The sequence below is a fragment of the Nerophis lumbriciformis genome, linkage group LG03 (assembly GCF_033978685.3).
Source record: "Nerophis lumbriciformis linkage group LG03, RoL_Nlum_v2.1, whole genome shotgun sequence".
Lineage (NCBI taxonomy): Eukaryota > Metazoa > Chordata > Actinopteri > Syngnathiformes > Syngnathidae > Nerophis > Nerophis lumbriciformis.
In genome coordinates this window covers 68,015,575-68,087,663 of record NC_084550.2, presented here as the reverse complement: position 1 = coordinate 68,087,663, position 72,089 = coordinate 68,015,575, and the positions used below count along the sequence as shown (strand labels likewise).

Genomic DNA, 72,089 nt, shown 5'->3' with positions numbered 1-72,089 from the left:
ACGCTACTTTTATCTACATTCAGCTCGCTACTCGCTACTGATTTTTATCGATCTGTTAATGCACGCTTTGTTTGTTTTGGTCTGTCAGACAGACCTTCATAGTGCCTGCCTTACTGGTGACGTTTCACTTCGTTCCACCAATCAGATGCAGTCACTGGTGACGTTGGACCAATCAAACAGAGCCAGGTGGTCACATGACCTGACTTAAACAAGTTGAAAAACTTATTGGGGTCTTACCATTTAGTGGTCAATTGTACGGAATATGTACTGTACTGTGCAATCTAATAATAAAAGTTCCAATCAATCAATCAAAAGTGTGAAGGAAAAAAGATACTTGTTTTATTTCAACCGTACCGTCAAAAGCCTCAAGACTGACCGCACATGAGGACGTTCCTGTCTTCACAATAAAAGTGCCGCGGCATCGCGCCTGCGCTTTCAAAACAAGACTCTCCGAAAGCCAGCGCAAACAAGCTAGCAAGCTACGGAGTTTGACGCCAATATATTTCTTGTAAAGTGTATAAAAACGAATATGGAAGCTGGACAAATAGGATGCCAAAAACCCACCACTTTCATGTGGTATTAGACAGAAAGGAGGAACTTTTCTTCTCCTCCATTTGAAAACGTGGACGTTATCATCACTACTGTCTGATTACTATCAACGCAAGTCATCAGAATCAGGTAATACACCAACTTATATTCTAGTCTTCATTAAAGAAAGGAATCTATATGTTAAACATGCATGTATATTCATTAAAACACCTTTAACATGTAAACAAAAACAGCAAAATAAATAAATATAACTTATATACTGTATATATCAATGTATATGTATATATATATATATATATATATATATATATATATATATATATATATATATATATATGATATGAGTGTGTATGTTACTCATCAGTTACTCAGTACTTTTTCACAACATACTTTTTACTTTTACTCAAGTAAATATTTGGGTGACTACTCCTTACTTTTACTTGAGTAATAAATCTCTAAAGTAACAGTACTCTTACTTGAGTACAATTTCTGGCTACTCTACCCACCTCTGCTTATTTATGAAATATATGTTTTTGTTAATAAGTTAAAGGTGTTTAATGATAATGAAAGCATGTTTAACACATATTGTTAATAAATTAAAGGTGTTTAATGATAATGCAATCATGTTTAACACATAGTTAATATTGTTAATAAATTAAAGGTGTTTAATGATAATACAAGAATGTTTAATACATATAGTTAATATTGCTAATAAATTAAAGGTGTTTAATGATAATACAAGTATGTCTAATACATATAGTTAATATTGTTAATAAATTAAAGGTGTTTAATGATAATACAAGTATGTTTAATACATATAGTTAATATTGTTAATAAATTAAAGGTGTTTAATGATAATACAAGTATGTTTAATACATATAGTTAATATTGTTAATAAATTAAAGGTGTTTAATGATAATGCAAGTATGTTTAATACATATAGTTAATATTGTTAACAAGTTAAAGGTGTTTAATGATAATACAAGCATGTTTAATACATATAGTTAATATTATTAATAAGTTAAAGGTGTTTAAAGATAATACAAGCATGTTTAACACATATAGTTAATATTTTTAACAAGTTAAAGGTGTTTAATGATAATACAAGCATGTTTAATACATATTGTTAATATTATTAATATGTTAAAGGTGTTTAAAGATAATACAAGCATGTTTAACACATATAGTTAATATTGTTAACAAGTTAAAGGTGTTTAATGATAATACAAGCATGTTTAACACATATAGTTAATATTGTTAATAACGTAAAGGTGTTTAATGATAATACAAGCATGTTTAACACATATAGTTAATATTGTTAACAAGTTAAGGTGTTTAAAGATAATGCAGGCATGTTTAACACATATAGTTAATATTGTTAACAAGTTAAAGGTGTTTAATGATAATACAAGCATGTTTAATACATATAGTTAATATTATTAATAAGTTAAATGTGTTTAAAGATAATACAAGCATGTTTAACACATATAGTTAATATTGTTAACAAGTTAAGGTGTTTAAAGATAATGCAGGCATGTTTAACACATATAGTTAATATTGTTAACAAGTTAAGGTGTTTAAAAATAATACAAGCATGTTTAACACATATAGATTCCTTTCTTTCATGAAGACAAGAATATAAGTTGGTGTATTACCTGATTCTGATGACTTGCATTGATTGGAATCAGACAGTGGTGCTAAAAACGTCCGCATTTTCGAATGGAGGAGAAAAAAAGTCCTCCTTTCTGTCCAATACCACATGAAAGTGGTTGGTTTTTGGCATCTTATTTGTCCAGCTTCCGTACTCCTTTGTATACACTTTACAAGAAATACATTGTCGGCAAACTCCGTAGCTTGCTAGCTTGTGCACGCCAGCTTTCTGAGACTCTTATTTTGTTAGCGCAACTGTGCAACTGTGCAGTCGGTCTTTGGAGTTTTGACGACAGGTACGGCGCCAGAGTCTGTTGAAATAAAGTCTTTCTCGCCTTCCAGTCGGTAATTTTAATGAGCTGGCTGCAGCCAGCGTCATCTCAGAAGACCCTCGGGTGCCGTGAATGTCAATCAAGTGACGAAAGTGACGTCATAGTGAAGATTTATGATCGCTCATTTTTAGGACTATTTTTTTAATGCCTGGCTGGTGATCGACTGACACACCCTCCGAGATCGACCGGTAGCTCGCGATCGACGGAATGAACACCCCTGATCTAGACATAATCAATGTATAGTGCTCATGCAGGACGGGAGGATGTTGCACTTTTGTAAAGTCATTTAAATATGGCAATTATAAAAAAAAAAATGTTTTGGGGAATTTTGCCTATCATTCACCATCTTTATGTAAAACAAGAACACGTTTTTCTTTTTTCAAATGCATGCTAACTCATAAATAAATGCGATCAAAAGTCCGTTTACCAATGGTAGTCGATCTTTTTTGCCTAAAAAGCGCTCTAAAAATATTTGATATACACACCAAGTATATACTGTATGTAATGTGGTAACGGGCACTTTCACTATAACATGTCATATTTACGTATTTTGATCATTTTAAACATTCGGCGGCTCATTAACTTCCAAAAGCGCATCACAACGTTAGTTTTTTTTTAAAACATTGATTATTATGAGAGCCAGCAAACATAATAAAACATCACTTACTGTACAATGTCGGCTGTCATTAGGATGCCGACTGCTAGGACGTTCATATATTCCCATTTAGATGAAGAATGACCCATAGGGGACCAAGTGTCTTTTGGAGTCTTTCTCGCCATTTCCGGGTCTAAATTGGACGACAAAGTTGACCAGCACGTCAGATTACGTCTTCATCCTTCTACTATCCAGGTGAGAGGCATTGTTTATGATCTATGATAGAACTTTCTAGCTCCACGGCGTGAAAGCAGCTCACCAGCTGATGACGTCAATACAGCTGGCACGCAAGCTGTTAGCTCTCTAAGATCACAGCGCAGCCAAAAAAATAATAAAAATGCTTATATCATCAAAAATATTTGGTCAATATTCAGGTCACGAAATATAAATGGAGTATTGTTGATGCTTTTCGGATGTTTTTTTTAGAGAGATTTATGGGTGGAATAGAGGAGTGTTTTCAACCTTTTTTGAGCCGAGGCACATTTTTTGCCTTGAAAAAATGTGGAAGCACAAAAAAACGAAACTCAGTTGACAGTAAAACGTTGTTGGATATGACTTTAAAGCATAACCAAGCATGCATCACTATAGCTCTTGTCTAAAAGTAGGTGTACTGTCACCACCTGTCACATCACGCCCTGACTTATTTGGAGTTTTTTGCTGTTTTCCTGTGTGTAGTGTTTTAGTTCTTGTCTTGAGCTCCTATTTTAATGTCTTTTTCTTGGTATTTTCCTGTAGCAGTTTCATGTCTTCCTTTGAGCGATATTTCCCACATCTACTTTGTTTTAGCGATCAAGAAGATTTTAGTTGTTTTTATCCTTCTTTGTGGGGACATTGTTGATTGTCATGTCATGTTCGGATGTACTTTGTGGACGACGTCTTTGCTCCACAGTAAGTCTTTGCTGTCGTCCAGCATTCTGTTTTTGTCATACTTGCCAACCCTCCCGAATTTTCCGTGAGACTCACGAAATTCAGCGCCTCCCCCGAAAACCTCCCGGGACAAATATTCTCCCGAAAATCTCCCGATTTTCAGCCGGAGCTGGAGGCCACGCCCCCTTCAGCTACATGCGGACCTGAGTGAGGACAACAGGGTGACAAGAACTAAATCATCCAGACTAGAGATAGATTGTATTATTATGTTTATCTTACCTAAAAATAAATATATTTATTAATAAAAAAAAAAAAAAAAAAAAAAATACATTTTTACTATATTTTGCTAAAAACATCCAAATTAATTGTATTTTTATTTTTATTTTTTCTGACTCCTTATTACATCCAGCCATAGAATTATACATTAAAATAAACATATCAGAAATAATTAATTTTAAATTATCATAATAATTCATTTAAAATGACCATATTTAATTATTAAAATAATTGCTGGTTTATCAACAACTTTAGCATTTTATTCATTACATTTTGAAGCTCTCAGAAGCCAAGTTATGTTATATTCCTTAATATTTATTTATGCAAGTTTGAAGTATCAATTATCTAAACACAGTTTCATTTGCATATATTCAGAATGTATATATATATATATACATATACATATATATATATATGTATATATATATATATATATATATATATATATATGACTTGGTGAATTCTAGCTGTCAATATACTCCTCCCCTCTTAACCACGCCCCCGTCCCACCCCCAACCACACCCCCCACCTCCCGAAATCGGAGGTCTCAGGGTTGGCAAGTATGGTTTTTGTTTACTTAGCAGCCAGTTCAGTTTTAGTTTCGTTCTGCATAGCCTTCCCTAAGCTTCAATGCCTTTTCTTAGGGGCACTCACCTTTTGTTTATTTTTGGTTTAAGCATTCGATACCTTTTTACCTGCACCCTGCCTCCCGCTGTTTCCGACATCTACAAAGCAATTAGCTACCGGCTGCCACCTACTGATATGAAAGAGTATTACACGGTTACTCTGCCGAGCTCTAGACAGCACCGACACTCAACAACAACACATCATTTGCAGACTATAATTACTGGTTTTCAAAAAAATATTTTTAACCCAAATAGGTGAAATTAGATCATCTCCCACGGCACACCAGACTGTATCTCACAGTGGTTGAAAAACACTGGAATAGAGGACCTCCCATTGACTCCGTTATAAGCGGACCTTTATTTAGTGCCATGTTATATGAATTTGAGGTATTCGGCTGCAAAGTTGGCTAAAAAAAAGTTCACATGCAAGTTTAACAAGACAAAAAGTCCGAAGCAGCACTTCTCCGCCTAATGTTATTAAAGTGGAATTTGATGAATGAGGTTTATATAGTGCTATTTCAAAATTGTCCCTACTCACTTTACATTGGGAAAGCCATACATTGAAGGTTACATCGGTGTGGGTGGCACTGGGGGCAAGGTGGGAGAAGTGTTATGCCCAAGGACACAATGGCAGAAGCCGGATTTAAACCAGGAACCCTTATTTTTCCGTAAAGCCGCTCTACACGCTGAACGACACCACCAATACCAGCCTACCTGCTTAACTCAGGGGAGAGCACTACAATTTCCAATGGTTGCAGAAAGTACAAAGTGATTAAATACACATTTAAGTAGAACCAAATGTTGAAACCGTGAGTCAGGATGGTGTGTGGAAAAGCTAAGTGCCTGGGTCAGTCTCCTAGATAATCAACGCGTGTAAAGCAAAGAAAACAAACATTAGCCTAAACTAGATGAAGGCCATACTTACCCAACTTCATATAGAATTGTGAATCATTATGTCGGCAATCGGGGTGTGTGTGTGTGACCTCGGGTAAAAATGTTTTTTTTCCGTAGCAGATTATGATGAAGCGTATGTAGTCCTTGGCTTCACTGTAACCACAGTGAAGCCAAGGAAATACTTTTTAATGTTAATAAGATTACAATGTTATGCAGAGGTGTACTTATAACAATTTTATAGACACTCTAGATGAGGCAATTCCTGAAGGAATTGCGTGTGAATGCTCCAATGCTGAAGTTAAAGTGAAATCCTGGAATTTAGAAAGTAGAGCACACAATTCCCAAACAGGCTGAATATTTTGAAGTTGGAACAGTTTGAATTAGATGATAAATGTGGGAGTTGCGGAACTTTGAAGAATGTCCCATTCCTTTCAATGGGAATTTCCCAAAAAAATAAAGAATTTCGGGAAAAGCGGGTTTTTGTTGTTGTTGAAAATGGTAAAAAACTTGATTAGTTTGAATGAGTTGAAATGGTTGGTGTTGGAATTTTTCCAAATGGGTCGAGAAATGTTGAAGTAGTAACATGTTGAATTGAGAAATGTTATTACGGAATTCCTGGAATTTGGGGAAAACCGGGGAACTTTTTTGTTTTTGGTCCTGATTAAGAGGAATGTTTTGACTGTAGAACGGTTGAAAAATGTGGAAGGAGTAGTCGCCAAAAAAAGGGTGGAAATAGGGCTTTAGAAAAACTTTTTTTTTAACTTGGAAAAAGGGTAGTTTGAATTTGCAGATTGGTGGAATGTGTTGAAGGTGGAATAGTTTTAATCGGTTGAAAAATGTGGGAATGGTGGAAGTTTGAAAAATGTCCCGGAAAACCTGGAATTCAGGAAAATCATGGCATTTTTTTGAACTTGGAAAAAGGGTAGTTGGAATTTGTAGATTGGTGGAATGTGTTGAAGGTGGGATGGTTTGAATCGGTTGAAAAATGTGGAAGGAGTAGTCGCTAGAAAAAAGGGTGTATCGGTAAATAGGGCTTTGGAAAATCCGGAATTCTGGAAAATCCTGGAATTTTGTTTTACTTGGAAAAAGGGTCGTTTGAATTTGCAGATTGGTGGAATGTGTTGAAGGTGGAATGGTTTGAAACGGTAGACAAATGTGGAAATGGCGGAAGTTTGAAAAATGGCCAATTCATTTTGAATGGGAAAAATGTCCCGGAAAACCTGGAATTCTGGAAAATCCTGGAATTATTTTGAACTTGGAAAAAATGGTAGTTTGAATTCAAAGATTAATGGAATGTGTTGAAGGTGGAATGGTTTGAATCGGTTGAAAACTGTGGAAATGGTGGAAGTTTGAAAAATGTCCTGGAAAACCTGGAATTCTGGAGAATCCTGGAATTTTTTTGAACTTGGAAAAAGGGTAGTTTGAATTCGCAGATTGGTGGAATGTGTTGAAGGTGGAGTGGTTTGAATCGGTTGAAAAATGTGGAAGAAGTAGTCGCCAGAAAAAAGGGTGGAAATAGGGCCTTGGAAAACCAGGAATTCTGGAAAATCCTGGAAATTTTTTTTTAACTTGGAAAAAATGGTAGTTTGAATTCGCAGATTGGTGGAATGTGTTGAAGGTGGAATGGTTTGAATCGGTTGAAAAATGTGGGAATGGTGGAAGTTTGAAAAATGTCCGGGAAAACCTGGAATTCTGGAAAATCCTGGAATTTTTTGGAACTTGGAAAAAGGGCAGTTTGAATTCGCAGATTGGTGGAATGTGTTGAAGGTGGAATGGTTTGAATCGGTTGAAAAATGTGGAAGAAGTAGTCGCCAGAAAAAAGGGTGGAAATAGGGCCTTGGAAAACCAGGAATTCTGGAAAATCCTGGAATTTTTTTTAACTTGGAAAAAATGTTAGTTTGAATTCGCAGATTGGTAGAATGTGTTGAAGGTGGAATGGTTAGAATCAGTTGAAAAATGTGTAAATGGTGGAAGTTTGAAAAATGTCCCGGAAAACCTGGAATTCTGGAAAATTCTGGAATTGTTTTTAACTTGGAAAAAGGGTAGTTTGAATTTACAGATTGGTGGAATGTGTTGAAGGTGGAATGGTTTGAATCGGTTGAAAAATGTGGAAATGATGGAAATGTGAAAAATTGCCAATTCATTTTGAATGGGAAAAGTGTCCCGGAAAACCTGGAATTCTGGAAAGTCCTGGAATTTTTTTGAACTTGGAAAAAGGGTAGTTGGAATTTGTAGATTGGTGGAATGTGTTGAAGGTGGAATGGTTTGAATCGGTTGAAACATGTGGAAGGAGTAGTTGCTAGGAAAAAGGGTGTAAATAGAGCTTTGGATAACTCGAAATTATGGAAAATCCTGGAATTTTGTTTTACTTGGAAAAAGGGTCGTTTGAATTTGCAGATTGGTGGAATGTGTTGAAGGTGGAATGGTTTGAATCGGTTGAAAAATGTGGAAATGATGGAAGTTTGAAAAACGGCTAGTTCATTTTGAATGGGAAAAATGTCCCGGAAAACCTGGAATTCTGGAAAATCCTGGAATTATTTTGGACTTGGAAAAAGGGTAGTTTGAATTTGCAGATTGGTGGAATGTGTTGAAGGTGGAATGGTTTGAATCGGTTGAAACATGTGGAAATGGTGGAAGTTTGAAAAATGGCCAATTCATTTTGAATGGGAAAAATCTCCCGGAAAACCTGGAATTCTGGGAATTTTTTTTGAACTTGGAAAAAGCGTAGTTTGAATTTGCAGATTGGTGGAATGTGTTGAAGGTGAAATGGTTTGAATCGGTAGAAAAATGTGGAAATGATGGGAATGTGAAAAATTGCCAATTCATTTTGAATGGGAAAAATGTCCCGGAAAACCTGGAATTCTGGAAAATCCTTGAATTTTTTTGAACTTGGAAAAAGGGTAGTTTGAATTTGCAGATTGGTGGAATGTGTTGACGGTAAAATGGTTTGAATCGGTTGAAACATGTGGAAATGGTGGAAGTTTGAAAAATGGCCAATTCATTTTGAATGGGAAAAATGTCCCGGAAAACCTGGAATTCTGGGAATTTTTTTTTAACTTGGAAAAAGGGTAGTTGGAATTTGCAGATTGGTGGAATGTGTTGAAGGTGGAATGGTTTGAATCGGTTGAAAAATGTGAAAATTATGGAAATTTGAAAAATTGCCAATTAATTTTGAATGGGAAAAATGTCCCGGAAAACCTGGATTTCTGGAGAATCCTGGAATTTTTTTGAACTTGGAAAAAGGGTAGTTTGAATTCGCAGATTGGTGGAATGTGTTGAAGGTGGAATGGTTTGAATCCGTTGAAAAATGTGGAAGAAGTAGTCGCCAGAAAAAAGGGTGGAAATAGGGCCTTGGAAAACCAGGAATTCTGGAAAATCCTGGAATTTTTTTGAACTTGGAAAAAATGGTAGTTTGAATTCGCAGATTGGTGGAATGTGTTGAAGGTGGAATGGTTTGAATCGGTTGACAAATGTGTAAATGGTGGAAGTTTGAAAAATGTCCCGGAAAACCTGGAATTCTGGAAAATCCTGGAATTATTTTGAACTTGGAAATAATGGTAGTTTGAATTCGAAGATTGGTGGAATGTGTTGAAGGTGGAATGGTTTTAATCGGTAGACAAATGTGGAAATGGCGGAAGTTTGAAAAATGGCCAATTCATTTTGAATGGGAAAAATGTCCTGGAAAAACCCGGAATTCTGGAAAATCCTGGAATTTTTTTTAACTTGGAAAAAATGGTCGTTTGAATTCGCAAATGGGTGGAATGTGTTGAAGGTGGAATGGTTTGAATCGGTTGAAAATGTGGAAATGATGGAAGTTTGAAAAATGGCCAATTCATTTTGAATGGGAAAAATGTCCTGGAAAAACCCGGAATTCTGGAAAATCCTGGAATTTTTTTTAACTTGGAAAAAATGGTCGTTTGAATTCGCAAATGGGTGGAATGTGTTGAAGGTGGAATGGTTTGAATCAGTTGAAAAATGTGGAAATGATGGAAGTTTGAAAAATGGCCAATTCATTTTGAATGGGAAAAATGTCCTGGAAAAACCTGGAATTCTGGAAAATCCTGGAAAAAAATTTTAACTTGGAAAAATTGGTAGTTTGAATTCGAAGATTGGTGGAATGTGTTGAAGGTGGAATGGTTTGAATCGGTTAAAAAATGTGGAAATGGTGGAAGTTTGAAAAATGTCCGGGAAAACCTGGAATTCTGGAAAATCCTGGAATTTTTTTGAACTTGGAAAAAGGGTAGTTTGAATTCGCAGTTTGGTGGAATGTGTTGAAGGTGGAATGGTTTTAATCGTTAGACAAATGTGGAAATGGCGGAAGTTTGAAAAATGGCCAATTCATTTTGAATGGGAAAAATGTCCTGGAAAAACCCGGAATTCTGGAAAATCCTGGAATTTTTTTTAACCTGGAAAAAATGGTCGTTTGAATTCGCAAATGGGTGGAATGTGTTGAAGGTGGAATGGTTTGAATCGGTTGAAAATGTGGAAATGATGGAAGTTTGAAAAATGGCCAATTCATTTTGAATGGGAAAAATGTCCTGGAAAAACCCGGAATTCTGGAAAATCCTGGAATTTTTTTTAACTTGGAAAAAATGGTCGTTTGAATTCGCAAATGGGTGGAATGTGTTGAAGGTGGAATGGTTTGAATCAGTTGAAAAATGTGGAAATGATGGAAGTTTGAAAAATGGCCAATTCATTTTGAATGGGAAAAATGTCCTGGAAAAACCCGGAATTCTGGAAAATCCTGGAATTTTTTTTAACTTGGAAAAAATGGTCGTTTGAATTCGCAAATGGGTGGAATGTGTTGAAGGTGGAATGGTTTGAATCAGTTGAAAAATGTGGAAATGATGGAAGTTTGAAAAATGGCCAATTCATTTTGAATGGGAAAAATGTCCTGGAAAAACCCGGAATTCTGGAAAATCCTGGAATTTTTTTTTAACTTGGAAAAAATGGTCGTTTGAATTCTCAAATGGGTGGAATGTGTTGAAGGTGGAATGGTTTGAATCGGTTGAAAATGTGGAAATGATGGAAGTTTGAAAAATGGCCAATTCATTTTGAATGGGAAAAATGCCCCGGGAAACCTGGAATTCTGGGAAGTCTGGGAATTTGTCAAGGGAAAGCCTGCGACTCCCGAATAGGCTGAACAGTTTGAAGATGGAACGGTTTGAATCAGGTGGAAAATGTGGAAGGTAGAGCGTGCCAAAATCTGGAGAAGGAAGTGGTGAATAAATAGATTAATTTTGGTGTAGAAAACCATATGTGCGAATGTTTTGGAGCATTCACACAATTATACTATTTATAGTCACAGTGGAGAGTGTGTGTGTGTGTGAAAAGATTTGAGAAGCACTAGGCTCAGTAAAAGGTTAGGAAACTGGCATAAGAGGAGGAAATATTATAGCTTGTGACGCCCTCTGCTGGACAAGAGGTGGACGTGAGTCAAGGACTAACATTTGGGAGTCATTGTAGCACGTCAACCAAATCCAGCTGCGAGGATTTATTTATTGATCCCTCATTTGAGCAAATCTGGCATTACAGTTATTACAGCACGATTCACACAACTAGTACCAGACGGGCAGTATTTACAAGAGTGGTGACACGGGGGGGAGGGCGCCTACAGCCGTGGCAAAACAACGGTAACACAAACAAGTTCCCAAAGTGAAACCAGATTTCTCGTGGTAACTTTTCAGCGTAGCCAGCTTGCCGTCTTCCCCGCGGAGCTGCGACAGGTGTTGACGGTGCGAGACAAACAGGAATATGGAAATGTCTATATTTAGCTCTGTGGACAGGACAATTCATCAGAAGGACGCGCGTGGAAAACATCCACCGAGGAAATTCAAACAAGCGCTTATTGCTCCGTGAGAACAGTCTGCCGTTACGCTGGCATGTCTTAAAAGGTTACATAACTGATATGAGAAGACAAACAAGCTGCCCATTAATGACCGGAATGTCTGAACTCTCCTCCCCAGGACGCGTCACGCGCTCGTAAACGGCCGACGTGTCAAATAAAAGTTCTTTAGAGCGCGTAAGAGTAAAATAAATAAGTTATAAATAAAAAAACATGCCTCAGCACATTAGTGGTTGCCAGGGTCTGCACTGCACACACACACACGGGCAAACAAAACTCAATAGCAGATTGGACATTAAACGTGCGTTCCCTTCCAAAAATAACGATCCAGTGCAAGTTGATGGTGCTGCTGGATCGCATGTCTTTGATTATGGAGCACAGTTTGAACTCTGAACTCAAACCATCCAGTCCACCAACAACATGCACTCTAAAGCACATTATAAATACTTTTATGTGTAGAAGTTTGTTCTGTATTTCAAAACGCATAGTTCAAACATTTACACGCTCGTCTCTTCTTGTTCCTAATAAAAACACACTATGAAGCAGCACAGAGTGGATGCAGCGTCAGACGGATTAGATTAGCAAAACATTTCAAATAAATAAATAAAAAGATGCTGTCCACCGCAGGCTCTTGTAAACACGTTTTTAAAGGGGAACATTATCACCAGACCTATGTAAGCGTTAGAGATGCGCGGATAGGCAATTATTTCATCCGCAACTGCATCACAAAAGTCGTCAACCATCCGCCATACACCCGAACTAACATTTTATCAAAACCGCACCCGCCCGCGCCCGCACCCGCCCGTTGTTATATATCTAATATAGACGATGCAAGGCATTAGTGAGGTTATAAAGCTTTTGCCTGTTAAAGAAAGGAGACTGGTCCAATGCAGCAGAGACATTCAATGCGTGCCACGCTGTCACGGCCCAGACGCACACCAGTGCGCAATAATCTGGGAGCCGCGCTGAGCGCACCTCCAAGCGCGCTCGCGCCACTCAAACTGCTGCAGGCAGCTGCGTTCACACATGCATCTGTAAGCCTTGTTTTACCATCCTGTGGCACTCTTCTGGGATCACGGCGGACGAAACTGCTCATGCTCAGGGTGTTTGTGGAGATTCGGGGTTTTGCACAAATGTGATGCACCATGTTAGATGTCCCGGTTTTGTGACTGTCGTAGACATAAACAGCGTCGCAGCTCTTGCAAATCACGTAGCCAGCATTACTATCATCCTGATTTACAACCTCATCAAAACGAGTCCACGCTGAACTTTTCTGGCCTTTTTTTCCCCTGGTCTTTAGTATTCCCTTTTTTAGTTTGTCGCGTACCACGTTTGCTGCCGGCGTTGCGATCTTTTTTTTTCTTCTTCTTCTGTTGTGGCGTGCTGCAGGTGCCTGATGATAAATAATTGCCTGTTTCAAAGAGTGCTGCTCGTTTTTCGTATGTGGGTAACAACATTTAACTATGTATATATATTTCCGAATTGGTTTAACTGCCACCCGCCTGAATCTACCGGTATTTAAAATCTAATTTTTTTTTATTTCAACCGCCCGACCCGCGGATAATCCGCGGACTCCGCGGTTGTGTCCGCAAACCGCGCATCTCTAGTAAGCGTCAATATATACCTTAATATTGCAGAAAAAAAACATATTTTTTTAACCGATTTCCGAACTCTAAATGGGTGAATTTTGGCGAATTAAACACCTTTCTAATATTCGCTCTCGAACCGACGTCACATCGGGAAGCAATCCGCCATTTTCTCAAACACCGAATCAAATCAGCTCTGATATTTTCCGTTTTTTTCGACTGTTTTCCATACCTTGGAGACATCATGCCTCGTCGGTGTGTTGTCGGAGGGTGTAACAACACGAACAGGGACGGATTCAAGTTGCACCAGTGGCCCAAAGATGCGAAAGTGGCAAGAAATTGGACGAAATGTGTGTGAGCTATTCAGGGACAAAGGACCTCGGTAGCACGGCAAGCAATGGCGGCAGTTTGTTCCCGCAGACGAGTGAGCTAAACCCCCTGGATGTCTTGGCTCACACCGTCCCTTATGCCACCGAAGGTGATCAAGAGAAGAATATCGACCCTAGCTTCCCTGGCCTGCTGACATGAGGGTATGTCTACAGAATATATTAATTGATGAAAATTGGGCTGTCTGCACTCTCAAAGTGCAATTTGTTGCCAAATGTATTTCATATGCTGTAAACCTAGTTCATAGTTGTTAGTTTCCTTTAATGCCAAACAAACACATACCAATCGTTGGTTAGAAGGCGATCGCCGAATTCGTCCTCGCTTTCTCCCGTGTCGCTGGCTGTCGTGTCGTTTTCGTCGGTTTCGCTTGCATACGTTTCAAACCGATATGGCTCAATAGCTGACGTGACGTCACATCGGGAAGCAATCCGCCATTTTCTCACTTTCGTCGGTGTGTTGTCGGAGGGTGTAACAACACCAACAGGGACAGATTCAAGTTGCACCAGTGGCCCAAAGTGGCAAGAAATTGGACGAAATTTGTTCAAAATATGAGGCTGTGGGGAAAGTCGACGAAATGGTCAGTCGTTTGTTCCGCACACTTTACCGACGAAAGCTATGCTACGACAGAGATGGCAAGAATGTGTGGATATCCTGCAACACTCAAAGCAGATGCATTTCCAACGATAAAGTCAAAGAAATCTGCCGCCAGACCCCCATTGAATCTGCCGGAGTGTGTGAGCTATTCAGGGACAAAGGACCTCGGTAGCACGGCAAGCAATGGCGGCAGTTTGTTCCCGCAGACGAGCGAGCTAAACCCCCTGGATGTCTTGGCTCACACCGTCCCTTATGCCACCGAAGGTGATCAAGAGAAGAATATCGACCCTAGCTTCCCTGGCCTGCTGACATCAACTCCAAAACTGGACAGATCAGCTTTCAGGAAAAGAGAGCGGATGAGGGTATGTCTACAGAATATATTAATTGATGAAAACTGTATTCATTACTCGCGGTTTTACGTAAATTATTATACATAAACTGTGTTTACCAATAATTTAGCTTAAAAACATTCATTTTTTTCAATCATTCGAGTACATTCGGGTAGTCTTGTGTAATGCAGTATTTTGTGTCTATTTAGGTATGGTTAACCTCAGTGCTGAAATCGTGGAAAAATATATGTTCTTAGCTGTCTGCACTCTCAAAGTGCATGTTGTTGCCAAATGTATTTCATATGCTGTAAACCTAGTTCATAGTTGTTAGTAATTATCTTATCAGACAGTGTTAAGCCGCTGAAAACCGAGTCTGAATCCGAGCTAATGTCGCTATACCTTGCTGTTTGTTTGTATTGGCATCACTGTGTGACGTCACAGAAAAATGGACGGGTGTATATAACGATGGTTAAAATCAGGTACTTTGAAGCTTTTTTTAGGGATATTGCGTGATGGGTAAAATTTTGAAAAAAACTTCGAAAAATAAAATAAGCCACTGGGAACTGATTTTTAATGGTTTTAACCCTTCTGAAATTGTGATAATGTTCCCCTTTAAGTTAAAAAGGTAGGAAGGCGTAAAACAACGATTTGACTAACGATTTGATATTGTCTTCAACTCCCCCGTCGGGTTTAAAGCTTAATAATCGCGGGCGGACCGATGATGTCACCTGACCAAACCCAATCAACACAACATTTGCAGCGAGATGGAAGGTAGAATCAGTCAAAATAGTCTGACAATACCGGTCTACTCCCACCCACGTTTTCTACGGGAAACTTCTGCATGTGGCTCTTCTTTTCCGTTGTACTGCCGTTTAAAGGGGAACATTATCACCAGACCTATGTAAGCGTCAATATATACCTTGATGTTGCAGAAAAAAGACCATATATTTTTGTAACCGATTTCCGAACTCTAAATGGGTGAATTTTGGCGAATTAAACGCCTTTCTAATATTCGCTCTCGGAGCGATGACGTCACAACGTGGCGTCACATCGGGAAGCAATCAGCCATTTTCTCAAAATAAAATAAGCCACTGGGAACTGATTTTTAATGGTTTTAACCCTTCTGAAATTGTGATAATGTTCCCCTTTAAATATCGTTTTTTTTATTTAAAAAAACCTATTGTAACTTTCACTGCAGGCGACAATTTCTGGAAAATGTCCCTTGCTTTTCAATGCAAATGTCGACAGGCATGGTTCGGACCTCATGAGCAAACAAGAAGGGTTGATGGAATGCTGCTTATTTAACCCTTGTGCAAAACAAGCATGACATGTGTTCTTTATGCGATATGATTGATCAGTATGAAGGTTTGCTGTGTGAAATTTTGCCAGGGAGCGTTTTTTTGCATTGTGTTTTGGATCGCAATGTTAGAACAGGATATAAAAGTATATACACTTTCCATTGACTCCCATTATAACTGCTGTTTTTAATGGACTGTAATCCTGGTACGTATATTACTACGCTTTTCCCCCACAAAAAAATAATTAATTTCATTGTTTTAACTTAATACGGCGCCAGAAAACAATGAGCATAATTCTCAGAGCTTTGATGAGTGTAAATGAGTCGACCTGCCATTAAACTGCTGCAATGCAATGATACACAAAATGGCAGCCATCAATAAACTCAACCAAGTCCTGTCTGCTTTCTCTCCAATTCTATCTCAGTAGACACTGTAAAAAATATATTTGGTCTATTGTATCAAAATAAAAGTTGCCATGAACTATTGACATATTTAAGGCAGTCATTTCCCAACCTCATAAATTCCACTCTGCAACTCATCTTTAGAAATATTGTCTATTTTGCATTTTCCCATTGTAGAAAATTTTTTTTTTTTGGGACAAATAAGCCACAGAAATTTTACATTATTAGATCTAAGGTGTTTAAAAATTTCAAGCGTTAAAAGCTTAACATATTTTTTTTGTTTATGAGCGTGTCCCTTTTGGAACATAAGCGTAAGTATGTAAAGAAGGGGTGTCAAACGTACAGCCCGTGGGATTAGTTTGCTCAGTATAAAAATCAACCTGAAATTTTTGAATGAAATAAACAGCTGTTCTAAATGTGTCCACTGGAGGTTGCAATAGCAATTCTTTGTATCTTTGTAGATGAGGATACATACCGTATTTTTCCGACTATAAATCGCAGTTTTTTTTCATAGTTTGGCCGGGGTTGTGACTTATACTCAGGACCGACTTATGTGTGAAATTATTAACACATTAGCGTAAAATACCAAATAATATTATTTAGCTCATTCACGTAAGAGACTAGACCAGGGGTCGGCAACCCGCGGCTCTTTGATCACTCTGATGCGGCTCAGCAGCTTACTTGCTGAACCCCCCAATTTTCCCGTGAGACTTCCGGATTTCAGTGCCTCTTGCAGAAAACTCCCGGGATTAATATTCACCGATTTTCACCCTTACGGCTATAATAAGGGCGTGCCATGATGGTACAACATTTGGCGCCCTCTACAGTCTGTTAACAGCGTGCCAGCCCAACACTTGGTAAACAATATACATCTGTAGCTTGCACACGTACGTGACAGCAAGGCATACTTGGTCAACAGCCACACAGGTTACACTGACGGTGGTCATATAAAACAACTTTAACACTCTTACTAATAATGCGCCACACTTTGAACCAAAACCAAACAAGAATGACAAACACATTTCGGGAGAACATCTGCACCTTAACACAACATAAACACAACAGAACAAACACCCAGAATCCCATGCAGCCCTGACTCTTACGGGCTACATTATACACCCCTGCTACCACCAAACCCCCCCCCCCCCCCCCCCCCCCGTGCGTCGGTTGAGGTGGGCGGAGTTTGGTAGCAGGGGTGGGGGTGGTGGGGGGGGGGTATATAATGTATCCCGGAAGAGTTAGGGCTGCATGGGATTCTGGGTATTTGTTCTGTTGTGTTTATGTTGTGTTACGGTGCAGATGTTCTCCCGAAATGTGTTTGTCATTCTTGTTTGGTGTATTATTAGTATGAGTGTTAAAGTTTTTTGTTTTTTTTATACCGCCACCGTCAGTGTGAGCTGTGTGGTTGTTGACCAAGTATGCCTTGCTGTCACCTACGTGAGCAAAGCGGAAGCCCCATACAACGTGTGGCTGATCATGCACGCTGACTGTAGTGGGTGCTATATGCTGTACCATCACGGCACGCATGACGCTGACAAGCGCCTTTAAATAAAACCCGCGTGCTCCACCAGTTGTCAAATTCCACATAAAGGTGTGGGCAGCGTGTCTGAGACCCCTAGAAATACATAGCACAATGCAAAAAAAAAAATTTCGTATGCAGTGTTATTTCATTGAAAATTTCAAAAAGATTTTGCGGCTCCCATTGATTTCTATAATTTGTGAAACTGGTCAAAATGGCTCTTTGACTGGTAAAGGTTGCCGACCCCTGGACTAGACGTATAAGATTTCATGGGATTTAGCGATTAGGAGTGACAGATTGTTTGGTAAACGTATAGCACAGTGGTTCTTAACCTGGGTTCGGTGAGTCGGGCTCAGGGGTTCGGCGGAGGTCAAAACACACCTGACTCATCGTGTAAATAAAAACTTCTCCCTATCGGCGTATTACGGATACGGCAACAGCAGAAGTCAGACTGATTTGCAGGTGTGTAATTTGTTGTGAGTTTATGCACTGTGTTGGTTTTGTTCTTTGAACAAGGTGATGTTCATGCACGCTTCATTTTGTGCACCAGTAATAAAACATGGTAACACTTTAGTATGGGGAACATATTCACCATTAATTAGTTGCTTATTAACATGCAAATTAGTAACATATTGGCTCTTAACTAGTCATTATTAAGTACTTAATAATGCCTTATTTGGCACGGCCTTATTATAACTCTAACCCCCTAACCCTAACCAAATAACTAAATTAAGTCTTTGTTACTTAGAATATGTTCCCCATACTAAAGTGTTACCAAAAACATATAACTTTGTCTTGAATTTGAAAAAAAACATTTTATTTTTCACTAAAGAAGGGTTGGGTGAATGCGCATATGAAACTGGTGGGGTTCGGTACCTCCAACAAGGTTAAGAACCACTGGTGTAGCATGTTCTATATGTTATAGTTATTTGAATGACTCTTACCATAATATGTTACGTTAACATACCAGTTGGTTATTTATGCCTCATATAACGTACACTTATTCAGCCTGTTGTTCACTATTCTTTATTTATTTTAAATTGCCTTTCAAATGTCTATTCTTGGTGTTGGCTTTTATGAAATACATTTCCCAAAAAAATGCGACTTGTACTCCAGTGCGACTTACATATGTTTTTTTTCCTTCTTTATTATGCATTTTCGGCCAGTGCGACTTATACTCCGGAGCGACTTATACTCCGAAAAAAAACGGTAAATATAATTACTAAATATATTTGTTCTTTCCCTTTTGCCATTAAAAATCATGTACTGCATGCATTTGCACATCTTTTAAAATTCAATATTATCAAAATATGTATTCCAAAAATGTTTATTGTTAAAAAAAAAAAAAAAGATAAATATCTGCTTCACTTATGATTTCAAAACAAATTATCAATCAAATTCTACACTGTAAAATTGGCAATAGATTTTACGGTTCAATTCTGCCTCCTGAGTTTTTTTTTTTTTTACTGTAAAATCAACTTTGGTACTGTTTTTTTGTATATACAGTAAGACACTAAAACATTAAAAAACAAACAATAAAAACATTAAAACAACAAAAATTTACCGCTAAAAACAGTGGTATTGAAATTCCATTTTATTTACCGTATTTTTCGGACTATAAGTCGCAGTTTTTTTCATAGTTTGGCCGGGGGTGCGACTTATACTCAGGAGCGACTTATGTGTGAAATTATTCACACATTATATCAAATAATATTATTTATCTCATTCACGTAAGAGACTAGACGTATAAGATTTCATGGGATTTAGCGATTAGGAGTGACAGATTGTTTGGTAAACGTATAGCATGTTCTATATGTTATAGTTATTTGAATGACTCTTACCATAATATGTTACGTTAACATACCAGTTGGTTATTTATGCCTCATATAACGTACACTTATTCAGCCTGTTGTTCACTATTCTTTATTTATTTTAAATTGCCTTTCAAATGTCTATTCTTGGTGTTGGCTTTTATCAAGTAAATTTCCCCCAAAAATTCGACTCATATGTTTTTTTTCTTCTTTATTATGCATTTTCGGCCAGTGCAACTTATACTCCAGAGCGACTTATACTCCGAAAAATACGGTATGTACAAAATAAAGCACATGATGTTAGTACATCAGTCGAGGAAAATGATCAAACTACATAAATAAAATACTGTAATTTGATTTTGATATGATTTTTTTTTTATCTTGATAGATTGAAAATTAACACCAATGAGTTGACTGATGAACATTATCACATCATTTATTCAGAAAATATAAATAACGAAAAATAAAGATATAATACTATTAACCGCAAACATGCAAGTGTAAATAAACCCCAACAACATTAATGTTTTGTACAATTTCAGAATCTGCTTGTTCTATTTTTAAACAAAGAAAACAATCTGAAGTTGTCTTTATTTTTAAGGTATCGTGCCGTGATTTTACCAATCCGGCCCACTTGGGAGTAGATTTTTCTCCATGTGGCCCCTGATCTAAAATGAGTTTGACACCCCTGGTGTAAAGTCAATCTTAAGGTTGCACAAGGGTTAAAAGCGTGTTTGAATCCAGCACGGTGCATGCAGTAAAACATGGGAATGTCTGCGTGTTAAAAGGCGTGACTACATTAGCACTATTTAGTGCTCGCATGTGATTTCTCGGTGATATAGATCATCTTTGGGACTATGACGAGGATATAGGACGACGACGGGTTGACAATCTCAGCAGCAGTCAGCGCCTGTGTTTCTGATACATGGATGTGTGCAGGTTCACATGACATCAACTGATAACATGACTTTAAAAAGTTATATGGACATCAGGAGAACAAATGTAGTGTGTGTGTGTGTGTGTGTGTGTGTGTGTGTGTGTGATGCATTTAGCAAGCACAGTCCTGATGGGACCTCTGCGGCTGCTCGGTGAGCTGCGGCCCTTGTTTGGCTCCGGTGACGGTGGGATCGCTGTTGTCCAGCGTGTCAGACATCCTCTCGCAGATGATGTCCACCAGCCTCTCGAAGGTCTGCTTCACGTTGATGTTGTCCTTGGCGCTCGCTTCAAAGTGCTCAAAGCCTGCCGGCCAAGAGGGGGCGACAGAGGGTATACGGTTAGGTGTGTCACAAGACAATTTGTCAGGATTCATATTTCCTATTGTACAAAAACCCAAAACCAGTGAAGTTGGCACGTTGTGTAAATTAGGGATGTCCCGATCCGATATTTGGATCGGACCGGCTGCCGATATTTGCCAAAAATTGCGTATCGGCAAGGCATGGGAAAATGCCGATCCAGATCCAGTTTAAAAAAAAACTCCGGTCCGTGTTTTCCAACGCACCGATTTAAATAATACATTCCACTTTTCTGCTGCTCCCTAATTTCCGTTACGCATTTTCCAGCACACCTTCAACACATCCACAGGTCTGTGGATTCTCACGCAGTTGCTTTTAGCTGCTGGCATTACACGACAGGCTCTTCTCACTCTTTCCTGTGTCTCCCTCTCACAGACAGCAAGTGCACCTTCTTACACACGTCACATACTGTCACGACACCCGTCACATACTGTCACGTCATACGTCACATACGTATACGTCCTCCCCGAGCAGAGAGGTAGCAGCATGGCTAATGTTAGCTGTGATGCTAGCGCAGCCGTGCGAGCAACGCTCCCTCTAAGGTGCGCGCCTGTGCAATTGCGCACTGTTTAAGCGTCCTCTGCGCATAGCAAATCTATGCCACGCACAAAATCAAATAAAAAAATAAGCGCATAACAATTTTCGACACACGGACAGGACAGAGAAAACAGTTTTCGTCATCATTGTTCAAATATTGTGACATCTGTCGAGACGCTTACCTCCATTCGGTGCCACACGCCCACACCATCAAAATGCAGAGGCAAAAATTTCCACATCAACACCGTATGAAAAAATTTGTGATTTTTTTAGTTGTGATTTCCTTCTCTGCATGGAAGTTTAAAAGTAGCATATATTAATGCAGTATGAAGAAGAATGTTTTAATGTAGACATGCAAACCTTGAAAGAAAATGTTGAAAATCAAGACTACATTTCCTGCAAATGGGTGCATTTCTACCCTATATTTTAACTTTAGATTTATTCTCATATCAAACTCTTTTGGCTGTCTTTTTGACACTTACATCCGGTGCCCCCCTCCACACCCTGGATTATAAATAATGTAAATAATTCAATGTGATTATCTTGTGTGATGACTGTATTATGATGATAGTATATATCTGATAGTATATATCTGTATCTTGCTGCCGACTTAAACAAGTTGAAAAACTTATTGGGGTGTTACCATTTAGTGGTCAATTGTACGGAATATGTACTTCACTGTGCAACCTACTAATAAAAGTCTCAATCAATCAATCAAAACACATAGAATCATCATACTGCTGTGATTATATGCATCAAGTGTTCATTTAAGGCTAAGGCAAAATATCGAGATATATATGGTGTATCGTGACATGGCCTAAAAATAGAGATATTAATAACAGGCCATATCGCCCAGCCCCTCAGCAATCTCAATACAAAACAAACTAAAAATCTTCATGCACAATATCTACTCAAATAGATTTGACAAAGTTTCGTGATGAAGCTTAAGCGTGTGGATTTCCACCATTGTTGCTACTTTTCTAGAACCCTGTACGTCGCTTTAAACGTCCGACAGGAAACAACAACTTGAGTACTTGCTCGGTGCGGAACATCCATACTTTGTTGTCCGGTCGTCGTTAAAGGGGAACATTATCACAATTTCAGAAGGGTTAAAACCATTAAAAATCAGTTCCCAGTGGCTTATTATATTTTTCGAAGTTTTTTTCAAAATTTTACCCATCACGCAATATCCCTGAAAAAAGCTTCAGAGTGCCTGATTTTAACCACCCGTCCATTTTCCTGTGACGTCACATAGTGAAGCCAACACAAACAAACATGGCGGAAAGAACAGCAAGCTATAGCGACATTAGCTCGGATTCAGACTCGGATTTCAGCGGCTTAAGCGATTCAACAGATTACGCATGTATTGAAACGGATGGTTGTAGTGTGGAGGCAGGTAGCGAAAACGAAATTGAAGAAGAAACTGAAGCTATTGAGCCATATCGGTTTGAACCGTATGCAAGCGAAACCGAGGAAAACGACACGACAGCCAGCGACACGGGAGAAAGCGAGGACGAATTCGGCGATCGCCTTCTAACCAACGATTGGTATGTGTTTGTTTGGCATTAAAGGAAACTAACAACTATGAACTAGGTTTACAGCATATGAAATACATTTGGCAACAACATGCACTTTGAGAGTGCAGACAGCCCAATTTTCATCAATTAATATATTCTGTAGACATACCCTCATGTCAGCAGGCCAGGGAAGCTAGGGTCGATATTCTTCTCTTGATCATCTTGGGACAGTGTGAGCCAAGACATCCAGGGGGTTTAGCACGCTCGTCTGCGGGAACAAACTGCCGCCATTGCTTGCCGTGCTACCGAGGTCCTTTGTCCCTGAATTGCTCACACACTCCGGCAGATTCAATGGGGGTCTGGCGGCAGATTTCTTTGACTTTATCGTTGGAAATGCATCTGCTTTGAGTGTCGCAGGATATCCACACATTCTTACCATCTCTGTCGTAGCATAGCTTTCGTCGGTAAAGTGTGCGGAACAAACGTCCAATTTCTTGCCACTTTCGCATTTTTGGGCCACTGGTGCAACTTGAATCCGTCCCTGTTCGTGTTGTTACACCCTCCGACAACACACCGACGAGGCATGATGTCTCCAAGGTACGGAAAACAGTCGAAAAAAACGGAAAATAACAGAGCTGTTTTGACCCGGTGTTTGAGAAAATGGCGGATTGCTTCCCGTTGTGACGTCATCGCTCCGAGAGCGAATATTTAATTCGCCAAAATTCACCCATTTAGAGTTCGGAAATCGGTTAAAAAAATATATGGTCTTTTTTTCTGCAACATCAAGGTATATATTGACGCTTACATAGGTCTGGTGATAATGTTCCCCTTTAAAAGTCAGATTTTCTCAATTTATTATAATTTTTTGTTCAGAGGTGAGTGAATAGTCTTCTTCTACTCACCCCAATGCTGCTTCACTGTGACAAATATGCCTCGCTGTTGCCCCCTGTGGGGTGGCGGGGGTACTGCATACACGAGCAACCCTAGTTTAAATAGTTTCATCGAGCCTATTTAAAGTTAAAGTACCACTGATACTCACACACACACACAATAGGTGTGGTGGAATTACCTTCTGCATTTGACCCATCCCCTTGGGGTGATGTTCGGCTTTGGCGGGCCGGATCTGGCCTGCGGTCCGCCCGTTGAATAGCCCCGCTTTATTGTATTGTTTTTCTGCCTCTCCCAAAGTGTGTTGCTCTATTACCACGAGGCTGTGAAATGCAAAGAACCAATGACAAGTCCACTTACCGAGCTGTTCTGACAGCTGCCGGCCTCTGTCCGTCGCCACCACACGTTCATCCTCCATATCACACTTGTTTCCCACCAGCAGCACCTGAGCATTGTCCCACGAGTAAGTCTTGATCTGGGTGGACCTGAGGACACATACACACACACGCTGACTTTTGGACACATTGAGACTGGGAAGTTTTAAAGGGGAACTGCACTCTTTGGGGGGAATTTTGCCTATCGTTCACAATCATTATGAAAGACATGACGATGGATGTTTTTTTTTTTTTAATGCATTTTAAATAATAAATAAATGCGATCAAAAATTCGCTTACAATAGAGCCTATAAAGCTCTTAAAAAACCCATCCAAACACCTCCATTAATAATATCCTCTTAAGGCCCAAGCTGTTTGTTTACATGCTTTTTTTTATTTCTCTTTGCTATTTGGGCTTATTGGACCCTAATTAGAATAAAAACTAAGAATCATCTTTTGATATGATGTACTTAGTCCATAAGTAACAAACGTGTACTTCATGTTTAGTGACATGCTAATTCTTATTTTTACACTTTTTTCCCCCAAATTCCATTGTATGTTATACTCTTCTGACACCACCAGATGGCAGTAGAAGTGTCCACATACGCGGCCATAAGACCCCAATTCAGTAGTGTACACAATTTGGAAAATAAGAGCTAAAAGATGCTGTCCACGTATGTGGCCACTAAGCCTTTAGAGGTTTTTATATACGGTATGTAAGTATATCTGTAATGTAGTAACATTTATAACATTTAATATTTATGTATTTGGACCATTTTAAGCATACGCTTTCAAAAACGCATCAAAACGTTTGCTTTTTTTTTTCTTCATCACTGATTATTACTCACTGCAAACTTTATGAGAGCCAACAAACATCACTTACTGTACAAAGTCTGCTGTTATTAGGATGCCGACTGCTAGGGTGTTCATATATTCCCATTTAGGTGACAAATGTCTCATAATCTTCACAAAGAAAAGGGGTGGGGGATGGGGGGACAAGTCCTTTTCGTGTCGTCCTCGACAGTTTCGGGTTCTAAATGGCTGTCAAATTGTCCCAACTTGTCGGAATACCTACTCAGACTTATAATGTCCAGGTGAAATGCATGATTTATGATCTACAATAAACGTACAGGGAGCAGGGAAGCGAGGAAACAACACACCACTTGATGATGTAAACATAGACACACAGGAGTGATCACGGCGCCGCTATAAATAGTTCATCTGCGTTAGCACTAATAATAACAATATCACTAATACTTGCTAATATTCAAGTCACCAAATGTAAATGGAGTATTGTTGGCGCTTTTTGAATGGTTATTTATCGGATTTTATGGGCGAGATAATGGAGCTCTCCGTTGTAAGCGGACTTTTTTTTTACAAGTTAGAATGCATTAAAAAAAAAACATCTGTCGTCATGATTGTGAACCATAGCCAAAATTTCAAAAAAGTGCAGTTCCCCTTTAAAAGTAAATGGTAGAAAATGGATGTATGAGCAAATACGTGTTGTATTGTATCTATATCCTATATTAGTTGGATTTACATTCTTTGCTATGGTAAAAAGTAGTTTCAGATTCACCCGCATTGGATTTAAATGGAACCATTGGAACATATTAGTACCAAAACTGACGTGCCACTGTATAGTATGTTGATTGCACCTTATCAGAATCTGTAAATACTGCAATTTCATTCATGACAATCTCCATTATCTGTACCAGTTTGTCTACTTAACCATCTATGACATGGGTGTCAAACTCTGGCCCGCCGTGTAATTTCACTTGGCCCTTGAGGCGATATCAAATTAACACTAAAGCTGGCCCGCCGATTATATATTGCGGCGGTGCCGCGGTAACACCGCATTCACCGCTAATTCTAATACTTGCCAACCCTCACGGGAGTCTTCCAAACTTCAGCGCCCCTCCCGGAAGAGTTAGTGCTGCAAAGGATTCTGGGTATTTGTTCTGTTGTGTTAAATGATAAATGGGTTATACTTGTATAGCGCTTTTCTACCTTCAAGGTACTCAAAGCGCTTTGACAGTATTTCCACATTTACCCATTCACACACACATTCACACACTGATGGCGGGAGCTGCCATGCAAGGCGCTAACCAGCAGCCATCAGGAGCAAAGGTGAGGATGTTCTCCCGAAATGTGTTTGTCATTCTTGTTTGGTGTGGATTCACAGTGTGGCGTAAATTTCTAACAGTGTTAAAGTTTTTTTATACTGGCGCCCTCAGTGTAACCTGTATCGCCGTTGATGAAGTATGCATTGCATTCACTCGTGTGTGCGTACAGAAGCCGCACATATCTTGTGACTGGGTCTGAACGATGTTAGAATGGATGAAAAGCGGACGTGACGAAAGCTCGTAGAGTACGTTAAAAGCAGTGCATTTAAGGCACGCCCCCAAGACTGTGGTCCGGGTGGACGAGATATAATGAATGATAAACACCTTAGTTCGATAATGAAGGTTGCCTCAGCTCAAAGCCTGAGCCCCGACATTAATGAACTAGCATCCAAGAAAAGATGGCAGGTATCTGGCTTGGGCACATCAGATTAGATCAGTGTGTTGCAAACTGAGCAGTTTAAAGTCCTGAATGGTTGGTTTATTCATTATTTTATTTTCAAATTTACTAGCCTGTGGAAAAAGTTAATGTTGATATTTACCTCAGAAGGCTGCAAATAGAAAATAGGCGTTCTATTTTTATTTAAATTGTATTTGATATGCCATTGATATTTTTTAATTATTATTATTATTATTTGAAACTCGATTTTGCATGTCACTATAAAGTTATATAAGCCTTGCTTGTTCAATATTCAATGCAAAACTTGTTTGGGTTCCTATTAAAAGGTTAATTTGTTCAACCTTGGCCCGCAGCTTTGTTCAGTTTTACATTTTGGCCCACTCTGTATTTGAGTTTGACACCCCTGATCTATGACAAGCTTTGTATTTATTCACTGTACATTTTGTACGTATTGTAACTCTGCACTAGCTGTTTTGTTTATTGTATTGTACTCAGGGAGGGGAATCGAATATCGATTCCTTGGAATTCGCTTGCTATTTATTCAAACTGTTCTCTTATTGATCATTGTGGGCGGAGATGACGTCGCGTGGTGACGTCCGATCTCAAAATGTCGGAGCCCGGGCGCAACAAACGCTCTACATTTGACTACACTTTACAAGAAAAGATTGCAACGGCGCTACTTGTAAAAATTATAAGGCTGCTAGTTCATCGAGAGGAGGACATGCGAGCAATATACTGAAACATTTGAACACACAGGATGTAATAATTATAAATGAAAGCCACGTTTCCAACCGCTCCTATTTAATCCCAGCAGCAGGAACACGAGCATGTCATCTGAATACAACAGGTACTAACGAACACCCATCATGTTAACGCTATTATTTGTTACATTGAAATGAATGCCTTCTCATTTAGACGAACAAGACCATAGACAGATTCTGACTGGCTCTGAGGCGGGCAGCCCAAGTTCATGTGTGCCGCTAGACCAGGGGTCACCAATGCGGTGCCCGCGGGCACCAGGTGGCCCGTAAGGACCAAATGAGTAGCCCGCTGGCCTGTTCTAAAAATAGCTCAAATAGCAGCACTTACCAGTGAGATGCCTCTATTCTTTAAATTATATTTATTTACTAGCAAGCTAGTCTCGCTTTGCTCGACATTTTTAATTCTAAGACAGACAAAACTCAAATAGAATTTGAAAATCCAAGAAAATATTTTAAAGACTTGGTCTTCACTAACTGACAAAGAAACAGATAACAGATTTGGTGTCCAGTTCAAAGTGTGACATGATTTATTTAAAAATTTGAGAGTTGACTTTTGTATTTTACATGAGTTATTATTTGTACAAAGATGGTGCAAAGTAATTCATGATTTGTTAAAAAATGTTAGTTAAAATGGGATATTGTGATTTCACAAGACTGTCTTAGAAGTGATCATTTGAAAATGTTCAATTTGAAAAATGTGCACTTAGAGAAAATAAAGAAATAAAGAGTTGCATATTGATATTGATCTGTTTCTATATATAATTATTGTGAGAAATCATTAAGATGATCAGTGTTTCCACAAAGATAAATATCATTAATTATTAATACCGTATTTTCCGCACTATTAGCCGCACCTAAAAACCACAAATTTACTCAAAAGCTGACAGTGCGGCTTATAACCCGGTGCGCTTTATATATGGATTAATATTAAGATTCATTTTCATAAAGTTTCGGTCTCGCAACTACGGTAAACAGCCGCCATCTTTTTTCCCCGTAGAAGAGGAAGTGCTTCTTCTTCTACGCAAGCAACCGCCAAGGTAAGCACCCGCCCCCATAGAACAGGAAGCGCTTCTTCTTCTACTGTAAGCAACCACCCGCCCGCGTAGAAGAAGAAGAAGAAGCGCGCGGATATTACGTTTCATTTCCTTTGTGTGTTTACATCTGTAAAGACCACAAAATGGCTCCTACTAAGCGACAGGTTTCCGGTTCATGAAAAGACGCAATCTCTCCATCCGCACACGGACTACTATTTCATAGCAACTGCCTAAAGACTTTCAAGAAAAGCTGGCTACTTTCCGTGCATATTGTAAAAACAAGATAGCTGAAAAAAAGATCCGGCCAGAGAACATTATCAACATGGACGAGGTTCCACTGACTTTTGATATTCCTGTGAACCGCACTGTGGATACAACGGGAGCACGTACGGTGAATATTCGCACCACAGGGAATGAGAAGTCATCCTTCACTGTGGTTCTAGCTTGCCATGCTAATGGCCAGAAACTTCCACCCATGGTGATATTCAAAAGGAAGACCTTGCCAAAAGAGACCTTTCCAGCCGGCGTCATCATAAAAGCTAACTCGAAGGGATGGATGGATGAAGAAAAGATGAGCGAGTGGTTAAGGTAAGTTTACGCGAAGAGGCCGGGTGGCTTTTTTCACGCAGCTCCGTCCATGTTGATATACGACTCCATGCGCGCCCACATCACGCTGGTTTTTAATATATTATTAAAGTTTGACTGACCTATCTGACTGTTTTTTTGACATTCCTTTAGCGCAGTTAGATGCGGCTTATAACACGGGGCGGCTTATAGGTGGACAAAGTTTTGAAATATGCCGTTCATTGAAGGCGCGGCTTATAACCCAGGGCGGCTTATGGTGCGGAAAATACGGTAATAACATAGAGTTAAAGGTAAATTGAGCAAATTGGCTATTTCTGGCAATTTATTTAAGTGTGTATCAAGTGTGTATGACATGAACATAAGCTGGACTGTACATACATTTTTGTTTTGTTTTTGTTTTGAAAATGTAATTTTGTTTATAGATTATATGCAATCTGCTGTGTTCCAAAATTTTCTGTTTTTTTTTCTTTTTCTTTTTTTTTCCTCAGTGTACATGAATGAAGGTGTGTGTTGCTGGACATTATCTGGACTGGACCTGGTTAAAAAAAAATAATCTTTAAACGAAGCTAAATTCATTTACAACCGGGTCTGGTGAAGATAAGGTCCTTTCTTTCCTATTTTTATTTTTTTATTTTTTATAGATAAGATGAATAAATATTTTCTTGGATAAAAGGGAAAGTAAAACAATATAAAAATAATTGCATAGGGGAGAAAAAAGAAAGAAAAAATAGTAATTAAATGAAAATGTTAGTGGACCAGCAGCACAAACAATCAAGTGTGCTTCAGGGACTGTGTTGTGTTCCTTGCAGAAATGTTGTCCATGTTGTGGGAACCAGAATATTGATAGCAGAAAAAACAACCCCTTTTGTGTGAGTGGGTGTGTATGAGTGTGAATGGGGGAGGGAGGGTTTTTTTGGGGTTGATGCACTAGTTGAAAGTGTATCGTGTGTTTTTTTCTATGTTGATTTAATTTAAAAAAAAAGTGTGTTTCAAACTGGTAGCCCCTGCGATGAGGTGGCGACTTGTCCAGGGTGTACGCCACCTTCCGCCCGATTGTAGCTGAGATAGGCTCCAGTACCCCCCGCTACCCCAAATGGAATAAGCGGTAGAAAATGGATGAATGGAAACTGGTAGCCCTTCGCATTAATCAGTACCCAAGAAGGAGCTCTTGGTTTCAAAAAGGTTGGTGACCCCTGCGCTAGACGAATGTCACTGAGCAGCGACTAAGTTTGTGGTCAAAAGTTTGCATTATCAATAAGTGAATGTTCAATTGTAGTCAGAGAAAAGTTGCATGTTTTCCTGAGTCATATTACGCAGGTGACACTCATAAAATTAGAATATGGCCTACAAGTCCATTTATGTCAGCAATTAACTTCAAATGTAAAACTAATTTGTGATATTAAATGCCACCCTTTATTGCTATAATTCTGATCACCATGGCTTACAGTTCTTGAAATCTTACATTTTCAATTCAGGGTTTTCGTTCATCAAAATTATAACCAATAAATGGTTTGACATATCTCACTTTGCATGTAATAAGTAAATATCACAGGTTACATGCTTGTGCTTGTGGGGCGGTATACATACTTGCCAACCCTCCCCAATTTTCCGGGAGACTCCCGAATTTCAGTGCCCCTCCCGAAAATCTCCCGGGACAACCATTCTCCCGAAAATCTCCCGATTTCCAGCCGGACAACTATATTGGGGGCGTGCCTTAAAGGCACTGCCTTTAGCGTCGTCTCTCACCTGAAAAGGAGACTATTATATATGTCTCCGTTATCCATAGGTTTATCTATAAGCCATAAAGTAGGCAGGCACGGAGCTATTTCTCAGCGTGTGTTTATTCCAGCCGGCACGTTAATACACTGACACACAACATCCGGATTCCCATCATGCATTGCTTCAAAACTACGGCAAGTTGTAATATCCAAAATTTCCAGCTGGACAAACAATATTGTGGGCGTGCCTTAAAGGCACTGCCTTTAGCGTCCTCTCACCTGAAAAGGAGACTATTATATATGTCTCCGTTATCCATAGGTTGATCTATAACCCATAACACGGTGGCCGAATGGATCTAGTCACTCATGAACGGTCAGAGAAGCACAAGGTAGCGGCAACGCAGTATTATGGGCCACCTTGCAAGCGACATCCCGTTCTCATTTGCGGATGTTTTCAACAAATCCGTGAAGGATATGTTCCAGGATTCAGAGATCGCTCGCCAGTACTCAAATGGCAGAACAAAAGCTACTCAAATAGTGAAATGTAAGTGTTATTTCTTTTTTAAAGTCAGCAGCAAGTACAGTACAGTTAGTAGAACTGTGTTTTCATTACTGTACTATAATATATATATATATATATATATATATATATATATATATATATATATATATATATATATACACAGTTAGGTCCATAAATATTTGGACATTGACACAATTTTCAGTATTCCAGCTCTGTACAACACCACAAAGAATTTGAAAAGAAACAATCAAGATGTGCTATAAGTGCAGACTTTGAGCTTTAATTTGAGGATATTTACATCCAAATCAGGTGAACGGTGTAAGAATTACAACACATTTTATATGTGCCTTCCACCTTTTAAGGGACCAAAAGTAATTGGACAAACTAACATAATCATAAATCAAATTGTCACTTTTTAATACTTTGTTGCAAATCCTTTGCAGTCAATGACAGCCTGAAGTCTAGAACTCATAGATATCACCAGACGCTGGGTTTGGTCCCTGGTGATGCTCTGCCAGGCCTCTGCTGCAGCGGTCTTCACTTCCTGTTTGTTCTTTGGGCATTTTCCCTTCAGTTTTATCTTCAGCAAGTGAAATTCATGCTCAATCGGATTCAGGTTAGGTGATTGAACATTCCACTTCTTTGCCTTCAAAAACTCTTTGGTTGCTTTCGCAGTATGCTTGGGGTCATTGTCCATCTGCATTGTGAAGCGCCGTCCAATGACTTTTGAAGCATTTGGCTGAATATGAGCAGATAATATTGCCCGAAACACTTCAGAATTCATTCTGCTGCTTTTGTCAACTGTGACATCATCAATAGATATAAGAGATCCAGTTCCACTGACAGCCATGCATGCCACTACCACCACCATGCTTCACTGATGAGGTGGTATGCTTTGGCTCTTAAGTAGTTCCTTTCCTTCTCCATACTCTTCTCTTTCCATCATTCTGGTACAAGTTGATCTTGGTCTCATCTGTCCATAAGATGTTGTTCCAGAACTGCACAGGCTCTTTTACAAGTTTCTTGGCAAACTCTAATCTGGCCTGCCTGTTTTTGAGGCTCACCAATGGTTTACACCTTGTGATGAAACCTCTGTATTTCCTCTGGAGAAGTCTTCTCTTAATTGTCGACTTGGACACAGATACACCTACGTCCTGGAGAGTGTTCTTGATCTGGCCAACTGTTGTGAAGAGGTTTTTCTTGACAAGGGAAAGGATTCGTCTGTCATCCAACACACTTGTTTTCCGTGGTCTTCCAGGTCTTTTGGTGTTGCTGAGCTCACCAGTGCGTTCTCTCTTTTTAAGAATGTACCAAACAGTTGATTTGGCCACACCTCATGTTTTTGCTATCTCTCTGATGGCTTTGTTTTGATTTTTCAGCCTAATGATGGCTTGCTTCACTGATAGTGACAGCTCTTTGGACTTCATATTGAGAGATGACCTCCCCAGATTCTAAATGAATATACCACACTTGAAATGAACTCTATGCCTTTTATCTGCTCTTTGTAAATGAAATAACAAGGGAATAACACACACCTGGCCATGGAACAGCTGAGTAGCCAATTGTCCAATTACTTTTGGTCCCTTAAAAGGTGGAAGGCACATATAAAATGTGTTGTAATTCCTACACCGTTCACCTGATTTGGATGTAAATACCCTCAAATTAAAGCTCAAAGTCTGCACTTAAAGCACATTTTGATTGTTTCATTACAAATCTATTGTGGTGTTGTAAAGAGCTGGAATACTGAAAATTGTGTCAATGTCCAAATATTTATGGACCTAACTGTATATACCTGTATATATATATATATATATCACTGTTTCCAACACATCATTTATTTGTGGCGGCCCACCACGAAAGAATTACGTCCGCCACAAATAGATTGTTCGGCTTTTGACTCGCTCGACCGCTCATAAAAGCAATGAGACTCTGTCTGTGAATGTAGCTTGTAGTTACAATTCCGGTGCAGTAGGTGGCGGTAGCCTACTATGCATTGTAACTCCGCCAATATCACTTAATTCACCTGGTGGGCCAGAAGAAGAAGAAGAAGACGACGACGACAAAGTAAGAGAAGAACGGACCGACCGGATCAAAATACGAGGGTAAGACGTCTTGGCAAACAAGTTCAAAAGTGGTCCGAACCTGGGCAGTGTGCAGCACCGACTAGGATTTTCTTAATTTTTATTTTCGGGATTTGAATGCATTTATTTTGAAAGGACAGCTGGAGAGAGACGGGGGAGGGGGGAGAGAGGGTGAGAGGGGGGATTGACGCGGAGCAAAGCGACTGTTAGGTGGGATCGAACTGGGTCGCCGCAGCGGGTGCTCTAACAGGTGAGATAGGTTATAGCTGCAACGCTCGAGGCTCGTCATATATTCAACGTTAATCCGCGATTTCACCGAGCGTTTCACTGACGGTGAGCAGCCTGTCGCTGCTTCATTAACACCGCCGCTGTTTGACTCGGGGGCCAGGGCAGGCGCACGCAGTAACAGTCACCTGTTACCATACCGACGAGCTAACGTGTCCAGGTTATAACCCTGTTGTCAATAAACACACGTGGAGACGGTTCTTCAGATACTGCATTAATACTGAAGCTAAATTGTCCATTGTCCACTGCAGCATGCAGTGGACAATGCAATGCAATGAAAAGAATAAAATCTGAGCCAACCAGCTGTTAAAATGTTGTCCAGGTTTATGTTTTGGCCATTTAAGGGGAACATTATCACAATTTCAGAAGGGTTAAAACCATTAAAAATCAGTTCCCAGTGGCTTATTATATTTTTCGAAGTTTTTTTTCAAAATTTTACCCATCACGCAATATCCCTAAAAAAAGCTTCAAAGTGCCTGATTTTAACCATCGTTATAAACACCTGTCCATTTTCCTGTGACGTCACATAGTGAAGCCAACACAAACAAACATGGTGGAAAGAACAGCAAACTATAGCGACATTAGCTCGGATTCAGACTCGGATTTCAGCGGCTTAAGCGATTCAACAGATTACGCATGTATTGAAACGGATGGTTGTAGTGTGGAGGCAGGTAGCGAAAACGAAATTGAAGAAGAAACTGAAGCTATTGAGCCATATCGGTTTGAACCGTATGCAAGCGAAACCGACGAAAACGACACGACAGCCAGCGACACGGGAGAAAGCGAGGACGAATTCGGCGATCGCCTTCTAACCAACGATTGGTATGTGTTTGTTTGGCATTAAAGGAAACTAACAACTATGAACTAGGTTTACAGCATATGAAATACATTTGGCAACAACATGCACTTTGAGAGTGCAGACAGCCCAGTTTTCATCAATTAATATATTCTGTAGACATACCCTCATCCGCTCTCTTTTCCTGGGGGTCTGGCGGCAGATTTCTTTGACTTTATCGTTGGAAATGCATCTGCTTTGAGTGTCGCAGGATATCCACACATTCTTGCCATCTCTGTCGTAGCATAGCTTTCGTCGGTAAAGTGTGCGGAACAAACGTCCAATTTCTTGCCACTTTCGCATCTTTGGGCCACTGGTGCAACTTGAATCCGTCCCTGTTCGTGTTGCTACACCCTCCGACAACACACCGACGAGGCATGTTGTCTCCAAGGTACGGAAAACAGTCGAAAAAACGGAAAATAACAGAGCTGATTTGACTCGGTGTTTGAGAAAATGGCGGATTGCAACGTGACGTCATCGCTCCGAGAGCGAATAATGGAAAGGCGTTTAATTTGCCAAAATTCACCCATTTAGAGTTCTGAAATCGGTTAAAAAAATATATGGTCTTTTTTCTGCAACATCAAGGTATATATTGACGCTTACATAGGTCTGGTGATAATGTTCCCCCTTAAGGAAACGAATTGTTAAGCAGAATCAAAAGTGGAATCGGAACCGGAAACATCTTATCAATTCCCATCCTAACTGTACTTCTGGCTGGATGCCAAACTACATTTTCTTACCTTGTACTTGTGCATGCCTAATGACAAGACATTTAAATCTAATGCATTTCCCTACAATTTTAATGGAAGCTGTGTTGTGTGAAAACGGCGACTGCACCTTGTTGACTCCATCCATCCATTTTCTACCGCTTATTCCCTTCGGGGTCGCTGGAGCCTATCTCAGCTACAATCGGGCAGAAGGCGGGGTACACCCTGGACAAGTCGCCACCTCATCGCAGAGCCAACACAGATAGACAGACAACATTCACACTCACATTCACACACTAGGGTCAATTTAATGTTGCCAATCAACCTATCTCAACACTTAAAATAATAAACGCTTATCATTGGTTTAAAATGTAACCCTTTGAGATGCAAAAGAAGAGCTGTACCGCAAATAAACCAGGTAACCAAAATAGTAGAACCAGAAACAGGGTATGATGCACTACAGTTCTAGATGACTGCATGTTTTTAATGCAGGTGTACCACGTTGTCAATACGACCAGACAGGTTCCCAACGGAGTACTCAAACGTTAACCAACTTACTCTGGCCTGGTTCCATGATAGAGTATTTGATATTGACAAGAGTATTTACATAGTAATATCAGCCAGGCTACCAGCAATCAAGCATTAGATTACTGAAGTAAAGCGGTTTGTGTGAGTGCCGGTGGCTACAACGTAGAAAGGTGGTGTTGAGCAACACAAGGGAAGAAGAGACGTGTTGTGCAATGCTTTCCGACTAAGTGTCGCCATACCAGTCTTGCACAGCGTTAAAGGACTCCTCGTTGGTGATGTCATACATGAGGATGAAGCCCATGGCTCCTCTGTAATAAGCTGTGGTGATGGTCCTGTAGCGCTCCTGGCCAGCTGTGTCCTGCAAACAACACAAGTAAATAACATTTTTTTGTTTTTCCCCACCAGCACACAGGAGGAAGACAAGTTCTTTGTGATTATGTAATGGCACACACAAAAAACATACAGTTTAAATAAAAAATTTAATCTCTCTCTTTTTGAAGAACACTTCATGGGAAACTTATCAAGGAGCTGTTTGTAATATCAGTGCTAAATATTATTAACTTATCACTTTCCTCTGGCACTGTTCCCCTTGCATTCAAAAAAGAGGTATTCATCCTCTGCTCAAAAGACCGAACCTTGATCCTGACCTCATGGTAAACTACCCACCTTCCCTTTATCTCGAAAATCCTCGAAGAAAATTGTAGCACAGCAGCTAAATGAACACTTAGTGTCTAACAATCTCTGTGAATCGTTTCAGTCCGATTTCAGGGCAAATCACTTTACGGTTACAGCCCTCGCAAAAATAACTAATGATATATATATGTGTTATCCATGTTGCTGCTACTTGATCTTAGCGCTCCTTTCGATACCGTTGATCATAACATACCATTAGAACGCATCAAAACACGTATTGGTATGTCAGACTTAGCCTTTTCTTGGTTTAACTCCTACCTTACTGACAGAATGCAGTGAGTCTCCCATAACAACGTGACCTCGGAGTATGTTAAGGTAACGTGCCGCATCTACATCCAGCACCTACATGCTGCTGCTAGGTGACATCGTAGGCCGATACAGTGTTAGCTTTCACTGTTATGCTGATAACAGCCAACTTTACATGCCCCTAAAGCTGACCAACACACCAGATTGGAGTCACCTGCAGGCGTGTCTAAATGAAATCAAACAATAGATGTCCAGCAACTTTTTGCATCTTAACGGTAAAAAAACGAAAATGTTGATTATCGGTCCTTCTAGACACCGACAACTATTTAATAATACCACCTTAACATTTGACAACCAAACAACTACAGACTTATTTAATAATACCACCTTAACATTTGACAACAAAACAACTATAGACTTATTCAATAATACCACCTTAACATTTGACAACAAAACAACTATAGACTTATTCAATAATACCACCTTAACATTTGACAACAAAACAACTATAGACTTATTCAATAATACCACCTTAACATTTGACAACAAAACAACTATAGACTTATTCAATAATACCACCTTAACATTTGACAACAAAACAACTATAGACTTATTCAATAATACCACCTTAACATTTGACAACAAAACAACGATAGACTTATTCAATAATACCACCTTAACATTTGACAACAAAACAATTATACACTTATTCAATAATACCAACATAACATTTGACAACCAAACAACTACAGACTTGTTTAATAATACCACATTAACATTTGACAACAAAACAACTATAGACTTATCCAATAATACCACCTTAACATTTGACAACAAAACAATTATACACTTATTCAATAATACCACCTTAACATTTGACAACAAAACAACTACAGACTTATTCAATAATACCACCTTAACATTTTACAACAAAACAATTATACACTTATTCAATGATACCACCATAACATTTGACAACCAAACAACTACAGACTTATTTAATACTACCACCTTAACATTTGACAACAAAACAACTATAGACTTATTCAATAATACCACCTTAACATTTGACAACAAAACAATTATACACTTATTCAATAATATCACCTTAACATTTGACAACCAAACAACTACAGACTAATTTAATAATACCACCTTAACATTTGACAACCAAACAACTACAGACTTATTTAATAATACCACCTTAACATTTGACAACAAAACAACTATAGACTTATTCAATAATACCACCTTAACATTTGACAACAAAACAATTATACACTTATTCAATAATACCACCTTAACATTTGACAACAAAACAACTACAGACTTATCCAATAATACCACCTTAACCTTAGACAACAAAACAATTATACACTTCTTCAATAACATCACCATAACATTTGACAACCAAACAACTACAGACTTATTCAATAATACCACCTTAACATTTGACAACCAAACAACTACAGACTTATTTAATAATACCACCTTAACATTTGACAACAAAACAACTATAGACTTATTCAATAATACCACCTTAACATTTGACAACAAAACAATTATACACTTATTCAATAATATCACCTTAACATTTGACAACCAAACAACTACAGACTTTTTTAATAATACCACCTTAACATTTGACAACCAAACAACTACAGACTTATTTAATAATACCACCTTAACATTTGACAACAAAACAACTATAGACTTATTCAATAATACCACCTTAACATTTGACAACAAAACAATTATACACTTATTCAATAATACCACCTTAACATTTGACAACAAAACAACTACAGACTTATCCAATAATACCACCTTAACCTTAGACAACAAAACAATTATACACTTCTTCAATAATACCACCATAACATTTGACAACCAAACAATTACACAAAGCGACTCGGTAAATAATCTGGGTAAAGAATCTGGGTATTATCTTCCACCCAACTCTCTCGTTTGAGTCACACATTAAGAGTGTTACTAAAACGGCCTTCTTTCATCTTCGTAATATCGCTAAAATTCGTCCCATTTTGTCCACAAGCGACGCTGAGATCATTATTCATGCGTTTGTTATGTCTCGTCTCGATTACTGTAACGTATTATTTTGGGGTCTCCCTATGTCTAGCATTAAAAGATTACAGTTGCTATATGTATATACATATATATGTACAGTATATAGGTATATACAGTATAGGTATGTATATATAAAGGTGTATATACAGTACACACCTATACTGTATATACATTTGTATACCTATATGTTTATACTGTATATATATATATATATATATATATATATATATATATAAATATATGTATATACTGGCTCACCTGCACTGGCTTCCTGTGCACTTAAGATGCGACTTTAAGGTTTTACTACTTACGTATAAAATATTAAACTGTCTAGCTCCATCCTATCTTGCTGATTGTATTGTACCATTTCCTTGCCCTGATGTGCGATCTGAGCCGAGAATGTCATTGTGGCTTGTGCAGCCCTTTGAGACATTTTGATTAAGGGCTATATAAGTCAACTGTGATTAGGGATGTCCCGATCCAGGTTTTTGCACTTCCGATCCGATACCGATATCGTTTTTGCATTTCCGATCCGATACCGATACTGACCGATACCGATACTGACCGATACTGGCCTATCCGAGCATGTATTAAAGTTTAAAGTTATTTAGCCTACTTAGTTGTCAGAATCATGTTGAAAAGGGTTTTAGTACTCTTGATAACAACTAGCCAGCTGAATAAGGGGAGTTTGAATAATACACAATGGTTGGAAACAAGAAACTGACATGTTTATTCAAGGATAAACACAAAATAGACAAAATTATACATGACAAACAGAAATGGCATCATTGAACTAGGGCTGGGCGATATGGCCTTTTTTTAATATTGCGATATTTTAAGGCCATATTGCGATACACAATATATATCTCGATATTTTGCCTTAGCCTTGAATGAACACTTGATGCATATAATCACAGCAGTATGATGATTCTATGTGTTTTGATTGATTGATTGAGACTTTTATTAGTAGGTTGCACAGTGAAGTACATATTCCGTACAATTGACCACTAAATGGTAACACCCCAATAAGTTTTTCAACTTGTTTAAGTTGGGGGTCCACTTAAATTGATTCATGATACAGATATATACTATCAGATATATACTATCATCATAATACAGTCATCACACAAGATAATCACATTTAATTATTTACATTATTTATAATCCAGGGTGTGGAGGGAGGCGCCGGATGTAAGTGTCAAAAAGACAGCCAAAAGAGTTTGATATGAGAATAAATCTAAAGTTAAAATATAGGGTAGAAATGCACCCATTTGCAGGAAATGTAGTCTTGATTTTCAACATTTTCTTTCAAGGCTTGCATGTCTACATTAAAACATTCTTCTTCATACTGCATTAATATATGCTACTTTTAAACTTTCATGCAGAGAAGAAAATCACAACTAAAAAAATCACAAATTTTTTCATACGGTGTTGATGTGGAAATTTTTGCCTCGGCATTTTGATGGTGTGGACGTGTGGCACCGAATGGAGATACGCGTCTCGACAGACGTCACAATATTTGAACAATGATGACGAAAAATGTTTTCTCTGTCGTGTCCGTGTGTCGAAAATTGTTATGCGTTTATTTTTTTATTTGATTTTGTGCGTGGCATAGATTTGCTATGCGCAGAGGACGCTTAAACAGTGCGCAATTGCACAGGCGAGCACCTTAGAGGGAGCGTTGCTCGCACGGCTGCGCTAGCATCACAGCTAACGTTAGCCATGCTGCTACCTCTCTGCTCGGGGAGGACGTGTACGTATGTGACGTATGACGTGACAGTATGTGACGTGTGTAAGAAGGTGCGCTTGCTGTCTGTGAGAGGGAGACACAGGAAAGAGTGAGAAGAGCATGTCGTGTAATGCCAGAGCAGCTAAAAGCAACTGCGTGAGAATTCACAGACCTGTGGATGTGTTGAAGGTGTGCTGGAAAATGCGTAACGGAAATTAGGGAGCAGCAGAAAAGTGGAATGTATTATTTAAATCGGTGCGTTGGAAAACACGGACCGGAGTTTTTTAAAAAACTGGATCTGGATCGGCATTTTCCCATGCCTTGCCGATACGCAATTTTTGGCAAATATCGGCAGCCGATCCGATCCAAATATCGGATCGGGACATCCCTAACTGTGATTGATTGATTGATGTCACAGGCTAAGTGGTAATATTGTCATTTTAAGCATACTTCAAGGTTGTAAGAGATGGGAGAGGTACGCTAGCCCCGCCCCTTACGCCCACAGAAATAAACAATTAAAATGTGTTGACCTCCCCTCACCCAGATCTGCAGCTTTATCCTCTTGTCGTTCCTGTAGATGGTCTTCACCTTGAAGTCGATACCAACCGTGCTGACGAATGCCGGCGTGAAGGAGTCGTCTGCATAGCGGAAGAGGAAGGATGTCTTCCCGACGCTGCTGTTGCCGATGATGAGGATTTTAAACATGTAGTCGAAGTTCTGGTCCGAGGACTCCTTTTGTCCATAGGTGGCATTTGCAGACGCCATCTAGCCAGGGAAAAAGATCACATAGTGATGGGTAACGAGGGAGTGGCTTGAGAAAACAGTACAGTCTTGTGTACAAAGGGTGGATCACTAAAAATGATACACCAGGGACGTGCCCAATATGTTTTATTGGCAAACATTCATATACAATTGACACGGATGCAGGCCACATCTTTCTTCATGGAATATCCAATTGCATCAAAATGGCTAATTGTTAACAATTGAAGTAAGTTTGAGTTAAATTTGAGATGAGATGGGAGCTGATGTGCCACTGTGAGAGCCGTTCCGGGAATATTCAAAGTTGGAAACTTTCCATGGGAATTAATGGGAAATTCATGGGAATAAACATTGAATGCAACATGCTCGATCTTGCAGCATGATTATTAGATAAAACAACCTGATTTAATGCAAATTCAGTTGAATTTCCACCCTGCACTGTGCATTCCTCCATCACATGTGCAGTGCATTCTTCCATCACATGCACAGATAATTCCCAGCATGCTTCACACTACAGCAGGGCTACTGAGGCCACACTAGTATTTGAGCCCAAGGACTGGTAAGTTTTGATGATATTACTGGGGTAAATATATTTAAAGTATGGTATTTAAGTTTAATAGAGTTGTAATTGTAATTGTTCCTGTACTTGTTAAATGATTTTGGGGCCGATATCTCTAGTTAGCTAGGTTTATGTACCACCACAGTCTCATAATGAACCGAAAATATTTCTCCGTTAGCCGTGATGCTAATTTTGTCTATGTTAAATCCCATTCATTTATGCTAACAACGTTAGCGATCCGAATTGACCTTTTTTGTGATCTGTAAAGTTCAACTAGCAAATACTGAATCAAAAGGTGTAGTTTCCTCTATCTTCTGTTCTGCTAGCTCAGGGGTCGGCAACCCGCGGCTCCGGAGCCCCATGTGGCTCTTTGATCACCCTGATGCGGCTCAGCTGCATGCTTGGCTCAGCTGCATGCTTGCCGACCCTCCCGATTTTCCCGAGAGATTTCCGGAGCCTCTCGCGGAAAACTCCCGGGATTAATATTCTCCGATTTTCACCCTAAAAACAATAATATAGGCGTGCCATGATGGTGCAGCATTTAGCGCCCTTTACAATCTGTACAAACATTGTGCCAGGCTAGTCTTTTGTTGTATGCATCTTTTACTTGCAAACGTAAGTGACAGCAAGGCATACTTGGTCAACAGCCACACAGGTTACACTGACGGTGGCCATATAAAACAACTTTAAGACTCTTACTAATAATGCGCCACACTTTGAACCAAAACCAAACAAGAATGAGAAACACATTTCGGGAGAACATCTGCACTGTAACACAACATAAACACAACAGAACAAATACCCAGAATCCCATGCAGCCCTAACTCTTCCAGGCTACATTATACACCCCCGCTACCAAACCCCGCCCACCTCAACCGACGCACAGGGGGGGGGGGGTTGGTGGTAGCGGGGGGGTGTATATTGCAGCGTCCCGGAAGAATTTGTGCTGCAAGGGGTTCTGGGTATTTGTTCTGTTGTGTTTATGTTGTGTTACGGTGCGGATGTTCTCCCGAAATGTGTTTGTCATTCTTGTTTGGTGTGGGTTCACAGTGTGGCGCATATTTGTAACAGTGTTAAAGTTGTTTATACGGCCACCCTCAGTGTGACCTGTATGGCTGTTGATCAAGTATGCCTTGCATTCACTTATGTGTGTGTAAAAGCCGCATATGTTATGTGGCTGGGCCGGTACGCTGTTTGTATGGAGGAAAAGCGGACGTGACGACAGGATATAGAGGACGCTGAAGGCACGCCCCCAATATTGTTGTCCGGGTGGAAGTCGGGAGAAATTCGGGAGAATGGTTGCCCCGGGAGATTTTCGGGAGGGGCACTGAAATTCGGGAGTCTCCCGGGAAAATCGGGAGGGTTGGCAAGTATGATCTAAACACAGCAGTGCGCTCTTAAACGCACGCCGGTAAGCGAGGGAAAATGACGTTAAACCAATCGCTCGGTTTCGTTTACTCCGAGGGGAAATATCCGCAGCAAAGTCCGTGTCGTTAGTCCGCCATGATTATCAAGCCAAATGACGCAAGGGCGCAGGCGCCTGACTTCCTGTTGCCTAAAATGCATTAATAAATGACGGCTTTTCCGTAATAAAAAAATTAGATGGTATTACTAACCGTCTGGAATTTTATTGCTAATTATCATTATACCGTTTACTGTTACATACCTTGTTCATTAACAAGTAAAAAGTCAAGGGCGGTCACGGCATGTTCTTGCCGCCGATGTTGATCAATTTTTTTAGGGCGTTACGGGAAATGACGAGGACGGTCACGGCAGTTGTTGCAGTCAAATTCGAGCCCTTGCTATTGGTATCGACCGATCTTTCTCATGGATGACCATATCCGAATCGGCGGCATAAATCGAAACCTGATCGTAAGATCCCTAAATACACTGGCTAAAGTCTCCTATCACACCATCTTACTCCTACTATCTCCTCACATCTCTGAAGGATGTCTGCCTCATTGTGCAGAAGAATAGCATCACTAGAGGCGAGAGGGAAGCACGGCTGTTTACACCAACAAATTGTAGTTGCCATGACACCCTGGTGCTTTCCACACTGCTCGTCTCTGATGGAGGACATGCTCATCAAATTAGGCAGCAAATGGCAGTCCGCCATGACATGCTTCGCGAGGAAGTCTCTAGTCTTTACAAACACGTAATGAATGTGAAATGTGATACGGGTTGTAGTAACACAACACAGACAATATCATTTAGCCACATGAGGAGCAACATGCAAGGAAAACTCTTGAGTATTACGCTGTGCTGCCATTGCAAACTACAATAAGCTGAATATTGACCATTTGATTCATATTCTTTAGATTCAACTACATCGATCTGCACTTGGCTAGTTTGCCTTCCGAAAGATAAGTATTAGGGATGTCCGATATTTGCCAAAAAATGCGTATCGGCAAGGCATGGGAAAATGCCGATCCAGATCCAGTTTAAAAAAAAACTCCGCTCTGTGTTTTCCAACGCACCAATTTAAATAATACATTCCACTTTTCTGCTGCTCCGTAATTTCCGTTCCGCATTTTCCAGCACACCTTCAACACATCCACAGGTCTGTGGAATCTCACGCAGTTGCTTTTAGCTGCTGGCATTACACGACAGGCTCTTCTCACTCTTTCCTGTGTCTCCCTCTCACAGACAGCGAGCGCACCTTCTTACACACGTCACATACTGTCACGTCATACGTCATATACATATACGTCCTCCCCGAGCAGAGAGGTAGCAGCACGGCTAACGTTAGCTGTGATGCTAGCGCAGCCGCTAAGGTGCGCGCCTGCTCAAACGTCCTCTGCGCACGGCAAATCTATGCCACGCACAAAATCAAATCAAAAAATAAGCGCATAACAATTTTCAACACACGGACACGACAGAAAAAACGTTTTCATCATCATTGTTCAAATATTGTAATGTCTGTCGAGACGCTTATCTCCGTTCGGTGCCACACGTCCACACCATCAAAATGCTGAGGCAAAAATTTCCACATCAACACCGTCTGAAAAAATTTGTGATCTATTTAGTTGTGATTTCCTTCTCTGCCTGAAAGTTTAAAAGTAGCATATATTAATGCAGTATGAAGAAGAATGTTTTAATGTAGACATGCAAGCCTTGAAAGAAAATTTTGAAAATCAATACTACATTTCCTGCAAATGGGTGCATTTCTACCCTATATTTTAACTTTAGATTTATTCTCATATCAAACTCTTTTGGCTGTCTTTTTGACACTTACATCCGGCGCCCCCCTCCACACCCTGGATTATAAATAATGTAAATAATTCAATGTGATTATCTTGTGTGATGACTGTATTATGATGATAGTATATATCTGATAGTATATATCTGTATCATGAATCAATTTAAGTGGACCCCGACTTAAACAAGTTGAAAAACTTATTGGGGTGTTACCATTTAGTGGTCAATTGTACGGAATATGTACTTCACTGTGCAACCTACTAATAAAAGTCTCAATCAATCAATCAAAACACATAGAATCATCATACTGCTGTGATTATATGCATCAAGTGTTCATTCAAGGCTAAGGCAAAATATCGAGATATATATCGTGTATCGCAATATGGTCTTAAAATATCGCAATATTAAAAAAAGGCCATATCGCCCAGCCCTAGATCAATGATGCCATTTCTGTTTGTCATGTATAATTTTGTCTATTTTGTGTTTATCCTTGAATAAACAGGTCAGTTTCTTGTTACCAACCATTGTGTATTATTCAAACTCCCCTAATTCAGCTGGCTAGTTGTTATCAAGAGTACTAAAACCCTTTTCAACATGATTCTGACAACTAAGTAGGCTAAATAACTTTAAACTTTAATACATGCTCGGATAGGTCAGTATCGGTATCGGTCGGTGTCGGTATCGGATTGGAAGTGCAAAAACAATATCGGTATCGGATCGGAAGTGCAAAAACCTGGATTGGGACATCCCTACTTTATATGAAGTTCAGCACTTTTAATGACGAGGACGTACAAATTTAGTCTGAACTCAATAACTAAACTAGGGTTGTACGGTACTAGTAAAGTACCGCGATACTAATGAATCATATTCGGTACTATACCGCCTCTAAAAAGTACACCCCGTCCCCCCCCCTTTTTTTTGGCGGTGCGTAGTCGTCACGTCGTGACATTGCGTTTTACGAGCAGAGAAGCATGTTCGGCAGCGCACAATCACAGAGTACTTACAAGCAGACACTGTGTAGAAAGAAAAGGGAGGAGACAAACACAACGCCTCCATTGAGAAGAGTCAGGTGAAGCCCAGACTAGAGTTGTACGGTATACCGGTATAACTATTATATATATACTAATGAATCATATTCGGTACTATACCACCTCGAAAAAGTACCAGTCCACACCCCCCCCTCCCCAATGCTGGTCATTGCTCGTTTACAAGCAGAGGAGCATGTTCGGCAGCACGCGCACACTGAGTACTTACAAGCAGACACAGTGTGTAGACAGAAAAAGGAGAATGAACGCATTTTGGCCTAAAAACTAACAATAAAGGTGAAGTTATAACACTGAAACGCCCTCAGGAAGAGGTGCTTTAAGACATGGCTAGCTAGCTAGCGACTAACATCCATCCGCAGTGTTTTAGCTACTTCTAAATCACTAATCCTCGCCTCCATGGCGACAAATAAAGTAAGTTTCTTACAAGTATCATTATCACTGCAGGATGAGGAATAGCTAAACATGCTTCACTACACACGTCAAAATGTAAACAAACGGCAAGTACCAAGTACAGGAGCGTAGCTAGTCGATACTACTATGATTACATCGATATTTTTGGCATCACAACATCTTCTTTCGTTTGAAAAAAAAAATGTATATCATGTTTATAAACTCAGTAAATACGTCCCTGGACACATGAGGACTTTGAATATGACCAATGTATGATCCTGTAACTACTTGGTATCAAATCGATACCTAAATGTGTGGTATCATCCAAAACTAATGTAAAGTATCAAAGAAGAGAAGAATAAGTGATTATTAGATTTTGACAGAAGTGTGGATAGAACATGTTGAAAGAAAATAAGCAGATATTAACAGTAAATGAACAATTAATACTTTTTTACAGCTTGTCCTTAATAATGTGTACAAAATAATAGGTGTATAAATGACACAATATGTTACTGCATATGTCAGCAGACTAATTAGGAGTCTTTGTTTGTTTACTTACTACTAAAAAACAAGTTGTCTAGTATGTTCACTATTTTATTTAAGGACAAACTTGCAATAATAAACATATGTTTCATGTACTCTAAGATTTTTGGTTCGAATAAAGCTAATAATGAAAATTTTTGTGGTCCCCTTTATTTAGAAAAGTATCTAAATAATTTTGGTACCGGTCCCAAAATATTGGTATCGGGACAACACTAATCTGGACACATGAGGACTTTGAATATGACCAATGTATGATACTGTCACTATTTGGTATCGGATTGATACCTAAATGTGTGGTATCATCCAAAACTAATGTAAAGTATCAAAGAAGAGAAGAATAAGTGATTATTACATTTTAACAGAAGTGTAGATAGAACACGTTGAAAGAAAATAAGCAGATATTAACAGTAAATGAACAATTAATACTTTTTTACAGCTTGTCCTTAATAATGTGTACAAAATAATAGGTGTATAAATGACACAATATGTTACTGCATACGTCAGCAGACTAATTAGGAGTCTTTGTTTGTTTACTTACTACTAAAAGACAAGTTGTCTAGTATGTTCACTATTTTATTTAAGGACTAAATTGCAATAATAAACATATGTTTCATGTACACTAAGATTTTTTTGTTAAAATAAAGCCAATAATGACATTTTTTGTGGTCCCCTTTATTTAGAAAAGTATCGAAATACATTTAGGTACTGGTACCAGAATATTGGTATCGGGACAACACTAATCTGGATACACGAGGACTCTGAATATGACCAATGTATGATACTGTCACTACTTGGTATCGAATCGATACCTAAATGTGTGGTATCATCCAAAACTAATGTAAAGTATCAAAGAAGAGAAGAATTAGTGATTATTACATTTTAACAGAAGTGTAGATAGAACATGTTAAAAGAGAAAGTAAGCAGATATTAACAGTAAATGAACAAGTAGATTAATAATAACATTTTTACAGCTTGTCCTTAATAATGTTGACAAAATAATAGGTGTATAAATGACACAATATGTTACTGCAGACTAATTAGGAGTCTTTGTTTGTTTACTTACTACTAAAAGACAAGTTTTCTAGTATGTTCACTATTTTATTTAAGGACTAAATTGCAATAATAAACATATGTTTCATGTACACTAAGATTTTTTTGTTAAAATAAAGCCAATAATGACATTTTTTGTGGTCCCCTTTATTTAGAAAAGTATCGAAATAATTTTGGTACTGGTCCCAAAATATTGGTATCGGGACAACACTAATCTGGATACATGAGGACTTTGAATATGACCAATGTATGATACTGTCACTACTTGGTATCAAATCGATACCTAAATGTGTGGTATCATCCAAAACTTATGTAAAGTATCAAAGAAGAAAAGAATAAGTGATTATTACATTTTAACAGAAGTGTAGATAGAAGATGTTGAAAGAAAATAAGCAGATATTAACAGTAAATGAACAATTAATACTTTTTTACAGCTTGTCCTTAATAATGTTGACAAAATAATAGGTGTATAAATGACACAATATGTTACTGCATATGTCAGCAGACTAATTAGGAGTCTTTGTTTGTTTACTTACTACTAAAAGACAAGTTGTCTAGTATGTTCACTATTTTATTTAAGGACTAAATCACAATAATAAACATATGTTTCATGTACACTAAGATTTTTTGTTCAAATAAAGCCAATAATGACATTTTTTGTGGTTCCCTTTATTTAGAAAAGTATCTAAATAATTTTGGTACCGGTCCCAAAATATTGGTATCGGGACAACACTAATCTGGATACATGAGGACTTTGAATATGACCAATGTATGATACTGTAACTACTTGGTATCGGATTGATACCTAAATGTGTGGTATCATCCAAATCTAATGTAAAGTATCAAAGAAGAGAAGAATAAGTGATTATTACATTTTAACAGAAGTGTGGATAGAACATGTTGAAAGAAAATAAGCATATATTAACAGTAAATGAACAATTAATACTTTTTTACAGCTTGTCCTTAATAATGTTGACAAAATAATAAGTAGATAAATGACACAATATGTTACTGCATACGTCAGCAAACTAATTAGGAGTCTTTGTTTGTTTACTTACTACTAAAAGACAAGTTGTCTAGTATGTTCACTATTTTATTTAAGGACAAACTTGCAATAATAAACATATGTTTCATGTACCCTAAGATTTTTGGTTCGGATAAAGCTAATAATGAAAATTTTTGTGGTCCCCTTTATTTAGAAAAGTATCTAAATAATTTTGGTACCGGTCCCAAAATATTGGTATCGGCACAACACTAATCTGGACACATGAGGACTTTGACTATGACCAATGTATGATACTGTAACTACTTGGTATCGGATTGATACCTAAATGTGTGGTATCATCCAAATCTAATGTAAAGTATCAAAGAAGAGAAGAATAAGTGATTATTACATTTTGACAGAAGTGTGGATAGAACATGTTGAAAGAAAATAAGCAGATATTAACAGTAAATGAACAATTAATACTTTTTTACAGCTTGTCCTTAATAATATGTACAAAATAATAGGTGTATAAATGACACAATATGTTACTGCATACGCCAGCAGACTAATTAGGAGTCTTTGTTTGTTTACTTACTACTAAAAGACAAGTTGTCTAGTATGTTCACTATTTTATTTAAGGACTAAATTGCAATAATAAACATATGTTTCATGTACACTAAGATTTTTTTGTTAAAATAAAGCCAATAATGACATTTTTTGTGGTCCCCTTTATTTAGAAAAGTATCGAAATAATTTTGGTACTGGTCCCAAAATATTGGTATCGGGACAACACTAATCTGGATACATGAGGACTTTGAATATGACCAATGTATGATACTGTCACTACTTGGTATCAAATCGATACCTAAATGTGTGGTATCATCCAAAACTTATGTAAAGTATCAAAGAAGAAAAGAATAAGTGATTATTACATTTTAACAGAAGTGTAGATAGAAGATGTTGAAAGAAAATAAGCAGATATTAACAGTAAATGAACAATTAATACTTTTTTACAGCTTGTCCTTAATAATGTTGACAAAATAATAGGTGTATAAATGACACAATATGTTACTGCATATGTCAGCAGACTAATTAGGAGTCTTTGTTTGTTTACTTACTACTAAAAGACAAGTTGTCTAGTATGTTCACTATTTTATTTAAGGACTAAATTGCAATAATAAACATATGTTTCATGTACCCTAAGATTTTTTTGTTAAAATAAAGCCAATAATGGAATTTTTTTAGGTCCCCTTTATTTAGAAAAGTATCGGAATACATTTAGGTACTGGTACCAGAATATTGGTATCGGGACAACACTAATCTGGATACACGAGGACTTTGAATATGACCAATGTATGATACTGTAACTACTTGGTATCGGATCGATACCTAAATGTGTGGTATCATCCAAAACTAATGTAAAGTATCAAAGAAGAGAAGAATAAGTGATTATTACATTTTGACAGAAGTGTGGATAGAACATGTTAAAAGAGAAAGTAAGCAGATATTAACAGTAAATGAACAAGTAGTTTAAGCAGATATTAACAGTAAATGAACAAGTAGTTTTATAATCCATTTTTACAGCTTGTCCTTCATAATGTGTACAAAATAATAGGTGTGTAAATGACACAATATGTTACTGCATATGTCAGCAGACTAATTAAGAGTCTTTGTTTGTTTACTTACTACTAAAAGACAAGTTGTCTAGTATGTTCACTATTTTATTTAAGGACTAAATTGCAATAATAAACATATGTTTCATGTACCCTAAGATTTTTTGTTCAAATAAAGCCAATAATGCCATTTTTTGTGGTCCCCTTTATTTAGAAAAGTACCGAAAAGTATCTAAATAATTTTGGTACCGGTCCCAAAATATTGGTATCGGGACAACACTAATCTGGAGACATGAGGACTTTGAATATGACCACTACTTGGTATTGGATTGATACCTACATTTGTGGCATCATCTAAAACTAATGTAAAGTATCAAAGAAGAGAAGAATAAGTGATTATTACATTTTAACAGAAGTGTAGATAGAACATGTTGAAACAGAAAATTAGCAGATATTAACAGTAGATGAACAAGTAGATTAATAATAAATGTTTACAGCTTGTCCTTAATAATGTAGACAAAACAATAAGTAGATAAATGACACAATATGTTACTGCATACGTCAGCAGACTAATTAGGAGTCTTTGTTTGTTTACTTACTACTAAAAGACAAGTTGTCTAGTATGTTCACTATTTTATTTAAGGACAAACTTGCAATAATAAACATATGTTTAATGTACCCTAAGATTTTTTTTGTTAAAATAAAGCCAATAGTGCAATTTTTTTTAGGTCCCTTTTATTTAGAAAAGTATCGATATACATTTAGGTACTGGTACCAGAATATTGGTATGGGGACAACACTAATCCCTAATGTCAACCAGAAGACAGCATTCTTTCTCGTGTTGAATATGAAGATGTGCACTTATATCATGTCAGAGTTATTGAGATCCTAACAATAATGAGAGTAGTCCGGCTCAGAAGTAGCAGCATGCAGGGCTTAGCGGGCTAAGCAGCAGATCAACTGGGTGCAGACAAGCCGGGCTGGGCTCGCCACACATGGGCCACCATATGGTCGACAAGACCCCCTTAAGTCCCCCATTTCACCGGTCAGCATAGCAAACGTGTTCATTTATACGGCAGGAATACAACAAATAAAACATGGAGTCAATAAAGAGGATTATATAGCAAATAATCCGCCGCATCGTCGCTATTTATCAGTTAGCAACCAAGCATCCTAGCTATGTCAAATGAAGGTTACTCTTCCTTATTTACGGCGACATTTTCACTCTGAACTGAGGAACTTTTAAATCGGTGTCAGCCGACAGTGTTAAATGGAGGGGAAAAGGCAAGGCGGTGACGCGTGAGCGTGTAGTTTGTTTGTTTGTTTTTACCGTGAAATGATGCTTTTATCCTCGCCTTCGCTACAGCAGTTAGCCCGGAGCCCAGCTTTGCACCTGCAGTGGGGCGGGCGCTTCCTTGATTGACAGACCCGATCGAAGCGGTGATTGGTCCAGAAAAAAAAAAATGGCAAAGAATGATTGACACAAACATTGACGAATCACAGAGAAGACATTGCTTAATGCCCCTCCCTTGTTGTGGTGTGGTGCGTTTGGGAGCACACTTAAAAAAAAAAAAACATAACAGAATTGTTTTGATTATCATTATTTCTTGATTGTTTGTAAATGTTACATATCATAAATAAAGGTTTATAAAATGTTTAAAAATCTAAATTAAAAAAAAAATATTATAATTAAATAAATAAATAAACATAACAGAGAACAAAACAATGCAATAATATTTTTGTTTTTAATTAAATGACGTTTTAATTAACTCGATTTGATTTTTTAAAATATTTAAGAAAAAGCATATTTAACAATTTTTTATTTTTTTTTCCCTTGGCCTCAGTCTGGACCCCCTCTCCATGGGCCCAGGCTTAGACTGAATTTGTTGTTTCTGTCTCCCTTTGATTGATTGTTTGATTGAAACTTTTATTAGTAGATTGCACAGTTCAGTACATATTTACCATGAATTGATTAACGTGGACCCCGACTTAAACAAGTTGAAAAACTTATTGGGGTGTTACCATTTAGTGGTCAATTGTACGAAATATGTACTGTACTGTGCAATCTACTAATAAAAGTTTCAATCAATCAATCAATCAATCAAAGGGAGATAGAAACAACAAATTCAGTCTAAGCCTTGGGCCCCTGGAGAGGGGGTCCTGACTGAGGCCAAGGAAAATAAATAAAATAAAATAAATACAAAATTTGTTAAATATGCTTTTTCTTAAATATTTTTAAAAATCCAATCGAGTTAATTAAAACGTCATTTAATTAAAAACAGAAATATTATTGCATTGTTTTGTTCTCTGTTATGTTTATTTTATTTATTTATTTTATTAAAATATTTTTTTTATTTAGATTTTTAAACCTTTTATAAACCTTTATTTATGATATGTAACATTTACAAACAATCAAGAAATAATAATAATCAAAACAATTCTGTTATGTTTTTTTCAATTGACCACTCAATGGGTACACCCCAATAAGTTTTTCAACTTGTTTAAGTCGGGGTCCACGTTAATTAATTCATGGTAATATTCCCTGTAATATTTTTCTGCTCTTGAATGGGATTGTGCTGAAAATGTTCATTTCCCCCTCGGGGATTATTAAAGTATTTCTAATTCAGATTTTTTTTTTTGTCTTTTTTTTTTTTTTTTTAAACAAACATGAGTTGTGTAAAATAAATTCAATACATACAAGAAATGTGCTTCTAAGTCAGGTACCACAACAAACTTTGATTATTATTTTTTTTAAATGTTCATTTTATTTTTTTTATTCCTATTTTGAGCTGACATACACCAAATACACCAAAAATAATAAAAACCTATATTATTTATACAACAAATGGGATGATTTGTGATTGTTTTGGTGTATTTTGCAGCTAATGTCTGCGTGGTTAAAACTGATCTGTTAACATAAGAAGTGGAAACAAAAAAGGCAAGTTAAAATAGGAAGGGTGGTGGCATTATTTCATATTTTAAAATATATATAATATGCATCAAACAATATTTTTTTTGTAAATTTACAGTACATTACTGGATTATAATGGCAGTACTTTTACAGTAGCATTTACTATGAAACAACCGTTAATTGTAAAGGGTCCATCCATCCATCCATCCATCCATCCATCTTCTTCCGCTTATCCGAGGTCGGGTCGCGGGGGCAGCAGCCTAAGCAGGGAAGCCCAGACTTCCCTCTCCCCAGTCACTTCGTCCAGCTCTTCCTGTGGGACCCCGAGGCGTTCCCAGGCCAGCCGGGAGACATAGTCTTCCCAACGTGTCCTGGGTCTTCCCCGCGGCCTCCTACCGGTCGGACGTGCCCTAAACACCTCCCTAGGGAGGCGTTCGGGTGGCATCCTGACCAGATGCCCGAACCACCTCATCTGGCTCCTCTCGATGTGGAGGAGCAGCGGCTTTACTTTGAGCTCCCCCCGAATGACAGAGCTTCTCACCCTATCTCTAAGGGAGAGCCCCGCCACCCGGCGGAGGAAACTCATTTCGGCCGCTTGTACCCGTGATCTTGTCCTTTCGGTCATAACCCAAAGCTCATGACCATAGGTGAGGATGGGAACGTAGATCGACCGGTAAATTGAGAGCTTTGCCTTCCGACTCAGCTCCTTCTTCACCACAACGGATCGATACAGCGTCCGCATTACTGAAGACGCCGCACCGATCCGCCTGTCGATCTCACGATCCACTCTTCCCTCACTCGTGAACAAGACTCCGAGGTACTTGAACTCCTCCACTTGGGGCAGGGTCTCCTCCCCAACCCGGAGATGGCACTCCACCCTTTTCCGGGCGAGAACCATGGACTCGGACTTGGAGGTGCTGATTCTCATCCCAGTCGCTTCACACTCGGCTGCGAACCGATCCAGCGAGAGCTGAAGATCCTGGCCAGATGAAGCCATCAGGACCACATCATCTGCAAAAAGCAGAGACCTAATCCTGCAGCCACCAAACCAGATCCCCTCAACGCCTTGACTGCGCCTAGAAATTCTGTCCATAAAAGGTTATGAACAGAATCGGTGACAAAGGGCAGCCTTGGCGGAGTCCAACCCTCAATGGAAACGTGTCCGACTTACTGCCGGTAATGCGGACCAAGCTCTGATACTGATCATACAGGGAGCGGACTGCCACAATCAGACAGTCCGATACCCCATACTCTCTGAGCACTCCCCACAGGACTTCCCGAGGGACACGGTCGAATGCCTTCTCCAAGTCCACAAAACACATGTAGACTGGTTGGGCAAACTCTCATGCACCCTCAAGGACCCTGCCGAGAGTATAGAGCTGGTCCACAGTTCCACGACCAGGACGAAAACCACACTGTTCCTCCTGAATCCGAGGTTCGACTATCCGGCGTAGCCTCCTCTCCAGTACACCTGAATAGACCTTACCGGGAAGGCTGAGGAGTGTGATCCCACGATAGTTAGAGCACACCCTCCGGTTCCCCTTCTTAAAGAGAGGAACCACCACCCCGGTCTGCCAATCCGGAGGTACCGCCCCCAATGTCCACGCGATGCTGCAGAGTCTTGTCAACCAAGACAGCCCCACAGCATCCAGAGCCTTAAGGAACTCCGGGCGGATCTCATCCACCCCCGGGGCCTTGCCACCGAGGAGCTTTTTAACTACCTCAGCAACCTCAGCCCCAGAAATAGGAGAGCCCACCAGAGTCCCCAGGCACTGCTTCCTCATAGGAAGACGTGTTGGTGGGATTGAGGAGGTCTTCGAAGTATTCCCTCCACCGATCCACAACATCCGCAGTCGAGGTCAGCAGAACACCATCCTCACCATACACGGTGTTGATAGTGCACTGCTTCCCCTTCCTGAGGCGGCGGATGGTGGTCCAGAATTGCTTCGAAGCCGTCCGGAAGTCGTTTTCCATGGCTTCCCCGAACTCCTCCCATGTCCGAGTTTTTTCCTCTGCGACCGCTGAAGCCGCACACCGCTTGGCCTGTCGGTACCTGTCCGCTGCCTCAGGAGTCCTATGAGCCAAAAGAACCCGATAGGACTCCTTCTTCAGCTTGACGGCATCCCTCACCGCTGGTGTCCACCAACGGGTTCTAGGATTACCGCCACGACAATCACCAACTACCTTGCGACCACAGCTCCAATCAGCCGCCTCGACAATAGAGGCGCGGAACATGGTCCACTCGGACTCAATGTCCAGTACCTCCCTCGTGACATGTTCAAAGTTCTTCCGGAGGTGGGAATTGAAACTCTCTCTGACAGGAGACTCTGCCAGACGTTGCCAGCAAACCCTCACAATGCGTTTGGGCCTGCCAGGTCTGTCCGGCATCCTCCCCCACCATCGCAGCCAACTCACCACCAGGTGGTGATCGGTAGAAAGCTCCGCCCCTCTCTTCACCCGAGTGTCCAAATTGTAAAGGGTGTCAGTGTAAATTTACTGTGGAAACAACACTGTTAAACGCTGGCAAATATTTACAGTGTATGAACGCAGGAAACACGTTAAAAAGTGAAATGTTTTTTCTTTTATTGACAAGGCGTACAGTTCTAATTGGAAAGAGGGCACAAACAGCCGCCGTTTAACCACAGAGATTGGATTGTCAAAGCTGTAGTAGAGAAATTCTGATCTTTGAGGACTTTTTTCAACCGCTATAAAATCTTCACAGGCTGAACAATTCTCTCCCCCCCATCACCACGTCATGAATATCAAGTGTGCAATGACAACAGAGGAAGACAGTTCAAAGGAGAAATGGGCCAGAAATCTGCCAGTTTGCATACAGACAAAACATGAAAACGAGTCATTTTGCTGCGTTATTTGTAGACCTGAACAGCAGAGTAAACTGTCCCATAAGTCCATCTGACTACAAATAAGGACTAAACCTTCAAGACTACTGTTCTGCTGAAAGAAATAATAAATAAACTGTACATGGAGCGATGTGAAGAGAATGTACAAGGTCAAACATACAAACGGAACCCTGTTGCATGTTGTGCTGGTTAAGATACTGTTACATAGTCCTTGGTTTCGAAGGCATCCTGGCTACAGAAAGCATTGCACGTCTTCTCCTCCAGTATACATCTACGGCCAAAGAAGAGCCCGGGTGTGGAAATAAGGCATATAAAGAAGAAATAAAAGCTTGTTCACACATTAAACAGGAGTGATTTGTGGTAAAAGTACTGTTCATCTTGTACAAAATTGTGCATCAGACAAAAAAAAAAACTCCAACATGCAGCCTTTAAGGGCTGTAGTGGTGGAGCCCAGGAATTCCACCAAAAGGGTCACATTATACACGGAGGTACACAATTGTAAAAGAACTATACAAAGTGCTTTGGTTTTTATTAGCAAATACACCTTAAAGGGGAACATTATCACCAGACCTATGTAAGCGTCAATATATACCTTGATGTTGCAGAAAAAAACCCATATATTTTTTTAACCGATTTCTGAACTCTAAATGGGTGAATTTTGGCGAATTAAACGCCTTTCTATTGTGACGTCACATCGGGAAGCAATCCGACATTTTCTCACTTTCGTCGGTGTGTTGTCGGAGGGTGTAACAACACGAACAGGGACGGGATTCAAGTTGCACCAGTGGCCCAAAGATGCGAAAGTGGCAAGAAATTGGGACGAAATTTGTTCAAAACACGAGGCTGTGGGGAAAGCCGACGAAAATGGTCAGTCGTTTGTTCCGCACACTTTACCGACGAAAGCTATGCTACGACAGAGATGGCAAGAATGTGTGGATATCCTGCGACACTCAAAGCAGATGCATTTCCAACGATAAAGTCAAAGAAATCTGCCACCAGACCCCCATTGAATCTGCCGGTGTGTGTGAGCAATTCAGGGACAAAAGACCTCGGTAGCACGGCAAGCAATGGCGGCAGTTTGTTCCCGCAGACAAGCGAGCTAAACCCCCTTGGATGTCTTGGCTCACACCGTCCCTTATGCCAGTGGTTCTGAACCTTTTTTCAGTGATGTACCCCCCTGTGACATTTTTTTTAATTCAAGTACCCCCTAATCAGAGCAAAGCATTTTTGGTTGAAAAAAATAGATAGAGAAGTAAAATACAGCACTATGTCATCAGTTTCTGATTTATTCAATTGTATAACAGTGCAAAATATTGCTCATTTGTAGTAGTCATTCTTGAACTATTTGGAAAAAAAGATAGGTTTTTATTAGGGATGTCCGATAATGGGTTTTTGCCGATATCCGATATTGACCAAACCCTTAATTACCCGATACCGATATCAACCAATACCAATATATACAATCGTGGAATTAACACATTATTATGACTTATTTGGACAACCAGGTATGGTGAAGATAAGGTCCTTTTTCAAAAAAATAATAAAATAAGATAAATAAGTTAAAAACATTTTCTTGAATAAAAAAGAAAGTAAAACAATATAAAAACAGTTACATTGAAACTAGTAATTAATGAAAATGAGTAAAAGGTTAGTACTATTAGTGGACCAGCAGCACGCACAATCATGTGTGCTTACGGACTGTATCCCTTGCAGACTGTATTGATATATATTGATATATAATGTAGGAACCACAATATTAACAACAGAAAAAAACAACCCTTTTGTGTGAATGAGTGTAAATGGAAGATGTTTTTTGGGTTGGTGCACAAATTGTAAGTGTATCTTGTGTTTTTTATGTTGATTTAATAAAAAATAAAATAAATAAATGAAAAACGATACTGATAAAAAAAAAAACCCGATATTATCGGACATCTCTAGTTTGTATTTATATTTATAAAGGATTTTTGAATTGTTGCTATTTTTAGAATATTTGAAAAAAAACTCACGTACCCCTTGGCATACCTTCAAGTACCCCCAGGGGTACGCGTACCCTAGAGATGCGCGGTTTGCGGGCACAACCGCGGAGTCCGCGGATTATCCGCGGATCGGGCGGATGAAATAAAAAAAAATTCGATTTTATCTGCGGGTCGGGTCGGGTCGGGCGGTTGAAATAAAAAAAAATTAGATTTTAAATAGATTCAGGCGGGTGGCAGTTAAACCAATTTGGAAATATATATACATAGTTAAATGTTGTTACCCACATACGAAAAACGAGCAGGCACCTGCTGCATATGCCACAACAGAAGAAAAAAAAAAGAAGAGATGGACACTTTTACGGAGCGGAGAAGGGACGCCTTGCCGGGGTCCGGGACCGAGGCCCCTTCCCCCGAGAGGGCCCCACCGGGAGCCGTAGCTGAGGCGATCCGCGAGAAGGGCCCGACGCACGTCCAGGGTCACCACCGCGCCCACCGCACCGACACCCCGCCTCGTCCGCCTTCGCCGCGGCCGGCGTCACGCGCAGCAGGTAAGCAGCTTACCTGCCCGCCACCCCTGTTGCCGGGGGCGCGTAACAGGGGTCACTCCGCGCGCAGTGCGCTCACGAAAGGGGTGGGGCTCACCCTGGTTGATATAGACAGCAGGACGGTGGCCATGGAAGTCGAAACCCGCTAAGGAGTGTGTAACAACCCACCTGCCGAATCAACTAGCCCTGAAAATGGATGGCGCTGGAGCGTCGGGCCCATACCCGGCCGTCGCCGGCAGCGAGATGCGCTTGGAGGTGCGCTCAGCGCGGCTCCCATATAATTGCGCACTGGTGTGCGTCTGGGTCGTGACAGCGTGGCACGCGAATGTCTGTGCTGCATTGGATCAGTCTCCTTTCTTTAACAGGCAAAAGCTTTATAACCTCACTAATGCCTTGCATCGTCTATATTAGATATATAACAACGGGCGGGTGCGGGCGGGTGCGGTTCTGATCAAATGTTACATCGGGTGGATGGCGGATGGTTGACGACTTTCTGATGCGGTTGCGGATGAAATAATTGCCTATCCGCGCATCTCTAGCGTACCCCCATTTGAGAACCACTGCCTTATGCCACCGAAGATGATCAAGAGAAGAATATCGACCCTAGCTTCCCTGGCCTGCTGACATCAACTCCAAAACTGGACAGATCAGCTTTCAGGAAAAGAGAGCGGATGAGGGTATGTCTACAGAATATATTAATTGATGAAAACTTTATTCATTACTCGCGGTTTTATGTAAATTATTATACATAAACTGTGTTTACCAATAATTTAGCTTAAAAACATTTATTTTTTTCAATCATTCGAGTACATTCGGGTAGTCTTGTGTAATGCAGTATTTTGTGTCTATTTAGGTATGGTTAACCTGAGTGCTGAAATCGTGGAAAAATATATGTTCTTAGCTGTCTGCACTCTCAAAGTGCATGTTGTTGCCAAATGTATTTCATATGCTGTAAACCTAGTCCAGGGGTCGGCAACCTTTACCAGTCAAAGAGCCATCTTGACCAGTTTCACAAATTATAGAAAACAATGGGAGCCGCACAATTTTTGAAATTTTGAATGACATAACACTGCATACAAAGTTTTTTTTTTGCTTTGTGCTATGTATAAACCAGGGGTCTCAGACACGCTGCACACACCTTTATATGGAATGTTTATGCCAGTTCGGCACGCGGGTTTTAAATGAATAGCGCTTGTCAGCGTCGTGCGTGCCGTGATGGGACAGCATATAGCGCCCACCACAACCGTCGTGCCTGATCAGCCACACGTTGTATGGTGCTTCCGCTTGCTCACGTGGGCAACAGCAAGGCATACTTCTTCAACAACCACACAGGTTACACTGACGGTGGCGGTATAAAAAAAAAAAAACTTTAACACTCTTACTAATAATGCGCCACACTGTGAACCCACACCAAACAAGAATGACAAACACATTTCGGGAGAACATCTGCACCGTAACACAACATAAACACAACAGGACAAATACCCAGAATCCCATGCAGCCAGGGCCGGCCCGTGGCATAGGCCGTATAGGCAAATGCTAAGGGCGCCGTCCATCAGGGGGCGCCACGCCAGTTCCACAAATGTTGGAGAAAAAAAAAAAAAAAAAAAAAAAAAGTTGGTACTATTATTTCTAAATACAAAAAATAATCCCACGTTAATTAAAATGCAAAGTAAAGCCTATTTAATATAAATATTATTTGTTACAACATTACGCCCCCTCCTCCCCCCGCACGGTGCGCCCCCTCCCTTCCCGTATCATGACTCCTTTTGGACGTCACCACATCAAAAAAATCAACACAAGATGTCAAAACGGCCAAAACTGTCAGGTGCCCAGGGAAGAAAAAAGAGAAAAGAAGAGGAGAAACGAGAAAAGACAGAGGTAGCAGGTAGGTAACGTGAGCCTACATTAAATTATTTGTCTGTTACAGAATGTGATAGTAACCTGGCTAAAATCTTGCTTAGGGCGCCAGATTGGTTAGCCCTAACTCTTCCGGGATACATTATACACCCCTGTTTATGTGTGAGGGAGCAGGCTTGGGGTAGGGGCGGGGTTTGGTGGTAGCAGGGGTGTATAATGTATCCCGGAAGAGTTAGGGCTGCATGGGATTCTGGGTATTTGTTCTGTTGTGTTTATGTTGTGTTAAGGTGCAGATGTTCTCCCGAAATGTGTTTGTCATTCTTGTTTGGTTTTGGTTCAAAGTGTGGCGCATTATTAGTAAGAGTGTTAAAGTTGTTTTATATGGCCACCGTCAGTGTAACCTGTGTAGCTGTTGACCAAGTATGCCTTGCTGTCACGAACGTGTGCAAGCAGAAGATGTATATTGTATAACAAGTGTCAGGCTGGCACGCTGTTAATACAGATTGTAGAGGGCGCTAAATGTTGTACCATCATGGCATGCCCGTATACAGCTGTAAGGGTGAAAATCGGTGAATATTAATCCCGGGAGTTTTCTGCGAGATGCACTGAAATTCGGAAGTCTCACGGGAAAATTGGGGGTTCAGCAAGTAAGCTGCTGAGCCGCACCAGAGTGATCAAAGAGCCGCATGCGGCTCCGGAGCCGTGGGTTGCCGACCCCTGACCTAGTTCATAGTTGTTAGTAGTGATGTGTTGATGAGGCGTCATGAAGCGTTTCGACACATTGCAAAACTGTATTGATACTGTGTCGATACTGTGTCACTAAATACTGACATCTGCTGGACATTACAAATCCCTACAGGCAACCTATGGACCGACTCAACTGACACTGATTTTATGCCCTAGTACAGGGGTCACCAACCTTTTTGAAACCAAAAACTACTTCTTGGGTACTGATTAATGCGAAGGGCTACCAGTTTGATACACACTTAAATAAATAAATATATTGTCATTTGTAAGTTACACGTAAGTGTGATTTAAACAAGAATAGCTAAATAAATAAATTTATATATATATATATATAAAAAAATGGGTATTTCTGTCTGTCATTCCGCCGTACATTTTTTTTCCTTTTACGGAAGGTTTTTTGTAGAGAATAAATGATGAAAAAAACACTTAATTGAACGGTTTAAAAGAGGAGAAAACACGAAAAAAATAAAAATAAAAATTTGAAACATAGTTTATCTTCAATTTCGACTCTTTAAAATTCAAAATTCAACCGACAAAAAGAAGAGAAAAACTAGCTTATTTGAATCTTTTTGAAAAAATTAAAAAAAGAATTTATGGAACATCATTAGTCATTTTTGCTGATTAAGATACATTTTAGAATTTTGATGACATGTTTTAAATTGGTTAAAATCCAATCTGCACTTTGTTAGAATATTTAACAAATTGGACCAAGCTATATTTCTAACAAAGACAAATCAGTATTTCTTCTAGATTTTCCAGAACAAAAATTTTAAAAGAAATTCAAAATACTTTGAAATAAGATTTAAATTTAATTCTACAGATTTTCTAGATTTGCCAGAATAATTTTTTTGAATTTTAATCATAGTAAGTTTGAAGAAATATTTCACAAATATTCTTCGTCGAAAAACCAGAAGCTAAAATATTTATTATTCTTTACAATAAAATAAATAAAAAATTTACTTGAACATTGATTTAAATTGTCAGGAAAGAAGAGGAAGACATTTACAAAGGTAAAAAGGTATATTTGTTTAAAAATCCTAAAATAATCTTTAAGGTTGTATTTTTTCTCTAAAATTGTATTTCTAAAAGTAATAAGAAGCAAAGTAAAAAATAAATGAATTTATTTAAACAAGTGAAGACCCATCCATCCATCCATTTTCTACCGCTTATTCCAAGTGAAGACCAAGTCTTTAAAATATTTTCTTGGATTTTCAAATTCTATTTGAGTTTTGTCTCTTTTAGAATTAAAAATGTCGAGCAAAGCGAGACCAGCTTGCGAGTAAATAAATAAAATTTAAAAAATAGAGGCAGCTCACTGGTAAGTGCTGCTCTTTGAGCTATTTTTAGAACAGGCCAGCGGGCGACTGATCTGGTCCTTACGGGCTACCTGGTGACCGCGGGCACCGCGTTGGTGACCCCTGCCCTAGTATATACAATAATATAAACCAAGTCATTGTATTTCATTTAGGATTATTTCATATCTTCATTTAAATAAAAATATATTTTTATCTTTTTTAGATACAGTCAATAAATAATGTGAACATGTATCATAACATGGAAATCTAAGAGAACGTGTTGTGGATGATTGTGGACTGGGAATTGTTTTAATTTTATTTTTTAACACATTTTTATATAAAAAAAAAAAAGTTTTTCCGACGTATTACATTTTAGACGATTTCTCTTCTTAGTTATTATTTCTCCGGCTGTAGAAAAGAGCCGCTCACAGGGCACAGAGGAGGCGTCAGTGCGACACAGTTCGCGTATCGGTCACGTGACCAAAACAGCTCATGATCGGTCACGTGACTTTCTAAAAGCGGTAAGCCGGACCCATCACTAGTTGTTAGTAATTATCTTATCAGACAGTGTTAAACCGCTGAAATCCGAGTCTGAATCCGAGCTAATGTCGCTATACCTTGCTGTTTGTTTGTATTGGCATCACTGTGTGACGTCACAGGAAAATGGACGCGTGTATATAACGATGGTTAAAATCAGGCACTTTGAAGCTTTTTTTAGGGATATTGCGTGATGGGTAAAATTTTGAAAAAAACTCCGAAAAATAAAATAAGCCACTGGGAACTGATTTTTACTGGTTTTAACCCTTCTGAAATTGTGATAATGTTCCCCTTTAAAAAGAAAAAAAAAAAAAAGTCCATCCCTCACAAAAACACACCAGTTTTAAGACAATATCAGTTACAGTTTGACGAGGTGAGAAGAGACGGCGGGGTCAGATTGGCACACGAGGCGCCACAATCAACCTGGTGGAAAGTAGCCGGTGGCAGAATGGAAACTACAGTACGGGTTGTGTCATGCTTGCCTGGCACTTGTTTTCTCATCGACTTGCGTGATGAAGAGCAAAATATTGATTAACCGGACAGGGGGGAGAAAAAAACAAAACACAAACAAAGTCACATTTAGTTTGACGGTTACAAAGATGCGGCCCGGGTTTAGTGTTTGCATGATTAAATATCAGTCTTTCAGTCAACCGCCTCCATGTGCTTGGGGTTGGAATCAAAAGCCCTTCCGAATCAGCCCCAGAAAAGTGCTCAAGTCAAACTGATACAAACGGGTGTCCAAAAATATCAAAGGGAATTCAAATAAATGGTAACAAATATTTGAATGTATTTTCCATGCAAATCATCAGTACTAGTGTTCAACACTAGAGGGCACCGTGTGCTCAGACCACCTGGCTTTGGATGCGAGTCCCTGACTGTCTGGTTTGGCTCCTTTCTGGCAATATGAAGAGTCGAAGGTGGGGGTTCTAGAAAGACTTTATCTCTTCTCACACTTTCCTAGACCTGGGAACAGTCGCTGGAAAAGGTCTGCTACGTTTCTGGCCCGCTTTTTTGGGCTCGGAATAAAAGTTGAGAAGATTGGATACCTCGGATTCAGGAGGAACAGTGTGGTTTTCGTCCTGGTCGTGGAACTGTGGACCAGCTCTATACTCAGGGTCCTTGAGGGTGCATGGGAGTTTGCCCAACCAGTCTACATGTGCTTTGTGGACTTGGAGAAGGCATTCGACCGTGTACCCCGGGAAGTCCTGTGGGGAGTGCTCAGAGAGTATGGGGTAACGGACTGTCTTATTGTGGCAGTCCGCTCCCTGTATAATCAGTGTCAGAGCTTGGTCCGCATTGCCGGCAGTAAGTCGGACACGTTTCCAGTGAGGGTTGGACTCCGCCAAGGCTGCCCTTTGTCACCGATTCTGTTCATAACCTTTATGGACAGAATTTCTAGGCGCAGTCAAGGCGTTGAGGGGATCTGGTTTGGTGGCTGCAGGATTAGGTCACTGCTATTTGCAGATGATGTGGTCCTGATGGCTTCCTCCGGCCAAGATCTTCAGCTCTCACTGGATCGGTTCGCAGCCGAGTGTGAAGCGACTGGGATGGGAATCAGCACCTTCAAGTCCGAGTCCATGGTTCTCTCCCGGAAAAGGGTGGAATGCCATCTTCGGGTTGGGGAGGAGATCTTGCCCCAAGTGGAGGAGTTCAAGTACCTCGGAGTCTTGTTCACGAGTGGGGGAAGAGTGGATCGTGAGATCGACAGGCAGATCGGTGCGGCGTCTTCAGTAATGCGGACGCTGTATCGATCCGTTGTGGTGAAGAAGGAGCTGAGCCGGAAGGCAAAGCTCTCGATTTACCGGTCGATCTACGTTCCCATCCTCACCTATGGTCATGAGCTTTGGGTCATGACCGAAAGGACAAGATCACGGGTACAAGCGGCCGAAATGATTTTCCTCCGCCGAGTGGCGGGGCTCTCCCTTAGAGATAGGGTGAGAAGCTCTGTCATTCGGGGGGAGCTCAAAGTAAAGCCGCTGCTCCTCCACATGGAGAGGAGCCAGATGAGGTGGTTCAGGCATCTGGTCAGGATGCCACCCGAACGCCTCCCTAGGAAGGTGTTTCGGGCACGTCCGACCGGTAGGAGGCCACGGGGAAGACCCAGGACACGCTGGGAAGACTATCTCTCCCGGCTGGCCTGGGAACACCTCGGGATCCCCCGGGAGGAGCTGGACGAAGTGGCTGGGGAGAGGGAAGTCTGGGCTTCCCTGCTTAAGCTGCTGCCCCCGCGACCCGACCTCGGATAAGCGGAAGAAGATGGATGGATGGATGGAAGATTGGATAGCAATGTCAGACTTGGCAAAGAGTCATCCTCACATCACCAATCGCTCAGATGCTTTGTAAAAACTAGAAACGGGAAGACAGTTCATTAGTACGCTGACAGAAACCTGGATTCTAGTCCCGTACTGGACTCGGTCTTTAGTGCAAGCATGCCTCCTTCACATCCAAACTTGCTCCGGGTGGGAACGCAGGTGGAAAGTGGCGTGGAGCGGGGACAAGGGGAGGAGTCATAGATGAGGAGGCACTGAAATCAAAGAGAAAGTCAAAAAGAAATGTCAAAAGGAACTCTGAAGGGGAGGAGGGGTGTGCTATGTGTCCAGTTGGACGTCCGAGACCCCGGGCAGCGTTTCTGGGTCGGTCCCTCTTGGCGCTGACATGTCTTTATCGGAGTGTGCCGGAAACGTCCTTGTTGCGTCGCAAGTGATCGCAGTGGGGAGCGGGCGAGCAGGGATGGCGTCGAATCCACCGCCGGAATCAGTCCTGGACATCCCGTAACCGTCGCAGCCCTCCTCCTCCTCCTCCTCCTCCTCCTCCTCGGCCAAGCTCTCCGTGTCGGACTCTCCTTCTTCCTCCAAGGTCAGCTCAAACTGGAACTTGTCAGATAAGTTGCCGGCGCCGACGCAAAAGCCGGACGCCTCGCCGGTCAGACCTCCTTCTTGTGGTCCTTCGGGGTGTGGTGAGGGACTGCGGGGGATCATGCTCTGGTACCACTCCCTGTTGTCCTCCAGCGTGTCCAGGATCTCCTGGGCGTCGGGGTGGACCAGGTCGGCCCACGTCTCCCACAGAGGATGAACGATGTAATCGATGAAACCCACCTGAAAGAGAAGGTGGGATGAGAGCTTTGATCCCTCCTTTGATTGACAGGTGTGGACTAGTGTTGTCAAAATGATTTTGGTACCGGCACCAAAATCATTTTGATACTTTTCGGTACTTTTCTAAATAAAAGGGACAACAAAAAATGGCATTATTAGCTTTATTTTAACAAAAAAATCTTAGTGTACATGAAACATATGTTTATTATTGTAAGTTTGTCCTTAAATAAAATAGTGAACATACTAGACAACTTGTCTTTTAGTAGTAAGTAAACAAACAAAGACTCCTAATTAGTCTCTATACACCTATTATTTTGTACACATTATGAGGGACAAACTGTAAAAAATAATTATTAATCTACTTGTTCATTTACTGATTATTTTCTGTTTTAACATATTCTATCTACACTTCTGTTAAAATGTAATAATCACTTCTTCTTCTCTTCTTTGATACTTTACATTAGTTTTGGATGATACCACACATTTAGGTATCGATCTGATACCAAGTAGTGACAGTATCATACATTGGTCATATTCAAAGTCCTCATGTATCCAGATTAGTGTCGTCCCAATACCAATATTTTGGGACCGGTACCAAAATTATTTCGATACTTTTCAAAATAAAGGGAACCACAAAAAATGTCATTAAAAAAAATAAATCTTAGAGTACATGAAACATATGTTTATTATTGCAAGTTTATCCTTAAATAAAATAGTGAACATACTAGACAACTTGTCTTTTAGTAGTAAGTAAACAAACAAAGACTCCTAATTAGTCTGCTGACGTATGCAGTAACATATTGTGTCATTTATACACCTATTATTTTGTACACATTATGAGGGACAAATTGTAAAAATGTATTATTAATCTACTTGTTCATTTACTGTTAATATCTGCTTATTTTCTTTCAACATGTTCTATCTACACTTCTGTTAAAATGTAATAATCACTTATTCTTCTCTTCTTTGATACTTTACATTCGTTTTGGATGATACCACACATTTAGGTATCGATCTGATACCAAGTAGTGACAGTATCATACATTGGTCATATTCAAAGTCCTCATGTGTCCAGGGTAATGTGGTCTCGATACCATTATTTTGGGACCGGTACCAAAATTATTTCGATACTCTTCAAAATAAAGGTAACCACAAAAAATGGCATTATTGGCTTTATTTTAACAAAAAATCTTAGTGTACATGAAACATATGTTTATTATTGCAAGTTTGTCCTTAAATAAAATAGTGAACATACTAGACAACTTGTCTTTTAGTAGTAAGTAAACAAACAAAGACTCCTAATTAGTATGCAGTAACATATTGTGTCATTTATACACCTATTATTTTGTACACATTATGAGGGACAAACTGTAAAAATGTATTATTAATCTACTTGTTCATTTACTGTTAATATCTGCTTATTTTCTTTCAACATGTTCTATCCACACTTCTGTTAAAATGTAATAATCACTTATTCTTCTCTTCTTTGATACTTTACATTAGATTTGGATGATACCACACATTTAGGTATCGATCCGATACCAAGTAGTGACAGGATCATACATTGGTCATATTCAAAGTCCTCATGTATCCCGATTAGTCTAGTCCCGATACCAATATTTTGGGACCGGTACCAAAATTATTTCGATACTTTTCAAAATAAAGGGAACCACAAAAAATGTCATTAAAAAAATAAATCTTAGTGTACATGAAACATATGTTTATTATTGCAAGTTTGTCCTTAAATAAAATAGTGAACATACTCGACAACTTGTCTTTTAGTAGTAAGTAAACAAACAAAGACTCCTAATTAGTCTGCAGTAACATATTGTGTCATTTATACACCTATTATTTTGTACACATTATGAAGGACAAACTGTAAAAATTGACTATTAATCTACTTGTTCATTTACTGTTAATATCTGCTTATTTTCTTTCAACATGTTCTATCTACCCTTCTGTTAAAATGTAATAATCACTTATTCTTCTCTTCTTTGATACTTTACATTAGTTTTGGATGATACCACACATTTAGGTATCGATCTGACACCAAGTAGTGACAGTATCATACATTGGTCATATTCAAAGTCCTCATGTGTCCAGGGTAGTGTGGTCTCGATACCATTATTTTGGGACCGGTACCAAAATTATTTCGATACTTTTCAAAATAAAGGGAACCACAAAAAATGTCATTATTGGCTTTATTTGAACAAAAATTCTTAGTGTACATGAAACATATGTTTATTATTGTAATTTAGTCCTTAAATAAAATAGTGAACATACTAGACAACTTGTCTTTTAGTAGTAAGTAAACAAACAAAGACTCCTAATTAGTATGCTGACATATGCAGTAACATATTGTGTCATTTATACACCTATTATTTTGTACACACTATAAAGGACAAGCTGTAAAAAAAATATTATTAATCTACTTGTTCATTTACTGATTATTTTCTTTTTTTTCTATCTACACTTCTGTTAAAATGTAATAATCACTTATTCTTCTCTTCTTTGATACTTTACATTAGTTTTGGATGATACCACACATTTGGGTATTGATCCGATGCCAAGTAGTGACAGTATCATACATTGGTCCTATTCAAAGTCCTCATGTGCCCAGGGACATATTTCCTGACTTTATAAACATAATATGCATTTTTAAAATACGAAAGAAGATGTTGCGATGCCAAAAAATATCGATGTAATCATAGTAGTATCGACTATATACGCTCCTGTACTTGGTATCATTACAGTGGATGTCGGGCGTCACGGCGTTTGTTTACATTTTGACGCCGGTGAGCCACGGTGTGTAGTGAAGCATGTTTAGCTAGTCCTCGTCCTGCAGTGATAATGATACTTGTAAGAAACTTACTTTATTTGTCGCCATGGAGGCGAGGATTAGTGATTTAGAAGTAGCTGACTAAAGCAACTCTTCCTGAGGGCGTTTTAGTGTTATAACTTCACCTTTATCTTTACTTTTTTAAGTCAAAATGCGTCCGTTCTCCCTTTCCTGTCTACACGCTGTGTCTGCTTGCAAGTACTCTGTGTGTGTGCGCTGCCGAACATGCTCCTCTGCTCGTGAAGTGAATTATATTTATATAGCACTTTTCTCTAGTGACTTAAAGCGCTTTACGTAGTGAAACCCAATATCTAAGTTACATTTAAAGCAGTGTGGGTGGCACTGGGAGCAGGTGGGTAAAGTGCCTAGGATGGCGGAAGCGGGGATCGAACCTGCAACCCTCAAGTTGCTGGCATAGCCACTCTACCAACCGAGTTTTCCGCAAAAAACCAGGGGGGGGTGGACCAGTACTTTTTAGAGGTGGTATAGTACCGAATATGATTCATTAGTATCGCGGTACTATACTAGTACTGGTATACCGTAGAACCCTAGTCTGGGCTTTACCTGACTCTTCTCAATGGAGGCGTTGTGTTTGTCGCACATGGGGCTGATCTCCATGCCCTTGTCTCGCTCCCTGTCCCCTTGGGTGAAAAACTCCACCATGATCCGGTCCGTCCACTGGCGGTACAACTCCAGTGGCTTGGTGGGGTTGCTGAGGTCGGCGCAGTGCACCATGTTCTGGAGGACCTGAAACCGCGCACAGTCAAAAACCCTGAAAATCCCGAATCCCGAAGTGAAGGATGAACGGTTCTTACCTGTATGCGGTCCGAGTAATTGTCCAGGAGCAGAACTCCTAAACTGGTGACCTTCTTGGTCTCCACCATGGTTTTCAGGTCCGCCAGCAGGTTCATGTGCTTGGACATATCCGTGGCGAGCACCTGTTATACCGACAGACGCACCGACTGGTTAGTCGAGGATGCTGGCCAGTAGAGGTGTGACCATACTTGCCAACCTTGAGACCTCCGATTTCGGGAGGTGGGGGGAGGGGGGTGGGGGTGGGCGTGGTCAGGGTGGGACGGGGGCGTGGCTAAAAGGGGAGGAGTATATTTACAGCTAGAATCCACCAAGTCAAGTATTTCATATATATATATATATATATATATATATATATATATATATAAGAAATACTTGACGTTCAGTGAATTCTAGCTATATATATATATATATATATATATATATATATATATATATATATATATATATATATATATATATATATATATATATATATATATATTCATTTATTTACACATATACACACACATAACACTCATCTACTCATTGTTGAGTTAAGGGTTGAATTGTCCATCCTTGTTCTATTCTCTGTCACTATTTCAGAACACACACATTATACAAATATACATTATAAAATCAATAAGAAAACGGGAGCTCTAATTTGGGAGTCTGAATTAGGATCAGAAGTTCCTATGCAAACATTGCGCACTCACGTCGCCTTTTTGTATTGATTACGGCAGCTGTGCACTGGATTCATTCACAAATACAAACTACAACTCACAAACACTTTAGAGTTAGGCTCCACCATCAGAATGTGTACTTAAACTTATAAAGATCACATGGATATTATTCAGTGAGTTGATTCACCAAAACTAACCTGTTATACAGGAGGAAAAAGCACAAAGGACGTTTCAATTGTTCACAGACTGGTCGCGCTCATCAGAATGACAAGACACTTCCGGTCTGCAGGTGATAGCATTCAATTGGGAAGAAACGCTCTACTGCCCCCTACTGACCAATGTGAATACTGATAAATGTGTAATGACAGCTCCAAAAACGAATTCAAACCACAAAATAAAATAAATAAATCAACACAAAAATGTGACACATTATGGGTGGGTGACATATGCATGTACAGTAGATGGCAGTATTGTCCTGTTTAAAAGTGTCACAACATTGCTGTTTACGGCAGACGAACTGCTTTACGGTAGACGAAAATTTGACTGCTGTTGTTGTGTGTTGTTACCGCGCTGGGAGGACGTTCATGAAACTGCCAAACAATAAACCCACATAAGAAACCAAGAACTCGCCCTCGATCATTAGCTGTTTAAATTGTGGGAAAGCGGACGTGAGAACAGGCTGTCAACACGTCACTCAGGTCCGCATGGAGCTGGAGGGGGCGTGGCCTCCAGCTCGGCCTGAATTTCGGGAGATTTTCGGGAGAAAATTTGTCCTGGGAGGTTTTCGGGAGAGGCGCTGAATTTCGGGAGTCTCCCGGAAAATCCGGGAGGGTTGGCAAGTATGCCGTGTAAACAACTTTAACACTGTTACAAATATGCGCCACACTGTGAACCCACACCAAACAAGAATGACAAACCCATTTCGGGAGAACATCCGCACCGTAACACAACATAAACACAACAGAACAAATACCCAGTTGTTCAAATGCATATGTATTGTTGCATTTGAACAACTGTATTGTTGATAATAAAGGTAAAGTATTGGTATTGTTCTTTATCAATAGCGCTATTTCTATTGGTATTTGTATTGATCCATTTGTAGTGTAATAATGCTCATTGTCATTTCTGTATTATTTTTTATTTTTCGCTAACTGCTTATTTGCTATTACTTTTACCATCATATTTGTACATGTCCTATTTGCTGATGTTGCTCTGTTGCTGTTGTTGTTTTTGTCTCTCTGTCTAATCCCC

The 72,089-nt window shown here is 39.5% G+C and overlaps 2 protein-coding genes across 6 annotated transcripts in view; both read right to left on the bottom strand.

Annotated features, from left to right (window-relative positions):
• Positions 1-17,715: 17,715 nt before the first annotated feature.
• LOC133589006 (ras-related protein Rab-3A-like) lies at positions 17,716-52,142 on the bottom strand. Its single transcript, XM_061941674.1, has 5 exons — positions 52,031-52,142; positions 41,098-41,322; positions 36,044-36,162; positions 24,214-24,338; positions 17,716-20,858 (listed from the first exon to the last, which is right to left on the bottom strand). Exons 2-5 carry the CDS (start codon positions 41,320-41,322, stop codon positions 20,668-20,670), a joined length of 660 nt encoding a protein of 219 aa, XP_061797658.1. The 5' UTR covers positions 52,031-52,142; the 3' UTR covers positions 17,716-20,667.
• A 13,443-nt stretch (positions 52,143-65,585) lies between these two features.
• pde4ca (phosphodiesterase 4C, cAMP-specific a) overlaps positions 65,586-72,089 on the bottom strand; it is a 224,358-nt gene continuing 217,854 nt past the window's right edge. For all 5 annotated transcript variants that reach the window (XM_061941867.1, XM_061941851.1, XM_061941859.1 and 2 more), the window contains 3 exons: positions 70,179-70,301; positions 69,928-70,110; positions 65,586-66,527 (listed from right to left, as the gene is read on the bottom strand). In XM_061941867.1, coding sequence (XP_061797851.1) covers positions 66,021-66,527; positions 69,928-70,110; positions 70,179-70,301 — 813 coding nt within the window. In that variant the 3' untranslated portion in view covers positions 65,586-66,020. The remainder of the gene's footprint in view (positions 66,528-69,927; positions 70,111-70,178; positions 70,302-72,089) is intronic.

What these genes read in the sequence shown, in the direction of transcription:
- LOC133589006 (XM_061941674.1), bottom strand. Translation starts at nt 41,322, where the DNA reads ATGGCGTCTGCAAATGCCACCTATGGACAAAAGGAGTCCTCGGACCAG. An exon ending in GGATAAAGCTGCAGATCTGG is followed by an intron (nt 36,163 to 41,097) that starts GTGAGGGGAGGT and finishes TGTTGTTTGCAG; the next exon opens with GACACAGCTGGCCAGGAGCG. An exon ending in GCAGCTGTCAGAACAGCTCG is followed by an intron (nt 20,859 to 24,213) that starts GTAAGTGGACTT and finishes CTTGGCCGGCAG; the next exon opens with GCTTTGAGCACTTTGAAGCG.